This window comes from Melospiza georgiana, chromosome 24, assembly GCF_028018845.1.
Source record: "Melospiza georgiana isolate bMelGeo1 chromosome 24, bMelGeo1.pri, whole genome shotgun sequence".
Classification (NCBI taxonomy): domain Eukaryota; kingdom Metazoa; phylum Chordata; class Aves; order Passeriformes; family Passerellidae; genus Melospiza; species Melospiza georgiana.
This window is the reverse complement of record NC_080453.1, coordinates 9,098,227-9,159,284: the sequence shown is the minus strand read 5'-3', so window position 1 is coordinate 9,159,284 and position 61,058 is coordinate 9,098,227. Positions and strand designations below refer to the sequence as shown.

The window sequence follows — 61,058 nt, the reverse complement described above, 5'->3', positions numbered from 1 at the left end:
GTGGGAAAGCCGAGCTCGGGATTTAAACGTGCTTTTCCACTCCGGCCATGAGGGAGGGAGAGCCTGAGTTGGGGGAAAATAAATAAATAATGAATGAAAAAAAAGGCTTCGCGTGGAGCTCAGAAGCGACCTCTGTGGCGGCCGGGGACTGAAGTTCAAGAGCCCCGGGCTGGGAGCGCGGAGCAGATGCGGCTCGGGGAAATCCAACAGCGGCAGGAATGGAAAAGGGGGCTCGGGGGTCGGGGCCGCCCCCCCGGGAAGCGCAGCGGGGCCGGTGGGAGCGGTCCCACCCCCGCATCGGAGCCGGCTCGGTGCGGGAGCGCCCTGAGCTCCGCGGGGCACGCGGTGCCCGAGCCGTGCCCGGTGCCGGTGCCCCCGGCCCGCCGCAACCGCGGGCACCGCTGCCCTGTCCCGGGGCCGGCCCCGAGCATCCCCCGGGAGCGGCCGCGGCCGCACCGAGCTGCCGTGCCCTGCCCTGCCCGGGCGGGGGGCACCGCGGGCACCGGCCGTGCTGTCCTGCCCACTCCCGTCCTGCCCGGTCCCTGTCCTGTCCCCATCCTGCCCGCTCCCCGGCGTGCCCCACCGGGACCTCTGCGGGCCTGGGAAAGTTTAACAGGGAAACGTCAGGAAGCATCAGGCAGGAATTTCAGTGCATCCCGTGGTTTATGGTGGCGTTAACTTTTACATATTGGGAGTAATTAGCAGCGAGGCTGTTAAAAGCAGATTTAAATAACCACCTCCCTCCCCCCTTTCTCTCCTTTCCCAAAATGGTCCAAATCCGGTTTACCTCTGACTCGACCCCCACCCGGACAGAGGTGAGAGCACAAACCCCACGGTTTGTCCATGTAGGCAGGAAAACACATTAAAACCCGCATATTAATTAACAAGTCAATTAAAATAAATATCATTTTGCCATGGGTATTTTGGGTTCTGCCCCTCCCCGCCCCCCAACTTTGTTTTAGTAAAGTGGGGAAACATATACAGAAACCTTCCTTGCAGTAGATGCTTTTTTTTTTCAAACGGAGCCCAGATGCTGGTCAGGATTAAGGTTACACCAAACACATTCTACATTGCCATTTTCCAAACAGAATAAAGCAGATGGAAAAGATGGAAGAGGATAAAGCAGGAACGGAGCAGCAGTGAAAACTGCAAGCCCTGCACTAACGCTGAGAGGAGTGAGCTGGGATGCCAGGAGAGGCAGAAAGAAAGAAAGCAGGCGTAGCGCCGCTGCATATCACATTCCTCACAGTTAAAATGAGTATCTTTAATTAAACAGCTGTCAGAATTTGGGCTTTAAACCTTATATTTAAAAGGGGAGAAGGAAATTGAGCTGCAGCTGATCACTGCGTCTCCTCAGGGCTCAGTCCTAGGAGATGTGAAAGCCACTGGCCGGGGGCCATCAGAGTACTTAAGTCTCTGCGTAATTTTAAACATCGGCAGCCCCGGTGATTTTAAGGATCTACTCCCTTAAAGTTAGCCATGCACTCAGCACTTTGCAGGATCCGCCCAGCACACTCAGAGCAGCTCTGAGCTCCAGGACATGAGTATCTGCACATCTGAGAAACAAAGAAAATCCTCTTTTCAATAGGCTAAACATTTCTGCTTTATTTCTAAGAGACACCAGTTCGTCCATACTGGGAAATTGGATCAGACTGGAATAAAATCTCAAGGGGAAGTTAGCAGAATCTGTGCTTATTTGCAAAATATCACCATTTGGCAAATTCAGATCTTAGGTGAAATTCTACAATAGTGGTTTACTCAGCACCGTGACTCAGTTACATGATGTGCTTTGAAAATCTCTTGCAGAAACTGACTTTAAGAGATTTTGTTGGTATTATATCGGCACACACACGACACAGAGAAGGAACACACAAACTATTAAATATTCATGCTATGGGGAGAACACTTAGTAACGTCCCTTCATTCCAGCTGTACAAAGGCAGGCACAAATAACTGCTGAGGAAAAAATGAATAGCCCAAAACGATCGCAACATTCCACATCAACACGGCGTTGAGCAGCTTGCAAACATTGGCCAAGAAAGGGTCAAACAGCAATTGTCCTTATCTACCTTTCAGCAGCCTCACATAAATGTGTAATTCCAATCTGAATTCTGTAATCAGCCCCCCCGGGAGTGTTGGGACTTCCCACACACTCAAGGTCCCTGTGTGGGGATGGATTTTCTGCTCCAGGCCTCCACCCCTCGGGCTCTCATGGCCTGAAGTCACCTTCTGAACGTCACAAGTAGGGACCTTGGTGACACTTACTCACAAACAAAAATTCAAACACATTCTGACCAGCCTTGCTGGAACTTTCAGAGTTCAGCTCTGGGACTGTGAAATGAGGTCATTTTTATCTATCAGTTATCTCTGCCTTGAGAGAGGCCCGTGATCACACCTCAGCAACAGCACTGCTGGTAGAGCCTGGGATATCACACACATTTTTCACTAAAACAAAGGCATTGGCCTGAGCTTCCTCTGTAAAACTGAGCTCCAGACATACTGAAAAATCGTAAAAAAGGCACAATTTTCAAATATGTATGAAATTATTGAGTATATCTGGCAAAATACAAAAACCCAGTCCAAATCCAAACATGTAACAGTTGTTGCTTGTATCTCAATCTTTAGAATTAGATCCTGAGTGAAACGTGATCAGAAGGAGTCAGAGTCATTACAGCTGTCAGAAAAAGGTGCAATTAACGGTATTATGAAACAAAGTATTTAAAATTATTACTTTTCCCAGCTTCAGGAAACATAGTTACTGACCTCGGGCTCTCCTGAGCCCGGGTTCCCGCAGTCACTGGGGGCACTGCAGCCCGCCCTGCCCTGCCCGACTCTCTGCAATCACTGCCTAAACATTGCCTCACCTACCTTGTCTATTTCTAGGGAGTATTTTGTGCAGGACTGCCTCATACGCGTGTGCAGAGAGCCCAGCACGCTTCATGTTCTGTTCAAACACAGGCTGAGAGCAGTAAATAATGCTGAGGCAGCAGCAGGAGCAGAACTTCTGCAGGGCAGTGATGAGCCACGGGCTGCAACGAGCCCCTGGCACTTATCAGCATCCCGCAGGATAACGGAGCCCTGCATTCAGCTATCATTGCTCAAGAAACTGCTCATTATCATTATGCTTTCAAGAACTTCGCAAATATTCCAAAATTTTTTTTTACCTATTTCATAGCCACAGCACAGCAACTTTCTTTAAAAATAAAAATAAAAAAAAAAAAATACCAAACCAAACCACCCACCAATAAACAAAACCCAACCCAAAGACGAAACACTACAGCTGAGTTGTGATGCAAATGAGTGAATTCATTTCCACCACTTCTAGAGGTACAAAAATAATCTAAATTTGACATGCTATTATGGGGAGAAAGGAAAAAAAAAAACCCAAAATCAAGCCAAAGATGGTGAAAGTAATGTCCAAACAATGAGAGGCTAATTAACCTGACCTCAGTGAGATGCAAAACTTAAATTATTCTTCCTCAGGAGGGGGAAAAGATGTAGAGGAAAGTAAAGAGATAAAAGACAACAAAGGTTGCAATAATGCCAAAGCTGATGTCTTTCTTTGATAGGGCAGCAAATTTTTCTGGGTAAAGGAAAACAGAGTAGATCTCACCCATCCCCAAACCAGTAAAGTGTTTGGTCTGGTGCATCATGTAAAAATACCAGTTAAATTGATAAATATGAAGGTCAGTGCAAGAGAAGTTTTGTGGGTAAAATTGACTAAAAATCCAGAGCTGGATTGTGCTGAAATGGGAAGTTTTGGGCTAGAGATGCTGTTGATGGGCTTTAAGTGACACGAGCACAAGGAACTGAAAAAGAGTGTTAATGCAGGTGGTGACTGACAACATCCGAGGGCACCAGTCAGAGACTGGAACAGCCTAAATGAAGACCTGGATGAGGTTTTGGAACAGCCCAGGAATCCTGAGGAATGGGCTGGTGGAATGCAGTAACAAGATTAATGCAAATCACAAGGCTGTTCACAGGGGGACTGACAGCCAAAACTCCTCTAACCTGGGAATCCAGCACAGCTAGGGAAGGATGGAGACTCAGGAGTGTTATTCAGTCACAGAAACCAAGATGACAAATGGGATCTAAAGACCAGGTAAGGCACATCCAGATGTTATGGCAACAGCTCTCTTACAGAATTTTGGGTACAGTTTCTACTCAAGAATGACACATGATAACTGGAATAATCACAGAAAAAGCTCCCTGAGCTGGTTACAAGAGCAAGGAATCTGTCAGGAGAGAAGAGTGAAGCTTCCTTTCAGCAAACTCCAACAAAGAGAGGGGTGATAGGGTGAGTTTGTATACACAGACTATGGCTTGAAGACAGTATTTGAACTCCAGGGTTATGTGGGCAACAAATACAGATCTAAAGGCCTGAGAACAATTAAAATGATTGTTAGAATAGGATGTCTTATTATTAGAAAAACTAGATTTTAAGGAATCCTTCTTTCCTCTGGGGAACACAGACCCAGTGGAGAACTTTGACAGTTTTGTCATTATTTTCCCCACTTTTAATCAGTGAAATGAGAAGAAAATCTCTGCAATATTGTGAAGATTCATTAACGGTGGTTTAAAAGTATTCAGACACTGTAGTGATAAGTGTAACAAAAATCCATTACAATTAGTAATTCTGTATTTACTGCAGCACTTGAATTATATGCAATAAATAAAATATGGAAGCAAACATCAAATAACAAGGATAAAAGAAAACTCTGAATGAGACAAGAGTTTGAGAAGGCAGGTTGTATGATTTGATTTATAATTAGAGTTTGCATCATGGCGCCAAGAACTGGATTAGGGTGGGCAAAAGTGCAAGAACACAGGCAGGAGAACTGAACACCCTGCTCAGCTCCCTGGTAAATTCATCCGGGCCACAGAGGCGTGAAGAAGCACGGAGCAGAGGGTGAGTTAATGTGGGCCTGGAGCACACACCAGCTCAGCACATTCCCTGGGGCAGCCAGGGCTTGGAGGACTCAGCACTGATCCTTGTGTGCCAGGCCTGCACACACTGTCACTGTCACCTCAGGGTGGGCTCCTCTGCTCTGCAGGGAACTCGTCAAGGAGAGACATTTCCAAGGGAGCAGCTTCCAAAACCCCAGAGCACTGCACCTCCCAGAACACCAGGAGGGCTCACACCACAGGCCTGGTTTTCCTGAAGTCTTTCTGTTTCCATCATGAGGAGCGTGTAGCACCCATTTCTTTCATCTCACACCTCTTCCCCTCTCCACACAAGAAGTACCTGCTGTAGCAAAACAGCAACAAACAGGGCTGCCCTTCTGGGATCTCCTGTCCCAGGTGCCTGCCCACTGGAGATGCTTTCCATGCCACTCTTCTGAGCCTCCTTGGATCTGCCACCTCTTCCCCTTCCTATAAACACCAACGCACACAAGCATGGAGCAAAAAACCATCTTCTGTTGGGGGGATTTCCTCCTTTTTTCATTACCTTTTTGCTTTTCCCAGTGTTCTCACCAGAGGATATCTCACAAGCACAAAAGATCATATATATACATTAAAAGATCCCATGACAATATTCTTGACATAAACCCCAGAGACTTCAGTTAGAAGTAATCAGAAATCTGCTCTTCCACAGGTGGCAATGGGCTTCTGCATGTTAAGGGATGTTTAAATAGATTTACCACTTTCTTCCTCATGAACCTTGCAGCCTTTCAGAAAAGAAGTTGCACAGGGAAAAGAACAATGGATGTCAGGAGAAAAGGAGTAGTCATTTGTCAGGTTGACCCACAGAATCCCCAAATTCCTGAGAATTCCCTGTCAACACATTGTGAAAAATAACATACAGCTGAGTAGCAGAACACCTCTCTGTGGGATAACTGCCCAGAATATCTTGAGAGGTAAATTAATACAAGAAAGAACCAAGCACCGTGCACCCGATTAACAGTGAAAATACCTGAAATCAGCATAACAAAGTGGGGTGAGTGCACTTGTGCTCAGGATGGTTAAACAGCTGTAATTAGATCAAACAAACTAGATTGATGTATCATCCCTTTGTAGCTGTGGCCTCAGAAGGCAGGTCAGGAGCTAAGTTCAGTAAAACAGTTTTAGTGCTGCAGCTTTTATCTAACAAGGCACAGCCACACACTCACTCCAAAGTAAATACTGCTCAGGAGAACTGCTGAATTCCAAAGAAAGAGAGTTTCTAGAGAAGGTGCTGTTCCTCAACAACAACCTTAACTTTTGTCATCACTAATGAAACTCTCCTCATGAATTCAATAATAGACTCTTTGGATAAATACTGCTCAGGATTTTGGTTACAAATCCATTCAAGGCATTTGAAGGTCTTTATTGAGTTGCTTCCCATTCACTTAAAGCGTCTGCACAAAATGGGTGAATTCTAATTTGCTTTGTTCTTTCAGAACCTTTTAATTAAATTTTAAGAAAATCATGTAAAACAACACTGAATGAAATATGGTCAGTACATTTCAGAGATGAGCAAAACATAAGGTAGCAGATGGTAGGAAGAGGATATATGTGAAGAAATGTAAATAGCAGGGAACCTCACCAAATCAAAGACGTGAGGCAGAACTGAAAGCGCCTGCAAGACCCCTGGGAGGACTGAGGAGAAGAAGTAAGCACTGAGCTCAGAGGTATCAGCCTTTCCTTGCTCAGAAATGACACAACACCAACAGGAAGCTCCAATCTGGCAGAGGGACCCCTTGTGACTGAGGTGAGATGGCTGTAAAGGGTCCTTAGAGTGAGTAGGGGAGGAAGGGAGGAAACAAGGACAGGTGCCAACAAATGTATTTATCAAACACTCTCGGAATAGGAAAGATACCAACTCTTCAGAACTGTAAGCAATGAAGGCATTATAAAGGAGCTAACAGTAGAAAATAACCTTATATTGAAGGCAAATGAGATGAATTGTTTAAGTTAGGCAGGAGACCAAGCAAAGAGAGGCTAATACTGTTAAAGAGCAGCTACTGAATGTTAGAGGATGTTTAAGGGCGAAGGGAGGCACCCTTGAGGAGCAGGGCCCAGCTGATAACTGCAAATTCAGCTGAAGGAGTAGCTGGAAAATGGTGACCATTTTAAACATTTGTACTTCAAATAGTTGGTAAGCACATTCCCACAGCAGAACTCCAAACCTCATGGAGCCTAAATCACAACTATTCCCATTTTGTATCTTCTTCTGCCCCAAGCTCCATTTGTCTGGGTGATTTATGAGGTGAGCTCTGGCTGCACAAGGCTTCTCTCCTTCTGAATGGAGGAACAATTCAGATAAGGAACAAATCTCTTCTGAGTGAATAGAGGAAACTGGACTTAACTGCATTGACTAAGGTATTTATTGTACATCTAGGCCAGAGGAAGCTTAGCACTTTTAATACATATAAAACTGCAGAGAGCTGCTAGGAAGAGCAGAAACCAAACAAAACAGATTCACAAGTTCCTTAATTATTTAAATTAAGCCACTAAAGTAACAGGAAAGAAAGAGCAACAGATATCTATCAATTCCAGTGGCTGATTCCAGCCACCCACAGGAACTGAGGAGCAGTTGGCTCTGTGTCCCCTCAGGCACCCTCAGGCTGAGGAACAGCTAAATTGTAATCACATAACCTCCAACGGGCACTGCTTTCGTGGCTGTTGATTTCATAAATTGTCTTGAGGTTCCTTGTCATGGAAGACATTGGATATAATTACAGACAAAAAAAATAACTCACGGGCCTGGTCCTGGGCAAGGTGCTTTGGCAGCTCAGCAGCTCAGGGGATCATCAGCTCTTTGTATACAGGAGCCCAATGCTAAGAGACAAACTGCAAGAAATAAATATCTGTGGTACAACTCCAACTTACCAGTTCAGAAAAGACCACACACAGAATTCCTGAGAGGCAATGAAACCACAGAATTAAAAATTTTAAGTGCAAAGCCAACATTAAGTCATCCATTTGCAATTGTTGGTGGTGAATCCATCTACTCCAGATGGGAAGAGGTCACTCTCTTCTTTTTCCAGGGCAAGTCTATGAATAATTTGAGTGATTAAAGCTCAAATCAGGTGTCAAAATGGGAATGCACATGGAAAAGAAACCACACTCACAAAGAGAGACTCAGCTTTCATTCTGGAATCAGGAAAGGCCCCTTCCTTTTCTGTCCTGCCACAAAATACAGGTGAGCTCGTACATTTTTTCCCGAAGAGTTGTCACTTTTAAAGGCACACTGAAATCTTATTTTTACTTTTTAGGTCTCCCTTCCTCTATTGGAGATGACCTAAATTTTGAGCTGAAGCACTCATCCTCGCTTGGAATAGAAAACAACAGCAAAAAAACATCAGGCTGTGAAAAGAGGCAAAATAATAGGAGGGAAAATTACAGTGAAGTCCTCCCTGAATAAGAGGGGGTCACAAAGGCTGCAGAAATAGAAGCTGAAGTGGTGCTATCCTGAGCCAGGGGACACAAAGTGGTTGCATTTACAGCCCAGGCAGAGGACAGGTGGGCAGGATGTGAATCGAAGCAAATGGCCGCAGTTCTGGGAATACCCAACAGCTCTCAGCATCCCCTTCAAACACTGCTCCCGGGGAAGAAATGTCACACACACCAAACTCCAAGAGCCTGCTGTCACAAAAAACCCTACAAAAACCTGAGTGCTTTCTAGGAGTGTTCAAAAGGAATCAGACAGCTACAGAAAGGGGTAGAGGCGTATTTTATATGTTACATAGAAAAATGTATGGGAACACATATAGAGCCCAATAATCAGCAGTGGGGACTACTGAACATTCATGCAGCTCATCGCTAACAAAACAAACCCCAAAATGTACTTGCAGATACATTGATTGTGCTTTATTTTATCATTTTAAATAGCCAGCAGAAACTGAGATTATAATCTGTGCCTTTTTAAAATTCCATTCAACAGATGTTCATAAACAGACTGGAGCCAAATTTCAGGTCCCCAAAAGGATATTCAGCCTGAGAACTTTTACAAATGGATGATAAAGTCCCACTTTTCCCCTTGTAATCATTGCTTTTCTGAGACACTAAATCCTCTCTTAGCCTCATTACAAGTTCCCACCAGCATAAAATGTATTTTTCATTTCCATTTCCTATAGTATTGTTTTCCAAAAATGGCATTTCCCAGCACAAGACAACTCTCCTTCACTCCTTTTTTATGTCACCTCCTCAATACCAAAGGATTGTCTCAGTGACAAGGCTCTGTTCTTCTAAAAAGATGAAAAAAATCCAAGTGGTACTAATAAATATTTACTTAATGTAAAGAAAAGGGAATTCAACAGTTAAGGATGAAAATTACACGGGAAAAAAAAGGTGTTTGGAAAGGCAAGGCTCTAAGAAGTTCAGTGCTGTTTATGAGAACGACTGCTCAATGGCTCCTTCTGGGACACAGTGAGATGACTTCTTTAAAAGTATGGTCTAGAAATACCCCCAAATCACTGAAATTATAAGTCACCCGAGTATTTCAGCTGCAATACAAAATTAAGAAATATCAGGACACATAATGAAAATGGTGGAATGAAACCAGCATTGCACTGACTTGTCTATGTTAAAAGGGGAAGGGGGGAGCTGAAGTGAAAGGTTTTATTTTTACTTAATTATTCTCAGTGCTCCCTGGAGACTCCTTCCAAAGCGTATTTTGTATTTGGACCTAAATGCAAGCAGGATTCAGCCTTGATCTTATTCCTTATGACAATAGGTTTCTTAAATTAGAAGTCCCACAACTGGAATGTTGACACCAGTGCTGGTTCCTCCAGCACCTCAGAGTCCCTCCTGTGCTATCAATCCATTAACCTGGGAAGCAGCGAGAGCAGGGGACCACAGACTGTTCAAAATCTAAAAATCCATCCACAAAACAATACTTACAGCATCTTTCATCCATTTCTATGTATGTGGAAATGGGAAGTCTCAAAATACATTTAAAAAAAATAGAAATCAACAAACCCACCTAACTTCAAGGTATTCCGAAATTATAACATATTAATTGAGTGAGCATCCACCTGTGATACGATTTAAGAGTCTCCTACTGCAGCATTTCACACGTATTCAATCCACCTTCTGGTTACAGCGTGCAAGTTTATGTATGCTATGTAGAAGGAACAGCAGAGCTGGTTAAAGATTTTCTCTTGCTTCACATACTCTGCAAGCTTCTCATTAACTCATACATGACTTTAATCAGCGCTGAAGCACACACTTCCTTCAGCATGCAGCAGGACTGAGCTGGGGAAAAAAAATCCTCCATAAAATATTATTGTAACCATGAATTAATAAAGAGAAGGGCAACGTTTTCCTAAAGTGGCTGCCGATTCTCATCTCTAAAGGGTTAAACAGACCTTCGCTGATCCAGAAGAGGTAATAAAATAGAACTTTAAGGACAAAAATGGAGCACTTCAAGAGATTATTATGAAGAGCCACATTCAAGAAGACAAAACCTTATTCTTAAAGCACAGATGCTTCTGAAACAAGAGATCGCACGTTTTTAACAGCACACTGCCAAGCGCTTATAATGAATAAGCAAAACGACGGGAATCAGGGTGTTTTTTTTCCTTTTTCCTTGGAGCTCAGAGGGAAGGGGCATTCATGGATGTGGTAGCAGAGCCAGCTCCGCACTTCTGCAGGGCTGTGGACCTGGTGCTGGTCGGTGTGTGGGGGGAGAAAACAGAGTAAAACCTGAGAAAAACCCATCAGAGCTCCTGTCCTCCCCTTCCAGCGTTAATGGGAGGGATACGAGTCCATGGGAGCTGCAGTGGGGGATGGTGCTGGCGGAGGGGGTGGGGAGAACCGAGCGAGGCCTTACAACCATCAGCAGCTCTTGTTCTTGTTCCTTTCAGCCTTAGCAGGAGGATGTGAAGCTCATGGAGCCGGCAGCGGGATGGGGCGGGGGGGGGAAGCAGCGCAGGATCATAGTTTAGCTTTTGTCCTCTCTCCGCAGGGTTAATAGGAGGACACGAGTGTCACCGGGACAAGGGCAGGGCCAGGGGGGGCACGGCGGGGACCGCAGCTCCCCGCAGGGCTCCCGGCAGCGTGTGCTGGGATTTGTGGGGTCCTGTGCGAAGTCACAACACCCGCGGGCGAGGCGTGTGGGGGGGGAACACGGGGCAAACTTCCCTCAACGTGGCGGCTCCGCTTATCCAGCACGGCGAGCCCGGGGTGCCCCGCGGGGTGGGGCGAGCCCCGGCCTTATCTGTGGGGCGCAGGGAGCGCGGCTCCGCGGCCGCGGGCAGGGAGGCAGCGAGGGAGGGAGAGCCCAGGTGCGCTGACAGAGGGAAGGGGGGCACAGGCGGCCCCGCGGCCGCTCTGAGGACGCTCCCTGCCCGCAGCGGGAGCGCGGGGCTGAGGCGCGATCCCGGCCCCAAAACAGGGGAAAGTTTCCCCAAACTTTAGCGCGGGGGTCCCGTCCCCCCTCAGCGAACCCCTCACGGGGCCCCCCCTCAGCGGCTGTTCCCGCCCCCGCCGCAGGGGGAGGGGGGCGCTGTTCCCGGCTCCGCGCCGCGTTTTCCCGCTCACCCCCCGCTCCCCGCGCCTCCTCACTCCTCCGCGCCTCCGGATCCCTCCGCCGCAGCCGGCGCTGGGGCTTTTTCACCTCCCCAACCCCCACCGCTTCATCCCGATTATCCCGCCCGAAGCTGCGGGGAGGATGCGGCGAGAGAAACACTTCTCCCACCCTGTTCCTGTAGCTGGGTCCCGGCTACGTGGACCGCGGGACGGAGCCTTTTGCTGAGTGAGGGAGAAGAGGCTGTTGGGACTACTTGGCGTTCCTGCCACGGCCTCGGCGGAAGGAGCGCGCTTGATCGAGCGGCTGTGCGGTACTGCGGCTCTCCTCAGCGCTTCCTGGAAACTCCCGCTTAGGAGCGAGGGGGGGCGGGAGCGAAAGAGTCCCAGGCCGGGAATGGGAAGGGGGGGCAGGGCACAGCCCCCTCCCCGTGCCCGGACGCCCCCCGAACCCGCTGACACCCCTCAGACCGATACTTACCCCCTCTTCCTGTTCAGATGGAACAGGGAGAAGTAAGGGATAAACTCCCTCGTAACCGCCGTGAGGGGTGGTGGGGGCTGAACTGTTTTCCCCCTCATAATCTGGAGGGTGAAAGGACAGACTCCCCTTTTCCACTCACAACCTGGGGTCTGGAAGAGCAGACTCCCCCTTTTCCCCCTCACAACCTGGGGTCTGGAAGAGCAGACTCCCCCTTTCCCCTCACAACCAGGGGTCTGGAAGAGCAGACTCCCCCTTTCCCCTCACAACCTGGGGTCTGGAAGAGCAGACTCCCCCTTTTCCCCCTCACAACCTGGGGTCTGGAAGAGCAGACTCCCCCTTTCCCCTCACAACCTGGGGTCTGGAAGAGCAGACTCCCCCTTTCCCTTCACAGCCTGGGGTCTGGAAGAGCAGACTCCCCTTTTCCCCCTCACAACCTGGGGTCTGGAAGAGCAGACTGCCCCTTTCCCCTCACAACCTGGGGTCTGGAAGAGCAGACTCCCCCTTTCCCCTCACAACCTGGGGTCTGGAAGAGCAGACTCCCCTTTTCCCCCTCACAACCTGGGGTCTGGAAGAGCAGACTCCCCCTTTCCCCTCACAACCTGGGGTCTGGAAGAGCAGACTCCCCTTTTCCCCTCACAGCCTGGGGTCTGGAAGAGCAGACTCCCCCTTTCCCCTCACAACATGGGGTCTGGAAGAGCAGACTCGCCCCTTTCCCCTCACATCCCGGGGTGTGGAGGAAAGACCCCCATTTTTTTCCTCACAAGCTGGGAGCAGCGCCTCTCTACCCCCAAAACTGAGCGCTGGGGAGCGGGGGAACGCAACGGCGTGGGGGAAAAGAGAGCCCGGCATGGCCAGGGGACAGGGGGAAGTGATCCCCCAAAAAGAGCCCCTTTTCCCCCGAGTTCTTGGGGATGGGGGCGATCTCTGGATCCGGGGGCCTGGGAGCGGGCTGAGGTGGCGCGGGGGAGGGGAGGCCGGGCTGGTAAATGCAAAACGCCGGTACAGAAGCGTTTTAGCACAATCGGGCTGGAAAGCTCCGACTGCAACGGGCTGAGAAAAAAAAAAAAAAAAAAAAAAAAAAAAAAAAAAAAAAAAAAAAAAGGAAAACGTGAAAAGGCTCCTTTGCTGCCCTCTGCCTGCCGAGGCTGCGGGGGAGCCCGGCCGCCTCCGAGGTCCGAGGCTGGCGAAGGGCTGACATTGCCGGAGTGAAAAAACGGAGGAATCCGGGCCAATTCGCGTACCTGTGGTGCTTCCACGGAATCACTTAGGTTGGAAAAGACCTCCGAGATCACCGAGTCCAACTCTTCCTGGCTCTGGATGCACTGAGTTATCCTTTTTCCCACGTGTGGACGTACTCCTGTTCACCTCACTTCTAGACAACTTAAGTAAAGGTAAAACTCCTTCCCGTTAGACTAGGCTGAAAAATATCTCCAAGCCCAAGAGGGTTTTGGGGTCTGCACTTCAATACTTGAATTATTTAATGACACAACAGTTCAAATGCCTAACACATGTAAGCCACAGAAAAGAAAAAAAAAAAAGAAAAAAAGTGGAAAAAACAGGAGGGTAGAGCGAGTGTGCTGATAAATGCCTGTGATACACAAACACGGGCAGTAAATACCGTGTGGTTCATTAGATACGGGCTGGGGTGATCCTGCCCTGCAGTTAAAGGCCTCTCACTTCCTCTGCCTTCTCCAGATCGGTGCCTTGTACCAGCTCTTGTCCAGCTCTGCTGGTTTCCAGTTTGCCACCCTTTAAATGTGGAGCTGTTGATCCTTTCTGGTGTTACAATGCAACTCTTTGATGCCCAAAGCCCCTACCTCTACTGAATCCACAAGTTTCGGGGATGCTGGGACTACACAGGAAAGGCAGGCAACATGTAATGATATTATGTGGAAGAGAAAGGTCCATTAGAACACGGAGATACCCGTAAATCCTGTTAGCAGCCAAGTATTTCCATAGAAATTTCCTGATTTTAGATGCCCAGCACCTGTCCTATCCATTTCCTTAACACCATTCCTAAATCCCTATGTGGCTTCATTTACAAACCTAAACCCCAAATGTAAATTGAGGGGGGAGCATCTCTTTGAACTCCTGTCTCCTTGGGTTTTAGCTCTAAATTCCATAGTTCAGGGTCTACTGGAAAGGGCAACCTCCAGCTCTTGGACCAGGAATCATCTCTTGGCATTAGACTCCTCCAACACTGCTCAGTTAAAGATGAGCTGTGTTAAAATCTTTTAGTTATGTGCTCTTTGTTGAACTTTTATTCCTTTGCTCTTTGTACCCCAGTCAGTGCAGAACAGCTTGTAAATGCATGGATTTATTCTGTCAGCCTCACACTGCTTCCCTTAAATATCAAAATATTAAAACACAAAAGCTCCCCGATTACTCATCAGCAGATCAGTGACTTTACACACAGGCAGCTTTCTCTGGAGTAAATTAAAACAACTCCTTCAAAAAATTTGAGCTGAGATGGATTGTTTCCAGATTCCCAGAAACTGTGAGGGACAATGTGCTCAACACCAGGATCCTCAGAGCGGCTGCAAAAGGTAAAGATACATCTTGGGTCCTGCAATTAAGTCCAAATTAATTATTCTGGATTCATTTTGTTCAGTTAATGATGTTAATTGCCTGCCTGGCATACTGTTTAGAATTTGGAGCCATTTAATGACTGCTACATAAAGATTTTGCAGTTGGGAGTGATTTTTTGATAACAGATCCAATAGAAATCCCTGTCCGGCCTCCCAGTTGTGTTGGCTCCCCAGTGCCAGGTGGAAGGGCAGTGCTGCTTGGTTTGCAGTTGTGCTTTAAGTGATTACTAGATCCAGGGCAGTATTTATACCTGCCTTTTTAACATTCTGGCTGACAACATTTGGTGTTTTTGAAGTTATTCAAGTAACTCAATCCTAAGCAGACATTCTACTGAATCCAGAAGAGTAGAATCCAGTAAAAAGGTGTTAGTTTTATGAAGCTGAGCACATTTTAACCAGGGAAAGCTGTGTTTATGGGCCCAGAGTACTTGGGACTCGCTGCATTTGAAGCAGTGTCACTGAAATATCACTGAAAGGCAGTGCAGGAGACCCTGCTTTTCGGCTTCCCAGCCTTCTGCCAGGTCTCTGGCAGAGCATGAGGGAAGTTTACAGGAGTTTCCTAAATGGGAAGGGAATGGAAAATAATTTAAACAGTATAGTTGTGAATCAGAGGCAGAGGAAACGTAGTCATGTGGAGGGAATCCCTCTGTTAAGGAGAGAATCCCTCCTGTGCCTCTGTGCTCAAGTGGAAGCCCCAGCAACGCTGCTGCCCAGTCACAGCTCCCACACAGTGAGCTGGAGATTCCAGGGAGATTATCCAGCCAAAGCAAACACGCTGGAGGAGTCAGGCAGGTGCTTTTGGAGGAGGAGGGTGTTTCAAACACACTCCTCAGCCCTCCGCATGACCTGTCTGGCATCTGGCAAGGCTGAGTTAGTCCTAAGGCCAAAGGAGTAAAATGCAGGTAAAAGATAGAGGTGTCTCCTCTCCATGGCTGCCACAGAGAGAGAGCACAAGACAGCAATGAAATTTCCAAGGCATTGTGCTCATTTTTCATCAAACGCCCATTAGTAAAATTGTTTTCTTTGCTTTTGACAAATCAGTTCAAGCCCACACACATCCTGCAGGATACATTACACTGGGGGCTTGAGCCTCTTTCATTTCTCAAACAGCTCTGTCACCCTGTTAGTGATCGTCTACCAAAGCACTCCATTGCACATCCCTCATGACACAATAATTCCTAATATTTATACCCTTTTTAATGAATGGAAGATGCATTGATGTAGAAGCCAGATACAGCATAAATATCAACAGAAGTGGCTGAACTTGATTCACATTTTCTGGTGCTGTGCCCTCTTACAAATCTTTTTGCTGTTCTCCTGGCCTCAACAGATTTAGAATGGTATTTCAAAGACCACTGATGACACCATTCAGTAGCTGGCAAGACAAAGAATTCATGGATGGAGTTAATAAGGGAGATAAAAGCAGTCTGTGCCCCAAACCCAACATTTTCACAGTGCACGTGGGCTGGTTGTGTGAGCCAGATGCAGAGAGCTCCAGGGATGCTACGCCGCAATCCTACAACCCTAATTCTTGCGCATTTAAGGCTGTATCTGATTAGGCATTTCTGTATTTTCTGAGTATGTAATTATCTAGCACAGTACGTGCGAGTCATGGAGTAAACCCAGTTGGGAGTGGAGCACTGGGAAGGGGAGAAAAGGTCTGTACGTGGGTGGGTGGGTTTGTCCCTGTCGGTGATTGCAGCAGCCTGGGAATACAGTGTGGAAAAAAGCCTTTCCTGGAAAGAAACTGAGGTGAAATCCCCTCACTGTGCTGCGAGCAGTTATCACTTCCCTGTAGACCACGAATGAGGTGATAACTAGATCCCAGGTCCTTGTAGGATCCTCATTAGGAAGAAATTCCTTACTCAGAAGGTGGTGAGGCCCTGGCACAGAGTGCCCAGAGCAGCTGTGGCTGCCCCTGGATCCCTGGAAGTGTCCAAGGCCAGGCTGGTCGGGGCTTGGAGCAGCCTGGGACAGTGGAAGATGTCCCTGCCATGGCAGGGGGTGGGATGGGATGGGCTTTAAGGTCCCTTCCCACCCAAAGCACTCTGTGGTTCTGGTGGTCTGTGATCCAGAGCACACCCTTGGGTACCGTCCCAAGCAGGTGACAGTTGAAGAAACAGAAGTTTCAGGCTTCTCAGAGTTGAAGAATTAAGGAAATCCAAGTGTCCTTGCTGTAAATGCAAGGTAAATTATTCATATTCTCTCTCTCCCCCCTCTTTCCTCCCTCTAGTTCAGTTTTTCTTTTCATGCTTTAATCGTTTTGACACCAAGCTGTACAAAAGTAATTTAAAATTAACATGACTGACACTCGGTAGATAGCAGGACCCAGTGCAGGGCTCCACCTTCTACTGGGAACTGCGGAGAGGGCCTCTGGATTGGCTGCAGGACCTGAGGCAGCTAATGGGGACTAAGGAAAAACATGGCAAACAATTAATTTGCTAATTTAGTTTTCTGTTTAATTTGAGACCAGAAAATTGTCAGGCACTCATCAGCCCACAAGCAAGGCTGAGTGGACTCAGGGCAGTGCTGAGCTATTGGCAGCAAGGAGGGGATGTGTTTGATTAGCCAGCAAAGCAATTTCTTCTGTGGTACCGATGGCATTTCACAGCGTGTTTGAGCTCTGAGGTTCTATGGTGTGGCTTTTGTGTCACCTCTCCCCAGCTCGGTGCATTTTGCACATCTGACACTGGGAAGGAGGTGATGTGGACGTGTGTGCTGCAGGACAGCTGGGAAAAGTTGTCACCTCAAACACAGAACGTGCCATAGCCTGTCACTAACCCGGTACTGCCACACGGTGCCTCGGTCAGCCGGGATGCTGACAGGGATAACTGTGCACCGTGAGCATAATGGACCTGGATCGGGACTAATGTCCTTTGATGGGGAAAGAAATGCTCTAATTTGATTTCCTCCCTTCAGCTGCCGAGTGTGTAATTTCAGATCTGTGCAGAGCAGGCCCTTTACGCTTGGGTTTGAGCCTTTTTTTGATTGATTAAATTGAATTGTATCTATTTATTTCACGCATCCAATTCAGGATTTCACTAGTGGGTCGTCAGAGCGAGAACGTGCACATTTATCGGGAGTGAGAACTCACCACAGCCCGCAATTTCCTCTGATGCCTTTGCCGGGATTTGGTGCTGTGGGGGCGAGTGGGTGTGCGAGGAGCTGGGAACGTGTGAAATCGAGGAGCTGGTTGCCAGCAGAGGGAGCGTGGGGCAGGGCCAGGTTCAGCGGGGAGTCAGGAGGCTGGAAACGGGACCGGCTCCCCAGGAAACATCGCACAGCTCTCTGATAAAATATCCCGAGACTGTTGGAAGATAGCACGATTTGTTTCCTTAATCCAAATGAACCGAGAGATGGGATCTCGTTTGCAAATCTGGGACCTTCTTGGCCTCCCTAATTCACAGATTCGCTCTTCCCGGCTAAGTGATGCTCCCGGGAAGCCCAAGTCACTAGATGGTACTGTTGCTGTTCAATATTGACGCCTCCGCGGGCCAGCTCCTTGGGAAACTCGCGTTTCTGTCGGGAGGGAGGGACGGCTGTGTAGTTTGTGAGGGAGACGTGAGCGAGGAGCCGAGAAGTAGGTCAGAGCTGCTTCCTGGGATTGGGCTGTGGGAGGGGGAGCGGAGGGGTGGCAGAGATTTTGTCAGGGCTGGTTTGCTTTGGGGTTTGCTGCCCGGAGGGGCACAGGGTCAGGCCCTCACGTAAACTCTGGAAAAGCTGGGTTTTGGTCAGCCTCGCTCGTGGTTAAGCCCCAGCAGAAGGATGAGCCCTTTGTGGCCACAGCCTGGGGAAGTTTTGTCACTCTCTGACCTCAGGGCACACCGAGTCACCTCCTGGCAGGAGGCAACACAGCAAATCATAGAATCCTAGAAAGGCTGATTTGGCTTGGAAGGAACTAAAGCTCATCTTGTTCTACTCCCTGCCATGGGCAGAGACACCTTCCACTGTCCCAGGTTGCTTTAAGCCCTGTCCACCCTGGCCTTGGACAATTCCACGGATCTCCAGCTCTCCCCTAAAAGCCAACCCACAGCGAGAGACTGGTCACACAAATTCCTGGAGCACTCTGAAATCCCCCCAAGCTTTCCAATGACATCATTGCCAGGTCCCATCCCCGTTAGGAGGTCAGCAAGCTCTCCCTGGCCAGGGTAACAAACAGGTTATTGTGCTCTGTGCTGCAAACAAGCCCCGGCCCTCCCGGCTCCAGCCCCAGCGGAGAGCGGAGGAGCTGCTGCCTGCCCGGCCTGCGCTCGGGTTTCTGTTAGAGGAGAAAGTCAGGCCAATTAAATCAGGCAGCATTGAATCTCTAATTGACATAAATGAGACAGACAGACAGCTGGGAAGACTGGGAGGAGGGGAGGGGAAGGGGAGCAGGTGCCCTGGATGAGAAAGAGATGGAAATACACCCTAATAGTACCACAGCTTTCCTTATTCTGTGTGTTTACATTAGCCAGCAACATCATGGAAAGTGTCTGAGCCCCTGCTGGAGAGAAATTAGTAAAATAAACACAAGTTGCAACCATTATGGAGTTGATTAGAATGTTCCTAAAAATCTCCAAACAAACCCAAAGGAAAAAATCACCCTCAAAAAGACGTTTGAATTTGTGTAGTTAAATTAAGAAATCGGGTTTTTCCCATGCAGTTTGAACATGAAGCCTTGCAGCTGAACAATTACAAAATCATTTAAAATCATATTTGTTTAATTTTCCACATCTGAGCAGTGCTTACCCAGGTATTTCCCCCTCTCTTTTGACCAGGGAGTGCACTTTTGTCTTTAACAGACCTTTTAAGCACTAATTTATACAGAAATAAGTTATTTAAATTCATACATTTCAGAAGGATGAGGCACAAAGAGGAGGAACTCGCCCAGGTCCCATCCGGCACTGCAGAAGGAACCAGAATTACCAGCCCTCGCTCTGCCTCGCCCAGGGTGTGCCCTGATGGAAACAAACTGTCCGACATTTTCTCCAAACACACCTCTGCTGCTGCACAGGTGAGAAGCGAAAGTGGGAAAGCATTCCCAAGTGGATGCAGGTAACAAGGAGGGGGGAAATACAGTTTTGTGCTGCTGGTGAATCCTCCAGTAGCACGACAGAACAGCAATTTGGAATAATCTCTTACAAACCAACCCATATCTTAGTTTTAAAATAATCAAGATTTGCACATTGTGGTGTAAGAACCAGAAATGTTTTTCATTTACATTTCCAGAAACTTTTGAGATCTCTTTCCGAATATTTCAACACATTCTCCTTCCCCATTTTCCCAGCTGGGATAATTTTTTGCCAGCACAGGCAATTCTTCTCGGTATCCATGGGAATTGCCTCCATAATTAGACGTGCACCCAGTGCACAGATCAGAGCGCTCCAACCCAGCAGCTGGAACTAGGAGGCAGGTCTGATTAAATCTGCTCTGCCACGAGGAGAAAAGCCAGCTTTAATGAAACATCACAGGACTCCCTACCCTGTCTTTAAACAGGGCAGGAAAAGGGACTCCGGGATTACTTTGAGAGTGACTGCTTGTGGTGTGCTCACAATTCACAGAGCAGAAAGCGAGCACTGAGTGATCCAGGGCCTTGAAACTGGGGATCTGTCTCATTAAAAAGGGGCTGATTGCCAGCAGCTTATTAAAGGGGCTCACAGTCTGCCTTCAGAACGGCGGTGAAGGTTGGAGGGGTCAGCAGGTGCAGATGGAGGTTTTCTCCTTGATAGTTTCTTCTAAAGCCAGTAAGATCAGGGTCTGCTTGTAGAGGAACAGCTTCTCTGGGTTCCCTGCCCTGCCCATCAGTGATTGATTGTGTGGATCCACCAAAAGACACAGAGCCACCTAAAGCTCTTTTTTTATTGAATCCCACAAGGATTTGGGTGGGAAGGACCTTAAAGCCCACTCAGTCCCACCTCCTGCCATGGGCAGGGACACCTGCCACCATCCCAGGCTGATCCAAACCCTGTCCAACCTGGCCATGGACACCTCCAGGGATGGGGCAGCCACATCTGCTCTGGACAATTTTCATGGAAAGTAAATGATTTCTATTCCTGCACACCCAGTTCTGCAGGTACAATGTGCTCTTCAGGAGAGGGAGCTGGTGAAAGAGGCAGATGGTCGGATAGAAATTATTAATCCCATACACAAGTTCTTTATCTTTAGTTGCTGCCTCCATTTGGTGTCACAAACCCCACGACTCCTGGGGGCTTCCCCTTTTAAGAAACAGAGCTGGGAGTTGGGGTGGAGCAGACGTTAAAATTCCAAGTGGTTTGGTGGGTGGGAAAAAAGCGACTTTTAACAAATACGCCAGGGCTGGGGGATCAAACAGGGCTCTGGTCTAGACAGAACCGCACTCCCCGCCTGCCTCAGAAGTTCATAGCACACCAGCTGACAGAATTTAGCATCTCGTTTCCCTAACATGATTAAAATGCAGCTCCGTGTCCTGGGGTACTGACAGCCCCTCAGATCTCTCTGCATTCCAAGCCACGTTTCCATTTCCACTGCTGGAGTCGCTCCCTTTGGAAACGCGGCCCTGCGGACGAGCGGCGCTCGCGGATCCCAGCAATGCAGCTTGCTTTAGCTGGGGTTTGAACTCAGCCCTTCCTGCAATTCTATGATTTGAATATCATTTTTACAGCCCTTGCAAGTAGCAGATGAATGAGAGATTCCTGGCTTTGAGTCAAAAGCTGCGGTAATTAAATGTTTATAAAACACTTTAAGCATGCGAAGTGCTGTTGTAGACAAGGAACCAACAGATCTGGCAGATTGGAGCCGGATTTTAAGGCATACCAGCAAACAGAGCCCATTTCCCCGACTACATCTCTCTTTTAGAGCTGCTAGCAGAGGGTTATGGAGGCCATCACCAGGTTCCTTTTATTATAACCAGAGTAAGTGAAATCAGAATCACTTTCTTTCATATGAATATGTGTAATTCAGAAGTTTTCCCCTCTGTAAGAACTCGCCAAGCAAAGGGTCAGCTTGCTGTTCAGCTCAGGAAGGAACTACCCCGTGGGAAACAGAATTGCTGCTACTTCTGATCTCTCACATAAAACTGGAGAGCTTCCACCTGTTACAGGTTTCTAACACCATCTGCTGTTTAAAAGGAAGATGGCATTGGAGCTCAGCAGCACTGAGAGCTTGTTTGATGAACCAGGCGCGACACCAGCAAATCTGGAATGTTTCTGTAATTGCCACAATTCTTTTTTTTTTTTTTTTCTTATTTCAAGCCCTGAACATATTTTGACTTGATCTTCATTATGAAGTGAATTATTTCTTTGCTAGAGGAAGAAGAATCCCAGTGAGCAGCAGCCGAATGTCAGGTCCACAACACTTCAGTTTTCATTCCCAGCCATGAGGCTGTCGTTTCAGCACCAACACAAATTTCAAGCAGTGTCACTCTCTCCAAAGCTTGGCCCAAAGAACTGACTTAAAAATGTTTTCATAAGAGAGAACCATGGTCGCCCTGGGGTATGAGGAGCTCAAAGCAAATAATTCTTCCCATTAAAAATAAAAATATTGACCTTTTTCTGGCTCACACTGATGCCTGTGGGACAGAATAAACACTCTAACCAAGGATTCTTCTGCTGCTTCCTAATTGAAAGAGATACAAACTTTTGTCCCAGGAAAAACAACAGAACCCAGGAGCTCATTACACGTTTAAATTGAAGGGCTCACAACTACTGCTCTTAGTTTTGTTTGCAGATATTTATAATAACAATTTTTTCTACAACAAAAGGACTTTTCTCCAAAGGGGTCCTTGGCCATTCACCCTGAGACAAGCAGGGGTTTAGATAAAAACCACCCAAAACCTCAAAATCTAACACCAATCAGCGGTTGCAGCACTGGGATTCTTCTCCAGTGTGATCCCATCAGCCCAGTTACAGCATCACCCCCACCTCTCGCATTTCTCACCCCTCCACACATCATTTAAAGTCAGTGGCTCCTTTTGTGAGCAGCCGGCTCCTCACCCCGGCACTTTCCCTGCACTTCGACAAAAGAGACCTTTTACATGTCAATTTATTTTCAGACAAGCATATCTGAAAGGGAGTTTCCCTCCGGAGTCGAATTAGTATTAATGGCAGGTGTTCAGTGGCACACAAAGGGAGGGAGGCTGAGCCGAGGCACTAAGACAGCTTGATGTTTTAATAACCAGAGGCAAGGAATGGAGTGGCAGCGGACCTGCGGCTTCCCCGGCGTGAGTGAAGGTTTTATTCAGAGCCCCCATGTACTGCCGAAAGAAGACCTTGAAATATTTTAAATGTTTTCTTTGCCTTGAAAGAGGGATTAAATTGTTGAATATTCCATGAAAGCGCAGCATCCACCCCACATCCCGTGGAACTCACTCGCAGTCACCGAGTACTTCCGAAGCCTCCCGCGGCATTGGGAAGCGGCCGTGGCCACCACGAGGAGGTGGTGGCACCCAGGAGGCCTCCAGCTGCACGGTTCACCATCCACCAGTGCCTAGAGATGCTGAAAAAAGAATTACATGGATTAACTCAGAGGTGGGAATCAGAGAGGCATTTGCATTAAAGTTTAAAAAGTTAAAACCACAGATCAGTTGCTCAGTGAAGTTTCACTATGAAAAAGAAATAGAAGATGATTGCTGGGAAAGCTACTGGCCTTCAGTTTTAAACTGAATCTTGATGGGAATATTTCCCAGGCCAAAAGACATTTATTGATGTCCTGGTGAATTTGACAGAGGTCAGCAAGGGAAAGGCACAGCTACACATGGGAAAGAAGAGAAACATCTTCTCAGCTGGGTGAGCCCCTGCAACAGAAAAATGGCTGATTTATGCCCCAAAATAGGAAAATTTAACCTGTGTTATACAGAAACAGTATTATATAGAGCTGTTCAACATTATTTTCATGCTCCTTGACTGTGGATCAATATGTTTTTTCTGCAGAGGTTATTTCCAGGTAGACTCAGCAGTTTGAGGCTGGATTCCGGGATTTCTGCTCCCTTGAGCTTTCATTCAGACCTATTCAGGACAAAAGCTTAAAGATCAAATCCACCATTAAATACCTGAACTAACAGAAATAGCTTTCCTTGTAAAGATGTCCTTATGTATGGAAGTTAAATCAATTTTTGCCTCTTTTAAAACCAAGACAATTTGTGATATACTCTGTATCCTCTTTCTCCCAAGTTACAGCTGAACGACTCCAAACTCCTGCAAGAGCAAATCACTTGGTCTCTCACCCCCCCAGTAGGCATTAGATACCCAACTTTCACCTCAAATAATGCAATTTCAGTTAATATGACAACAGTACTTTGGCAAAGGTCAGGACAAAAGTGGAAAAGGAAGGAGAGAGCCCAACCCGTCACAAACACAGCTCTGATATACAGAAAATTGACAAGTCCAATTTTATTGAGCACTGCAATTAAAAAAGTAACAGCACTTGGTTGATCTGGAACTAAAAATCAAGGCTTATTTTACTTATGGATAACTCAGAATAACATGGTTAAAAGCCCCCTGGAGAGGAAGGTGTAGCCCTTCTTGTTCTCTCTGTTCTCCAAGGGGATGAGGTTTTCAGAAGCTCCAGCTGCATCAAGCACAAAGTTCTTCAGATAGGAGACCCGAGGGTGGCAGAGGGGTTTGATGCTCCTGGTTTTGGGGTCTGACACCCCAGGTATCATCTCGTGGCCAGGCAGAACCTGCAGCAGCTGAAGGCTGCTCTCCCCCTGCCCACACTGATCTGCACCTGCTTGTCCCCACACCCCTGAGTTGTCCCCAACTGGCCTCACACCAGCACATCACAGGGAGGATTCAGCAAGGGCTGTAATGTTTTTCCTGACTGATGTTTGAAAACATTAGCAGTCTCATACAAATAACCAGTTATCCCCCAAACCAGGACAAGTATTTGGTTTAAGACCCCCTAAACCCCAGGGTTTAAGAGCACTGAACCCCACCCACCCATAGTGGGTTGGCATCCAACCCATCCACCACCCCAGACCTTCCCTTGAAATACAATGTAGGAAATATTCTGAAAATCTGTGGAGGTTCCTGCAACACCCAAAGGGACTGAGCCCAGCTGCAGAAAAAAATTATTATTGCATTGGTTGCAGGTTGCACCTACCATTGCACAGCACTGGCACACTGTGGAGGTGTAGGGAACATCATGCCACAAGTATTTTTAAGGAAGGCATTTTGGGTGGTGAAGTCTCTCCCTCCCCAAATCTCAGCAAAATATTAAATTCCTGTCTGCTGGGGTTGGTGGCAATACCAGTAAGATCCACTGTGGACTGGGGCTGGCCTCCTCTCAGAAGGACTGGACACTCAGGCTGCACTTGGAATACAGAGAGAAAGAAATTCAGCTATTTCAGCTTCTCACTGGCTGCTCACAGGACCTACTTGGATGAGGGTACAGGAGAAGAGAACTGTGCATCTCACATAATTATTTTTATGGAATTCTCCATTTTAGAGCCAGCTAGGACTGAACAAAAAACCAAGTTTCCTCTCTTGTGACATGATCAGCTAAAAGTAGCAGAAGTTGACATGAGAACCTTTGCTTGCTCCAGTCACATCCTTGAGCTCTGTTTGCAGCCCTTGTAGCAATCCTGCTGCTCCCAGGAACTGCCACCATGGAACCATGGAGCTCTGGCAGTTCCTTGCAGGTCAGACTGGGGTGGCTATTTATTCCTAGCAGTTTGTCTCCAAGTGTTGGTTTCTACAAGCACAGAAGTGTCCTGAGTAAGAATTTCCCATTCCTGTTGGTTCTTGCCTCATTCCAGGACTGGTTCTGGTCACCTCCCACTGAGAGAAGGTAGCACGAGAGGCTGCCCTAAGCAGCACTGCTGGCTTTCAGGGCCTGGTAAAAAGCTGTGTAGCTTTTACAGAAGGCAGCCAAGGAGCACTGTCCCTGCAGAGCACGGAGGAACAACCTGGGAAGGGTGGAGATGCCCGGGGAACGCCGGGGGTCGCTGGTTCTGCAGCTCACAGTCAGTCACAGGACAGGCCCTGAATGACACATTTATTGTACAAGTCAGAAAGAAACCCTGAGTCACGGCTGGAGAACAAAGTTAAATTAAAAAATAAAGGTTTCAGATGTTCAGAGGTTCCTGCTGAGGGGAAGGAAAACCCCACATAGTAAAAGCAGCAGCCAGAGCCAGCCCAAAGGTTTGCCAGGGAGGAGGTTCTGTCGTCACCCTCCCTGCACAGGTGACAAACTCGGCAGTGATGGGAGAGCATGGAGATAGGAGAGCAGAGGGAAGGAATGAGCCAGATCTAGGAGGTGTCCTGGCCTGCTGAGCATCTGCAGGAGGGCTTGGAAAAAACGTGGTGGGTTTTGTTCAGAGATCTGAGCTGCTGGCTGGGCTGGGGGAGCACGGGAGAGAGGGAGAACAGAGGCTGCAAAATCCACTTTACATGGAACAAACACACAGGACTTAGAAGGGAGGGAGGTCCTTCATGGACACGAGTGCTGCTGGCTGGGAGGCTGCAGGGCTGGCTTTGGGAAATGCATCCAAAGGTTTGAGGGAGGAAAAGCCCCAAAGCCTAAACCCCAAGTGTGACACAGTCTTCCAGCTGCTGTGGAGCTGGAGAGCATCAGTTCCAAGAAATGCTGTAGTAACAACAAATACCTGGTCCTACACAGGGAAGGGTGAATCAGAGCTGCTTTTTAGTGCCACTTGACATCAGTTATACATTCTAGTTCTCATATACACAGATGGATTTCTTTATAAATCGACAATTTACACATCAAAAAAGTTTTACAGTGAAGTTCTTCAGCAAAGATCAGTCCACATGAGGAGGAGCCAGTCTTTCAGGAGCAGGAAGGCACTTGGCCTCTTGAGAGCAAGTTCCCAGGGGAGCCCCTGTGCAGACCCTGCCCGTCCTCTGTCCCCCTCTTCCGTAGGTGTGCAAAATCTGGGCTGTTCCTGCGCTGTGGGGCCTCACAGGGTGGTGGAGGGGAGCTTCTTCACCCGCCTCTGTGCCAGGATGGAGGATTCAATGGGCTTCAGCTGAGGGCTTGGCTTGGAGCTGTTCAGCGCCGAGTACGTGGCAGCCATGGCGCCCTGGAGAGGCGCAGGAGAACTACTTCAGACTCATGGTTTACAAGATGGGACCAGAGCAGCCACATCCACAAACAAAGCCAGAAGCATCTTTCTTGTTTCATTAAAGAATCTCCCCTTTCTTTCCTCCCCAAAACCCCTGCTTGTACTGCCTGCCCTGGCTCACACCTCTCCAAACTTCCCTCCTGCTTTCCCACTCCAGATTTTGTACCTTTACAAGCTGAATGTCCTGGTGATTGAGCTGGCTCTGGGGTAAACTGTCCTTCTGGGTTATCCAAGGATGCTGCAGGACCTGCTTGGCTGTGAGACGCTGGTGAGGATCTACGTGGAGCATCTTTGATACCAGATCCTACAGGCATCATTTGGAAAGTCAGACTTTAGAAGATTTCATAATTTAAATGCAAAAAACCCCACTTGTGTACGCCCCCAGATTAGGATTTAAATGCAGAGGCCAAGTTTAAAGTGCCCAGGCATCAATGTCTTTTTGTATGAAATATGTTTTTGGCAGGCCTAGGGGGTAGAACACAGAGCAAACCCCACATGGGTCAAGCACGAGGTTGGTTTTCCATGCAAATATCACAGCCAGAGCTAAAACAAAGCTGCTGTGAGGAACTTGTGTAGGGTAGAAGCTGCAGTGCTGGTTTTCTTCTCTCTCTTGTGTGCTCCCTCCCCAACCCGCTCTATATTTGCCTCACAGCAACCCCAACCCCAACAAATATCAAACCCTACCTTGGCCATGTCAGAAATAGTGTCCCAATTGCCCCCACTGATGGAGAACTTCCCTCCTCCTATCCGTGTCAGGATCTCTTCTGGAGTGTCACTGGGACCATTTGCAAAGGGAGTGCAGCTGGGGAGAGAGGAGAGAGCCCTGGCTTACTGACCCAGGCAGGAGGAGAGGCACAGCTGTCCCCACAGAGCACATCTGGACAGGGGTCACAGCCCCAGCCACTGCCTTACCCTGCCAGCATCGTGTACAGCAGGACCCCCAGGCTCCAGATGTCACAGCCCTCATCGTAGCCTTGGCGTTTCAGGACCTGAACAAGCAAAGGGAAAAAAGTGTGTTTGCTTCCTGTCATTGAGCTCATTTCAGAAGAGGGGCTTGACCTGGGTGCAGTCCATATGCAAAGCTTCCAGAGCTGGACAGAACAGCAAAGTCTGGGACTAAAATATCAGGATTCAAAATGGATTCATTACTACAAGTGTTATTTCTGTAATTGCCTCTTCCAAGGCGGGATGGAGATGGGAACAGGGCAGACCCTGCCAGGTGGGAGCACAAGTTAGGGGAGGAACAAGGGGACTGCTGGAGGGTCTCAGGTCAGTAGGGTGCTCACCTCGGGTGCCACGAAGTTTGCTGTGTAACAGGGGGTCATGAGGAGCCCGTTCTCAGCCCTGAGCTGCTTGGCAAAGCCAAAGTCACAGATTCGGATGCTCTCAGGGTTCCCTGATTTATCCACGTAGAGGATATTGCTGGGCTTCAGGTCCCTGTGGACCACCTGTGGAGCCAAGAAAGGGCTGTGCTCATACCCCACAAAAATAAAGGTCTGAAAGCTGCCTGAGGTCACTCATCCCCTGCCCTCGCCCCACATCTGCTTTGCCAAGAGGGCAACACCAGCAAGAAATAATTGTCATGATGGGCAGTGTTACTCCTGGGAGGAGAGGGAGCACAGTGTAATGCCAGGGAGCTTCCAGGAAACCAGTCAATACCACACTCACCCCTTGGGAATGCAGATACTCCACTGTTTTACAGATCATGTGCAGGACTGAACTGGCTTCTCTCTCCGAGAAGAATTTCTGTCTGAGGATTTTATCCAGCAGCTCTCCTCCCCTCATGAGGTCGGTCACCAGGTACACGTACTTGCCATCATCGTACACCTGCCAAAGAAAACATGGGTGGGGTGACCAAAATGTGCTTCCACAGCTTCCTTTTTGTACTCCATCGCCAAGGAGCAGACAGGGATCAGCAGAGGTGGCTTTGGGGATGCTTCCCCACCCCAGAATCATGTAATATCCCAACCTGGAAGGGCGTCACAGGGATCACTGATCCAGCTCCTGGCCCTGCCCCAACAATCCCACCCTGGGCATCACTGGCAGTGCTGTCCAAGAGCTTCTGGAGCTCTGGCAGCCTCAGGGCTGTGCCCATTCCCTGGGGAGCCTGGGCAATGCCCAGCACCCTCTGGTGGGCATCTTCTGACAGAGAAACAGCAACACGTTGAGCTGGGTCGCTGGGCTGCCCCTGCTGGGGCTGAACTCTGCTCCCACCAGCCTGCCCTTCCTAAACCAAGGCATGGGGAAGTCTCCCAAGCCACACTCACATCTTTCAGGGTGATGATGTTTGGGTGCTGCCCGTACCGCAGCAGGATCTCAATCTCCTCAGAAGGGTCTCGCTTGCTCTTGTCAATCACCTGCAAGAGTAGGGACACACTGCAGCCACCCCAGATGGGGAAGGGGCCAGGACAAAGCACACGAGCTGAGTTTGGAGCCTTGCAGAGCTCCTGTACCATATCCACTCTGTTCCCTCATCTCTTTAGCTCTACAAATACTTAAGTCCCGGACCTTGACTGCATACTCCATGTTGGTGGCCTTGTGGATGCAGCGTTTGCAGACGGAGTAGGAGCCGACGCCGATGGCCTCCTTCACCACGTACCCGTCGCTGAACTGGACGTTCTTGCCGTGCAGCTGCTGCCAGGGCACACAGGACAGGTTCAGGGAAGGGTTTGTGCAACATGATGAGTTAATGCAGCACAGAGAGAGCTGTCAGACTGTCTGCTACATCTCACAGCTTCTCCTCCCGGCGGGGAGCGGGACGAGAGGAGAACAAGGCAGATATAGGTCAGTGGGCCAACGCTGCCTGCACCAAGCACGGTGCCTTTGCCTTTGGCTGCCCAACCCACAGGCATTACAGACCCCCTGCCAGCACACATCCACCTGGGGACAGGAAAGCCACAGCCCCACACTGCCCTGACAGCCTGTGCACAGTGTGGCAGTCAGTGGTGATGAAAGAACAGAAGGCAAGAACTCCAAAGAGAACTGCCTCAGGCTCCAGGTAGTGCAGAGGCCCTGCAGACCTGGAGCATCCCTGCACCTCCAAAGAGCTGTTCCTCTGCCCCATTGCTTACCTGCACAACTGAATGCAGGGCAGGCTGGGGAGGGTGGACTTTGCCATCCTCCATTAACCCGGTTGCCACGAAACTGAAGCCTCGGAAGAGCTGATGGGCCCCTGCACTCGGGGGCACACCTGGGGAATCTGCAGTGGGAGAGACAGCTCGAGAAGGGCCTGAGGAGCAGAAGCCTCCCCCTTGATCCCAGGAGCTACTGTAATTTATTTCAGACAGGATCCACACCAGCAGCACGGAGTTTACCCCTAACATCCCACAGAGAATCATGGAATTGTCCAGCTTGGGAAGGCTCTCTAAGATCAGTGAGTCCAACAATTCCCCCAGCACTGCCAATGTCCCCAAGTGCCACATTCACATGACTTTTAAACCCCTGCAGGGATGGTGACTCCACCACTGCCCTGGGCAGCCTGTGCCAGGGACTGACAACCCTTTTGGGACAAGAAATTTCCCTGATATCCAACCTAAACCTTCCCTGTGCAGAAACCTTATCCTGCTGGTGCTGGATACTCCCTGGTGTGAAGTCACAGAGTGACATCTCACAGGAAAGCTGGGCTTTGCCTCAAGTCATACAAACCTTTTGGTGTCCGTGATGTGAACTCTGTGTCAAAATAAAAGGTATCATCTGGCTGGCCCACTGCAGGCTTGAAAGGGGGTTTGATTTCCCTGCGGTACAGCTTCTGCAAAACACACAAAATCCAAAAAACAGCTGCAAAACCAGCTTGGAAGTGCTCCCACAGGCACCTTCTCCCAAAGGGTGCAAAGGCTGGTGAGGAATGAGGGCCAGGAAGAGATTTTGTGAAACTGTGTCTTAGCATTTTGCTGCAGCTCAGGGAGGTGACAGGCAGCCCATGTATGAGACAGAGAATTTTGGTTTTGGAAAGGGTTATTGGAATGGATGGGGACCGCGGTTGGTGGCTCTCCCATAGCTGGCCAAGCATCAGGACTGTGCTATTCCTGCTGCTAGAACTGTGTTACTGTTGCTGAGTGGTGCAGAAATTTGCTCTTTCTGATACTCACGTTCCAGTCGATGGTGGAGTAGAAAGGGTGGCGCTTGATCTCCTCTGCCCCATCTGGCCCAGACCCTGCAAAAGCCACCACGGGTCATGTTGTACTGAACCCCCAACAAGGCCAAGGGCACAGCCAGGGAGGCAGCACAGCCAGGTGTCACAGAGAACCTCAGAAACCAAAAAAACCTGGTCTTACCTAATCTGTTGGCTGGATTCCTTTTGAAAAGGGCTCGCAGGAGACTCTGAGCCTCAGCGCTCAGGAACTGTGGCATGCCCAGTTTCGCTCTGGGGAGGAAGTTATGCAATCAGCTGCAGGTTTGAAGAAAAGCCACAAGGCATCTACAGCACCTCCACCCTTAAAATGCCCAATCATCTCTCTGGCATTTACACAGCACCCTTTAAATGGATGGCTGATATGGCACCACTTGCCAAATAACACCACAGAATTTCAAGAGCCCCCACTTGCAACATCCCTACTGTGCAGACAGGAGGGACAAACTCTTACTTGAGGATGAGGGTCATCGTCTCCTTACGGTCCTTCCCCTGGAAGGGCAGTGCCCCTGTGAGCATTTCAAACTGGGAGGGAAAGAGAAGAAGGGAGGTCATATCTGAGCAAGGCTCAGGGTTGCACAGGTCCCGCTGCCCCTTCCTGCTTGTGAGGGGTCCCAAGGCTGGCTCTGACAGGGCTCACAGGCACGGCGAGTTCCCAGCAGCAGCTTGGCTCTCAGGGCTTGCCTGGGAACGTGTCCAGGCCAGCGCCTGCTCCTGCCGGAGCCCTGGGATGCTGCAGCTGCCAGACGGTGGCACCAGATCTGCACTGACAGCGCGGGCCCGGCGCTGGGGTGGACACGGACACCCTCACACACCCCACAGAGAGCCCCCTGCATCCCACACACGCCACAGCCCCCTCACAGCCCAGCACCCCCCGGCACAGCAGCCTCGAGGGACCCGCGCTCCTGGCTGGAGGCCTGGACAGCCCCTTAGGGCTCTTTAGGGGTCAGCAGGACACGCAGAGCCGTGTCTGGTGTCCCAGGGCAGGGGCAGCTGGCGTTGCCAGTCCCGGCAGGGTACCCACCATGAGGACCCCATAGGACCACCAGTCAGCACTGTGCGAGTGGCCCTGGCGATTGACCACCTCCGGGGCCATGTACTCCACGGTCCCACAGAACGAGTAGGCTTTCTTCTCGTGGTCTATGGCCTCCTTGCTCAAACCAAAATCTGCACAAGAAAAGCTGTCAGCACCTGCTCCACACATTTCAAGCAGCTCTGTTTTTCAGGAACCAGCCTTGCTGGAGCCCAAGGCTCAGTGGAGCCCCTTACCTGTGAGTTTGATGTGCCCCTCTTCATCCAAGAGGATGCTACAGCAGGAATAGAAAAACAAGTTGTTACTGTCTATGTAAGGGCTAGTGAGAACAAGCACAGCAAGGGATGGTCTGAGATCATCCTTTGGCTCCCAGAATCCAAAGTTACCTGTCCCTTCTCCCCGTGCTTTAAGCTCCACCACCAAGACAGGAGTGGGACCAGGAGCAGCTCCCTCCTCTCCACACCCTTGGCTTCATAGCAAACCAAAGGCCGCAGAGGTACCTCCCTCTGACCTCCACAAACTCCAGGCAAGGATAACCAAGCTGGAGTGGGCTCTGCAGAGCCCACCTGGTCCCTTCTCCCTCTGAAGGCTCCCAGCTGCCTAAAGCTGGAGCCTGGGGACTGCCATGGATCTCTGCTCAGCCTGTGGCACACACAGCTGCTGGCTGGAATCACTGATCCGAGGAGCAGCAGCCTTGGATTGGCACCAGCAATCCAAGCCCACGTGTCCAGCCCCAGGGCACCCTCCAGCCCCTCTGGAAGGTGGGAGCTGTTCCCTGACTCCAGGCTGGGCTGGATGCAGGGCTGGGATCCTGCCTCAGCTGGCCACACATACTTCTCTGGCTTGAGGTCCCTGTAGATGATCCCCAGGCTGTGCAAGTGGTCGAGTCCCAGTGCCAGCTCTGCCAGGTAGAACTTCACATCCTCCTCAGTGAACATGACCTGCAGGCAGGGGGACAAACCAGAGAGGTGCTGGCTTACAATGCCAGCAGCTCCCCTGCACCCAGGCAAGACCTTCCACATCCATGTTGCTCCCTCCTGCCCTTTCTAAATTTTCCAGACTTCACCCACTGCTCATGGCTTGGATCATGAATGGACCTTAATGGCAGGGACACCTCCCACTGTCCCAGGCTGCTCCAAGCCCTGTCCAGCCTGGCCTTGGACACTGCCAGGGATCCACAGCTGCTCTGGGCACCCTGTGCCAGGGCCTGCCCACCCTCACAGGGAACAATTTCTTCCTTAACTCTAATCAAAAATGACCTTCTTTTCATTCTTGTTCTTTAGGAGATGCTCATCTCCTAAAGCACAGGGCTCCCACCACACCCTCTCCTGGTGCCAGCTCTGGACTAGCAGCAGGCTGGAGGCAGCTTTCATCCTCTCAAGGACTGCAAGGGTCAGTTACTTCTCCAGGCCCTGAGCAGAGAGGAGCTGAGCCACAGCAGCCCACCGAGATGCCAGAGCATACCCACCTCTTTGGAAAGCCGAGTGAAAAGGTCACCTCCTCTGAGGAAATCCAAGATGAGGTACAGCTTCCCCTCTGTCTGGAATGCTGAAACATAAGCCAGAGCAGGAATCAGAGCCCTGCACTGAGGGAGTTTTCCGTGGTGTTACATTAATCACTTAAATCCCAGTGGCTCCAGCTGGGCACATGCCCTGCGTGGTTCCTGGGTCAAATGCAGGTAGGGCTGATGGGGTAAAGGAGATGGCCTGTCCCTGCTGCTGAAATGGGAGCTCCCCACAGCACTCTGGCACTGCAGAAAATCCTCATTTTATGGGGGTCTGGTTCCCTTTCCACCAGTGATGCCCTCCTGAAAGGGCTATTTTCCCAGGAGAGGTGCTGGTCACCTTACAGCAACAAAGCTGTCCTTGCCTTCCCCAGAGTCAGGGCACTAACAGTGCAGAACTCCAGCTCAGCTAGTTAGCTCTACTTTCTCAGTTTCTCATGGCTTAATGTTCTAATCCCAGGGATTTGATGTTTAAACCTCCACTCCCAGTCCATGCTCAGCTCCCCAGTAACCCTAACCCTAGGCAGTGAAGGCATCCTTGGGCTAAGGCTGATTCCAGGGAAAAAGCTGTGGATGAAGCCATATTGTGGCAGTTCTGTGTTCCCCTTGGGATGCCTTTTGCAGCTGCAGTGTGCCTGGGGCTCTGGGCTTTGTGGTTTTCAGAACCCTAGGCATAACCCTAACCCTAGGCAGTAAAAGCAGCCTTAGCTGGAGCAGGCAGTGGGACCACAGATCCTTCCAGAAAAGAATTTCTGTTCAGGGGATTGTGTTGAAAGGCAGCCAGAGTCTGCTGGAGCTGCAGCCCCTCTCCCAGCACCCCAGGGAGCTCCACTCACCGTAGTGGAGTTTCACCACAAAGGGATGGTTGACATCAGCCAGGATGTCCCTTTCTATCTTTGTCCTCAGTCGGTCCCGCACTGTGGGAAGAGAGGAACAGCTCAGACTCAGAAAAGGGCCCTGGCAAGAGTCCTGCCCCATCCCAGCCTTGAGCACCAGGCTGCTTGAGCCAGGTGTTTCCCACCTCTGTCATAATGCTCTTAAACAGAGGAAAGAAAAGGAGGATGTTTTGCTGGGAAAAAGATGCTTCTGTTTCACCCAGCCCACCCCAGGCCAGCAGTGACATTTCCCCAGTGCTCTGTAAGTCACAGAGGGTCAGAGCACTGCAGCAGGAGTCTCCTTCCTACCTTTCAGTGTCGCCTTCTTCAGCACTTTCATGGCATAGAGGTGGTTGGTGTCTGGGGGAGTTATTTTTCTCACCAAGAAAACCTGAGGCAGGAAAACACCACATTCACCAAGTACTAAACACTGGCAGTAGGAGCTGGGTGCTTTCCAAAGTGGCAAACCCCAGAGTGTCCCTAAGAAGCTCAAGCTTTCCCATGGGGTTTCCAGGGAAGTGCTGTGTGTGGACTCCTCTCACCCCCCAGTGTCATGTTGCACCTTCCTCCATTCCAGCCTTCCACACCTCCTGACTCCTGCAGTTCTTGTGGGGCTGGGGCTGATGCCTGGGAGCTGTGATTGGAGGCACTGATGCTTCACTTTACCACTAAAGCCTCCTGGTTTGTCAGTCAGATCAACTCCTTGTTATTCAGGTCTTGCATCCTCTGGATTTTTATCTCCTACCCTTCCCTGATGTCTCATTCTACCTGGTTTTAGGCAGCATCAAAAGGACACCACCTGCAAGTGGTGGGCTTGGCAGTGCTACTGGTTGGATTGGATGATCCCAGAAGTCTTTTCCAGCTATTCTCTGATTCTACAAAACCTCTGCTGCATTTTCTCAGGCAGCAGCACGCAGTCCTGTCCAAGCCCCCACTGTCAGCTGGTAACTGACTGACAGCAAGCTGATTTAATGTGTCAGCAGATGGTCTGTGAGACCTGGATTATTGAAATAGATAAGAGCTACAGGCTACTTCCTTCCTCCTTCACAGAAAGGAAACTGGACCATAAACAGGGCCAAACCCAGCCTGGGGCACACAGCAGCAGTTCTGAGAAGGGAGGAACATGCCCAGGAACATTCCTGGGAGTCAGGAAAGTGGTTTTGTTGGGGATGGTTCCTTTCGTCACCAGAATAATTTGCCTGGCATGGCACATAGGAAGAAGTGATCTCACCTTGCCAAAAGAGCCCTGTCCCAGCACCTTCAGGAGCTCAAACTGTGAGGGATCAGCCTTCTCAGAGCCCTCCTTCACATGGTGGGTGATGTTGATTTCCTGCACGACACCTTCCCCCTGAAACAGAGGGCACACGGTTGGCAGGGACTCCTGAGCAAGGGAAAGGAGCTTTCTGGGATCATGGAACAAGGACTGCAGCTCCAGACTCACGGGAGCCACATGGGAGAGAACCACAAAGGCTGCTGCTTGTCACAGGTATCAGCATCTGCAATCAATAAGGGTAGGGAGGCCCAGGTAAATACAGAGCCCTCCCTCCCAACCACAGGAGCTGCTTTGAACTGCATTTCAGAAGAGTGCTTGAGAAGCACCTTCCTTTTTGAGGCACTGGTAGCAAAAACAGGAGTGTTTATGCCACTAAAAATCCCACAACACAAAAAATAAGGCACTGTTGTCAAAACAGGGCCAGGGCTGGCAAAAATCAGACATGTTGGAGCCCATCTGCTCAGCAATCTGAGCAACTCTGCAACATAAGTCTTAGTGCATCTTCAGCACATACAGATGATGCTTTAACAGACTCCAGCCTTCAAGAAGATTGAGGGGAAGCCAAGGTCTCTGGCACATGTTTTGTTTAAAACACATTATTTTACTTAAAAAAAATAAAGAAGAAAAAAATGGATTTCATCAGCATAAGTAGAATAAACTCACCAAGGGATCAGGGCCAGCACAGCCACAGACCCTGAGGTGATGCTGAAACACCTCCTATTCCCAGCAAAACTTTTGGACCCAAAGAGCAGCAATTATGTTCAAAAATTCATTAAATTCTGCTGTCCCCAGCCCTGGGGAAGCTGTGGCCAGCAGAGGCTGCAGAAAGCTGGAACTACTATTTATTTTTTTCCCTTGCAGAGTTGGGGGAAAAAATTTACACTTTGTTTTCTAGACCTATTCAGACACTTGGTGTGAAACCACCTCATCAAAGGAGCTTTTAAAGCCAGCCAGGGGCAGGTGCCAGCCCTGCCTGCCCTGCCCAGCCCACTCCCACCCTCCAGTGGCCATGGATGTGGTTGCCCACGGATGTGGTTGCCCACCTGCACTGAGCTCCCTCCCCACTCTCAGGCTGGGTTTTTCTCAGTTTAGGAAGTGGCTTTGTTTCCATGGAGGGAGCTCTGCTCTCTCCTGTGCAGCTCAGGCACTCGGGGCAGGGGCACAGGAGCTCCCTGGTGTTATCCTGCCTTTCCCTGGGCTCGGTGATCACAGGCAAGAAGGATCCCATAATCCCTTAAACAACACATTTTCGTGTTCCCGATGATCTCCCAGCTTAAACCAGCCACTTTGCACTTCTGGGTCCATCTGGAGGCTTAGTCCCTGCAGGCAGCTGCTGTGAGGAACAGCTTCCCACCTCCAGAGCTGCAACAGGAGCCGGCCAAGCTCAGCTCCTCCTGCCAGCTCAGCTCTGCAGGGAGACAGCCCACAGCAGGGAAAGACCCATTAGAAAGAAATTCTTCCCTGTGAGGGTCCCTGGCAAAGGTGCCCAGAGCAGCTGTGGCTGCCCCTGGATCCCTGGCAGTGCCCAAGGCCAGGCTGGACAGGGCTGGGAGCAGCCTGGGACAGTGGGAGGTGTCCCTGCCATGGCAGGGGTGGCACTGGAGGGGCTTTAAAGTCCCCTCCAGCCCAGACCATCCTGTGATCCTCCTACCACTTTGACAAGCCATTTGGTATCTTGCTGACACAAGGGAGGATTTTCCCTCATGGACTCATCCACCAGCTTGGAATTCAACACTCAGGACTCTTGTAACACGCTCCTACAGCCTGGCTGGCAGCACACACAAATCTCCAGCACAAAACCACCCCTGTGCCACCGAGGCCAGCTTCTTCCAGAGTCACCACAACAAACTATCCCAGAAGGCAGGGACAGAAAAGCAAACCAGAGTGCCCTGAACATCCATGGGAAGCATCAGGAAAGGAAGCAGAGGGAAGAGGCAGGGAGGTGGCAGGGAGGTAGCAGCAGGAGAGGCAGCAGGAGATGGCAGCAGGAGATGGCAGCAGCAGTGGCAGCAGGAGATGGCAGCAAGAGAGGCAGCAGCAGTGGCAGCAGGAGAGGCAGCAGGAGAGGCAGCAGCAGTGGCAGCAGGAGAGGCAGCAGGAGAGGCAGCAGGAGAGGCAGCAGCAGTGGCAGCAGGAGAGGCAGCAGGAGAGGCAGCAGCAGTGGCAGCAGGAGAGGCAGCAGCAGTGGCAGCAGGAGGTGGCAGTGGTACTGACCGGGCTGGAGAGCTGGCTGGGGGCAGGCAGCTGCAGGCTGCAGGGCTTGGCTCGCTGCTTCCTGTGCAGCCAGAGCATCAGGAGCGCCCACAAACGGGGAAATTTAGGGTCCCTCTCCATTGTCCCATCCCGATCAACATTGTCTGGCCCCGGGAGCTGCGGCCCCAGAGCGGGGCTGGGGGCTCTGCCGCAGCAGCAGGAGCTGCAGGAGCTGCAGGAGCTGCAGGAGCTGCAGGAGCAGGAACTGCAGGTGGCTGCACCGGCGGCGGATGTGCAGTGGGACCAGACTCGGTCACACAGAGGGAGGTTCACGCTCCCCCTCCCCAGCAACAACACTTGTGGTTAGGGCTTTTTTTTTTCAGGTTTTCTTTTAAAAAAATAATAATCTCACAGCTCCTCACTGGCATTTGGGCTCCCTGGCTCAGACAAGACACTGATAGAAACCACACAGAGTCTCCTAAGAATTATTTCCATCTAATGCTGCCTGAAGTTCACGTCAGGCTGGGAGCTTTGGGTATTTCCACAACAGGGGAAATCGTGAGAAGCCACTTTCCTCTCTAAAACAGAAGAGAAAAACTCGCAAGAACCCAACCAGAAGTGTGATGACACCTTGGAGAGCTGCACATCTCTGCTCTCCCACTGGCACAGGGATGAGGGGGCACCCACGATGGGATTCCTCCAGGAATGTTTGGATTGGCATTCAGTCCCTGTCTTGCCTTATGCTGCACAAGACTCCTTGCTGTGGAGTCTGGAGTTATTTATCTGAGAGCCACCCTGAAGGTCCATGAGGTGTTTTTAAGGGCATTTCTTGTTTCTGATCCCACCATGGCTCAGATTACGGGCAGGACAGAACAGAGGTACTTAAAGGGCTCGTTTGGCCTCCTTCCCCCTCCAAACCTGTTCACCTTTGACCTTTCCATCAGGACAGACAGATGTTTCCTGCAGCAAGACCCCAGAGGGTGCTGGTAAGAAAGAGGCCTCTTGAAATGAGTCAAAAGACACCCACACAAAAGGAAATATCCCCGTGTCAGCACTGATTTCTGAATTTCTCCCGAGAGTGCAGAGGATGGAACCAGTGAGACAAATTATGACTGTCTTGCCCCCTATGCCCCCACCACGTGCTCTTTGAGAACTGATAACGAAAGAAACAAATGACTGAGCAGCAGAGAGGCAGCTGGGCCCAGCCCCACCGCGCTGCCTGCTGAGCTCCAAGGCTGGGGCAGGTGCCAGAGCATGGAAAAGCACCTGCAGCTGCTGAGCACAGCAGGAGCCTGGTTCACACAACGCCTCCTGCCTTCTGACACAGCCCCGGGAGGGGGAACCCTGTCCACCCTGTGCTGCCCAAGAGAAGCACCCATTCATTCCTCAGCAGCTCCACGTTCTCAGTGTGGGGGAGCAGCAAACTCCTGGGCCTGGGCCTGGGCCTGGCAGGAGCTGATAAATCTCGTTGTGACCAGGACAATTTTTCATGTTGTGTTACCAGTGTGGGAGAGGAGCCTCAGAAAGACAAGAAAATCTCCCTTGTACATCCACGCAACCAAAAGTGCCCGTTCTGGCTCACTGACAAGATCAGAAAGCCACAGGAGACACAAATGGCAGCACGGAAAGGGGGTTGGTGTGGGGAGGAAGGAGGAGGAGGACGATGAAATCAAGTCCAGGATGTCACGTGAGCAAGTGAGCAATACCAGTCTCACAGAGCTGAGAGGGGCTGGCAGGGGCGGCAGGCAGGGCAGGAAAGGCTTTGGTTTGGTTTTCAGAGAGGTCCCTGTGAGCTCTGCTCACACCTCGTGTGTGGGACAGAATGCAAATGAAACGGATGAGTCTCAGTGAGGTGCCCACTGCAGCTCTCCTACCTTGTCTGCAGAGTCCACCAGGTCTTTCTCTATCCAAGTGATGTCAGACTTTGCCTGTGGGACAATAAACAAATGTCAGCACAGAGGGGCTGTGATTGTCTGCTAAGGTTTTCCCAAAGAACTTGTCCAGCAAGACCAGGTGAGCTGTTCACAGCCGCTGGGGTATCTCACTGGGGGAGCCATTGCTCCTTGGGATGTGATTCTGAGCCATGAGGTAGCTCCAGGAGAGCAGTTGGTCCCAGTAAATAAATTTATATTGATTTGATTTGATTTGATAAACTCAGGGTGACCTGGAGGTGGGACAGGAGCTACTGAGAGGGAGAAGAGAAGGAAAAGCAAGCCCTGAGGAAGGGAGGAGCTGCATGAGAACAGTGAGATTAGAGCTAGGAATTAACTGATTTTCAGCTCCAGAAGGACCAAATCAGATCGAGGGGCCCCTGCAGTCCCCTCTTCCCCTTCCTCCTCTGCACTGCTGTGCCCTCACAGGGGGAGCAGCAGGAGAGAGTCACTGTCCCACTGCTCAGGAGCAGCAGGGTGACAAATCTGCCAAGGCCACAGCTGAACCCTTCCTGAGTGAAAAGTCATCACAAGACCCTCAGCAGATCCCACTCCAGGATCCCTCCCACCCACCAGGAAAGCAGCTCCATCCTGGCTCCTTCAGAGCAGCCCCAGCCCCTGCCTGCGATGGGGTGGGAGTGCTGGATTCCCACAAATCCCACGGATCCTACGGATCTCTGCAGGTCCAGCCCTCCCTGCTCCTGGGGGAGCACCTGCTGCCACCCACAGCCTCCACAGGCATTTCCCACAGATCCCTGCACTGCTGGGAAAAGAGACTGGCTTCTCCTGGAAAATAAAAGCCCAGGAAGTCTCTCCAGTCAGAGGAGGAGACAAGCTCTGAACCTCTCTGTGCCGCCTTCGCAGGGCACAGGCGGCTGAGTCACCCACAGCAGGGGCTGGGCACGGGTGAACAGGGGGTTCTCCCAAGTTCCAAAACAAGTCCTGTTTTCTACTTTCCCCCTTTTTTTGAGGGAGGATTTTACAAGCCAGAAGCCAAGAGACAGGTTTGTTTTTGCTCGCGTTTTGTCACTTTGCCGGTTGAGACCGTCACATCTAAATGCAAGAAAAAAAAAAACCACCCTGCAAAAGCTCGAAACAGATTCTGCTCTTGGCATTTCACTTCCTATTCATCAACAACTAACCAGAAGCTGTTTTAATTTCTGTTGCTTCAACACATGCTCTGGTCCCAAAACACTCCCAAAATCTGGCAGCACCTAGGAAAGACACTTCTTAGAAAGCAGTCATACCCTCCAAAATGCCATTTCCAAAAGAGTGCTTAATGAAACCGGGATGAGGTCTGGCTCTGTAGGATCAGGAATTCCCTGACTCCTTGTGTCCTGCAGAAGAGACAGAGCCCAGCACGGCAGGCAGAGCAGGTATTTTATCAGACACTTGCCTCCTGGATCCTTGGCTTGCTGCGGAAGAGGAGCCTCAGCATCTCCAAAGCTTTGGGCTGTTATCCTCCCATCCTTCCCCAGCTGGTTCCTGAGCTGGCAGCCCGAGCAGCGCGAGAGCCCCGGTGCCGTGGTTGTGTCACTGGGATGTATTTTGGGAGTTTTACTGAAAGGAAGCGGCGGTTTCGTATGGGGAAATGGCTTTGTGTGGCCATGGCTGCACAATGCAGCAGCCAAACGAGAACACTGGGCGGCTTTACGGGTGCTTAGGCATGGAAAGAGCCATCAGCAAATCTCAGCGGGCTTTTCAGGAGGATCAGTGCAGTCCCCCTGTCACACACACGAAAACAGGCTCAGAAACAACAATTTCAGGCACTGCACAAGGCAGCAACGAGCAACTGAGAGCCTCAGTAGTTTTCTTCCTCAAAATTTCTCTACCCCTGCTCTGGGCAGCACAAATGGTGATGCAGCAGGGATGCTCTCCCTGTAGGATCAGTGGAATTGCAGCTCTCCAGGGAAAGGGCCAGGAGGCAGCAGCAGCTTCTGGATCAGCACAGGAGCAAGGTGGACCTGCTGGGGAAGGCCATGAAGATGTTCCAGGGACTGGAGCCCCTCTGCTCTGCAGCCAGGCTGGGAGAGCTCACATGGGGAAGAGAAGGCTCCAGAGAGAGCTCAGAGCCCCTGCCAGGGCCTAGAGGAAAGCTGGGGACAGAGTTTTTAGCAGGTCCTGTTGTGATAGGGCAAGGAGTGGTGGTTTTGTGCTGAAGGAGGTGAGATTTAGATTAGATATAGGGAAGAAGTGTTTTACAATGAGGCTGGTAAAACCCGTGGCTGAAAGCAGCTGGTTTCCTGAGGGAACTGGGAGTGCACATGTGGCTCCCCATTTTCCTTGCACGGAGCAACAACTTCCCCGTGGAGCAGCAGCTCCTGCTCAGGAGGGAGCTGGGATCAGTGGGAAGCACCAGGGGCTGCAGCTCTGCAGAGGAAGCGAGGCTGGAGCTTGTGGAGAGTAAAGGCTGCTCTGTCTGGAACTTTTTTCAAGTGGTGGTTCTCAAAAAGGGGAACAAATAAAGTAAAGAAACCTCCCCACTCACTGCCTGCCCTTCTGCAAAGGCCTTTTTTGGGCAGGGCTGGCCCTCGGCCTCATTTGCAACTAAAGAATTGGCCAGAACCTGGTACTTTTGATTGTATTTCTGTGGTGGATCCTCTTCAGTGCTCCTGGGAGCCCCCAGCCTGAGAAATCCTGCAGGGCACGGAGCAGAGCACGGCCCAGGCTGGGAAGGGAAGTGTTCAGCTGGGGGTACCTGTGCTTTGGGGCCATGGACTCTCTGAAAAGAAAAGGGAGCAATCCTAGAGGATCTGCAGGGACAGAGAGGCCTCCTTAGCCTTTAACTCACTCTCAACAAGGGCATTTGCTGACAGACAAAAGCCTCAGGGACACTGGGGCCCGAGGAGGAAGGGACACCGCAGGGTGGCTTTGAAGGTGGAAGTCCTGCACAAAGTCACGGCTACAAACACAGCTCAGGAGCGCCGGGGACCTCGGGAGTGGAAATTCCCAAGGAGGGAATAAGGACAGGGGCAGGTTCCTGGCAGGAGCTTTGCAGGAGGAGATTACTGAGAGGGAGCAGGGCTGCACGTTTCACACCATCCCCAAGGACTGTTACTGGTCTCCTGAAAAACAAAACCAACCAAAAATGGCAGAGGGAGGAGAAACCCAGAGGACACAGTCAGGCCTCCGCCCAGTGGGGGTAATGTGGTGTCCAGAAATCCTCAAAACATCAAAGCCTTTGTGCCCAAACCCTTACACAGCCAAGGCAGCTGAAGAAGGGAATGACCAGCTCCATCCTGGCGTGGAAAACATCAGGAGCCTCCCCACACATGGCTTAAACAAAAGCCTGACTCCTGGCAACGCTGCCATCCTCCTGGGGGCAATTCCTCCCCACTCACAGAGGCAACCAAATGGTGTAAAATCAACCTGGTGACTCCTGGGAAGGACTCTGCTGCTCCTCCAGTGATCCTGGCTCCCCACAACAGGGGTTACAGGCAAACCCCTAAAAAGGGAACACTGCCACGGACAGGCAGTGCCACACTGGCACCCCTCGAGCACATTCCAGCAGGTGGCACTCGGAGCACCTTCGGCGTCCAAATGCGTTTCTCATTTGACACGGGATGGGGGGAGCCCAAAGGCCATTTCATAAGCACACACGTCATAAACACCCCCCTGGGAAGATTCAGCACCCCTGAAACAGAGGGATCCTGGAGATTGTTAAGGGATGAAGGTTTTCTCCAGGAAAGCCTGAGCCTGAGGAAGGGAGGAGGCAGATGGTGGCTCACACAGCTGAGCCCCTGTCCTTGTGCTTCACAACATCATTTTTGATCTGCTCAGTTTTTAACCAACTCGTTTCACAGGGAAACCAAAATATCTTGTTTATGTCAGAGGGCTCAGGTTGGTTTTGAGATGGAGAGCAGAGAGGCTCCAGCACAGGCACCCCCTCACACTCCCAGGCTCCTCCGGCTCCTGGCTCTATCTAGGGCTATGCTGGCAGCAGATCCTGAAAGTTTCTTAAAAAAAAAAAAAAAAAAAATACAATTTCCCCACCCTTTCCACGCACCACAAGCCGCAACTGGCCAGGATCAGCTGACGATGAGCTGTTTGGGCTAAAGATACAAGCTCAGGCAAAAGATGTTCCCAAACTCCACGGAGACTCCCCAGTGGCTCCGGTGCTGCTGCAGTGTCAGGGCTGTGAGGGGGGAGCCAGCAGGACTTTGCACCCCGTGAAACGTGACACTGGAGAGGAGAACACCTTTATCAGCCGGGAGATAAGGGATTACTCAGTTCTGCAGCTTCTACAGAGCAAATCAGCCTCCGGTGAAAAAAAGCAGAGGATGCAGCCTCCCCTTCCTGCAGCCCCGCACACACCTCCCGGCAGGGAGAGAAGCTCTGCTCAGCAAATTCCAACCAGCTCGGGCTTTGAAGGTGGGAAAACCAGGAGACCCCATCCCAGGCTGTTCCAAATGCAGAATCCCACTCTGAGGAACCAGCAGTAAACACCACCTTCCATCAGGGCATGGGCAGTTTCTGCTACTTTCAGTAGAAAAGCTGAAAACTCTTTCTAGCTGAATTATAAAATACAACATTGGTTTCACAACAAGAACCAAGACTTGTTTGCTGCCCTTGGAGTAATCGTGGGATGTGGAAACTATTCTGTATTGCAGGAGTGCTGGAATTCCACACTCCTCCCACAGCACACAGGCTGCCCTCCCCTTGCAAGGCTCACAAGAAGTGTCTCAGCACCTGGAGAAGCCTCTGCCTGGTACCTGCTGGGGTTGGTCTGTGCAGGCAGGGAGAACCCAGCCCTCTCCTGCCCTCTGGGAAGGTCACATGTGCTCAGGGAAAGGGATTGTCACCTTTTGGGGGTGGCTGTGAACTGCAGCAGGGTTAAAAGCAAAACAAACCCTGTCCAAAACACACCCAGAGCTGTGTGTTACCAACACCCCAGTGAGAGTGCACAGGATGAGTGTCTGCTGGAGCAAAGCTCTAATTTATCATTTAATGTCTATAAAACCATGGATGCAGCCAGCAGCCACCCCCTCCATGGCTCAGCTGCTCTGTGTGCCAGGGACAGGACCATAACATGGACATCACATCCATCCCAAACATGGGGATCACATCCATCCCCTTCCCAAACACGGGAGATCACATCCATCCCCTTCCCAAACATGGGAGATCACATCCATCCCCTTCCCAAACACAGAGATCACATCCATCCCCTTCCCAAACATCACACCACAGGGACTGCAGCCACCCCCACACTGGGAATACCATGTTTTGCCCTGTTCCCCTCAGATGCTATTTTAATGAGCTTTTTTCTCCTCACTCTGTCCCTGTGGAGGCCCCAGGGGTCCCCTCCTGGACCCCAAAGATGACCACTGACCCCAGTGCTGGTGCAGAGCCAGCACATTCCCAATCCATATCCAGGCCAGCCTTTTACGTCCAGTGAAATTCACCTCTCTGACAGCGAGGGGATCAGTTCAGCCTCATCTTAGGGGCACAGAGTGTCCTCAGCCCCCTCAGCATTCCCAGAGCAGCTCTGCCCACCCCGAGCCTTCAAGCACAAAGAGGGTTAAACGCCCTCCTTTCCTCCTTTTCCAAAGGGGTGAGGTTTCCCAGCCGTGCTCTCCAGGACTGGCAAGGGAAGGACCTGGATTTCAGCTGCAGTTGGGAAACCCTTCCTGCCTCAGAGCTGCAATGAGATCAGCAGGAGCTGCTGCTGGGAGGCTGCCCCAGGCACACACAGGGGATTTCCTAAGGGAGAAGGGAAAGGGCTCCAGGCAAGGCAGGAATTCTTAGATAGCTGGGACTCCCCTCCCTGGACGGTCCCCACGCCGTGGCAGCCCTGGCAGGCAGCACAGTGCAGCCAGAGGGAAAACAGCTTTTGCAGCTTCACCTGGAGCTAGGCAAGGAATTCACTGCTCGTGCCCAAGCCAGGCTGCACTTCCAAATAAAGCTGGGACTGGGGAAGGCGCAGGAGCTTCAGGCAGATCTGCCTGTGTGTGCAGGGAGAATCCCAGTCAGCATCCTGGCCAGCCAGGGGCCCACAAACCCAGCCAAGGGCACTCCACGCTCCCAGCTGCTGGGGTGGATGACCCAGTGACCCGAACCCAAACTCTGGTCCTCAAAAATCAAATATTAATGGCTTCTTCAGGGTCCTCTCCAGTGCCAGCCCTCACCACTGTCCCCTCCAAGTACAACACACAGTAACAGATTTTCAGGGATTTATTTTCCTTCAGTACAAGAGGCTTTCTGCAGACAGAACATGAGGCAGCTTCTACAAACTCACCAGGGGGATGGAAATGGCAGAGAAGAAACCGGAGTGGTTTGGATGGGTCAGGGACCATGTGGGAAGGCTGCTGGAGCAGACTCTGCTGCATTCCTCGTGTGCAAGTCCTGTAAGCTGACCCCTCTTCAATTATCCGTTAGAGTCTGCAGCTCATCAGAGACTCTGCTCCTCAAACAGGCTTTTATTTGTGTTTTCTAAGAGCTCAGAAGCTGCTGCTCACCATAGCCCAGCCCTGCCAAGGACACAGAGCAAAGGCTCTGCCAGGAACAGGCCAGGCAGCTGTCAGGCACTGCTGGAGCAACAAACCCACTCAATTCCTTCAGCTGACAAGGCAGAGCAGCCAGTTTGAGCTCAGAGCTTTACCAGTGACAGGCTGGAAAAGCCAAATATTGAGAGTGGCCACAGCTGCTGCCCAGTCCCTGCAGCGTCAGGGAAATTTCCAGGCAGCACCACAGCACACTGGAGATGTTCTGGATGTTCTGCTCCCACGTCCTGCCCAGCCACAGGGCCAGTCTGGCCAGAACACTGCTGGCTGGGAGCCCCAGGAGAGGGGCAGTGGGCTGAGAAGGGATTTGCTGAGGTACCTGCCCGTTCCCACAGCTCCACGGATTTCCAGGTCCTGGAGGAACCAGCAGCAGCTGTGCAAACACACAGAGCAGAGCACTCACTTGTTTGTTTTGAAACCCTTCACGTTAAGAGGCTGAGATTAGTGGTGTCCAACAGTGACCAGGATCACAGCGCTGGATGTGGGTCTGGAGCTCAGGGCACCAGAGCCCTCCCTCACCTGGACCCTCACAGGCCAGGCTGGACAGGGCTTGGCGCAACCTGGGATGGTGGAAGGTGTCTCTGCCCAGGGTAGGACCTGTCTGCAAGCTTTAGGTCAGGATAAACCAACAGGAGCTACACAGACCTGAGGAAAAACCTCATCTCTCCCGGTGCTGCACTGCCCTCATCCAGTCTCAAAGGTCCCTTTTATGGTGCAGAGCTGGGAGAGCTCAGCTCTTCCTTCCCCAGCTCTCCTGTGCTCTGTGATTATCACCCCTGAACAAGCTGATCAGCACCCTCAGCCCGTTCCCCAGAGAGAGTGTGGGCACGCTCAGCACTGCAGTTCCACTCCTCTGCTTTTCATGATGAAGTGATTTCACTAATTGGGTGTTGTAGTTCCATGTACAATTCCTCATGCTTGGCACCTTCAGGGAGCACAGGCTCACCCCTCAGCCAAGCTGGCTGCAGAGCAGGCTGAAAAACCCCAGTTATGAGAGCTTCCATTTTCCCACTGAATTCGGCTGTTCCCCAGCTGAACAAGGACCAGTTTCACCCAACCTGACAATTAAAATTTGGAGAACACAGGAGAGAATGACGTTCGGTACCCAGAGAGGCTTTTAATCACTACCACCAAAGAGGATGAGAAAAAATCCATCCTTGTACCCATCCTGCACTGGATCAGCAGCCTGGTGTCAGGGATGTGGCCATGATTAACCCTGTTTTCAGTGCAAATTCAAAACACTGCCTCATCCCATCCACTGTGAGCACTGACTCTTCCCCAGCCCCAACCAGCACAGGGATCTTGCAGACATTCCCCAGGCAAACACTGAGGAATGGGGCCTGCAGGGACTTGTGTACCACAACTGTTCTTGAAAGGTAGAAAACACCAGAGCTGGTGAAAAGCACCAGCTGTCCTTGCTGGGAAGCTGAGCTGGAGCTACAAAAGCAGCAAGAAAGTACCAGAACAGGGCCAGCCTGGCCCAAACCATGCCCTCCCTACCTCTGCAGTGACCACTGGAGTTCCAGCTGAGATGGCCACGGAGGTTCACGCTCCGTCAATCTCACAGCACCAACTGCGAGCTTCCTGACTCTTTTGAGGAACTCTTGGATTTCCTCCCTTTCCAAGAGCCTTTGGTTGCGGCCCAGGCACACGAGGGCTGTGCTTTGGCAGCGTCCTGCTGGCAGGGCCGGGAGGGACAGGGCTGCAGCATGGGCGCGGAGCAATCGCCGCCGTCGCCGCTTCAGGTTATTTTTAGCAGAGATCACAGAGTGAGCTGCAAAGGGATAGCACAAACCTGGAAAAAGGTGCCTCTTCCCCCCTGCATGTGCAGCTCTCCACACACAGCACAGAAGGGTGTGGGAGGGAGCCTGAGCTACCTTCAACGTGAGAATAGTCACCTCGGATGGTGACGGCCACTGCGTAAAGCCAGAGCCAGGAGCTGCTGCTGATGTCTACCCACAGAAAGAACCGAAACACACAGATATTCTGGGTGCAGCCTGCTCCCCCATCTGCAGCATCTCAGGGCAGAGCTTGCCCTCAAGCTGAAGGTATGTGTTTACAGGAGGGATTTCATTTGTGCTGGTAGCAAACATACCTTGTACAAACTTGGAAAACGCCACCGAGGTTATTTCAGGAGCACGCAGCAGAGCTTTGGGTGCTCAAAAGTTACCCAAAATGGGATTGTCAGACACTGCTCACAGGCATTTTGGCCACAGGGCCTCAGGAAAGTGGAAAGCAGGACACCTAAGGCAGCACAGGGCTCCTGAGGCTTCCCTGCTCTGGGATGTTGGAGAACTTGCCCTCTGCTCTGCTCCAGCTTGGACTGCACGTCCGTGACCCACAGAGCAGCAAAGGGAACCTCAAGTGCCTTTTGGCTTCTATCTCATGATCTTTCTGTGGAATGGCACCTACAGATTGAATCAGCCAGGGTTTCTCTCGGTGATGTCCTTCAAAGAGGAAAAAATCCTAAATGATTTTTAAAGCAACATCCGTCAGCAGCATTTAGGGAAGGGCAGTTTAGCCAAGTGTTTGAAGATGAAAGAGGCAAAGTCTCAAACCTTAAAAACCCAGCTGGAATCCAACCAGAAGACACAAGATTCCTTTTTCCTCATGCCAGAAATGCAGGCACAGTGAAGAGTTGTAAACCGACTGCTCTCAGGGGAGGGAAGGGCAAGTTCCATTGACCTGAATTCATCTGACCCAAAGATTTCTCTGCAAGCCACTGAAGAAGTGCCAGGCCAGCTCCAGAGTGGAACAGAGGCAGAACAGGTAGGGGAGATGCCCTGGCACTGCTAGAAATCCACAAACATCCCAGGGAAAAAAACTGGCTGAAATGTAGACAACTGGGGTTTAGGTTTAAATATCTTTTACTAAAAATACAACATAACCAGCTGGAAAAACAAGGCAGCAAGCCCCCAGAGCCTTCGGCAGGGCCGATGATTCAGAGAGAAGCTGCCACAGGGCCCTGGCTGAGGGCACAGAGCTCCTGAGAGCCCACTTGGGAAGGCTGCCCAGGGCAAACCCAAAGTGTTGTGTCATTCTCCACGGTCAGAGCACGGCTGGGTCAGAAAAGGAAATGCTGAAGGGATTATGATTTCACGGTACTGACATGGCTCTTCTGCTCTGCAGTGAGCGCAGGACACAGGAATGGGCACAATCGGGAGACACCCACGGGACAGCATTGTGCTGGTCCTGCACTTGGGGAGGGCTCTCAGCACACAGATCAACTCCTTCCACACCACGCTGCTCATGTGGGGAGCAGGGTGAGCTTTAGGTGTCTCCAGAAGGAGCAGCAGGTTCAGATCCCTGCCCAAAACACGGGAGACAGCAGCCCAGGTCTTTCTGTCATTCCCAGCTGATGCTGCTGAGGATGCAGAGGGCAGTTTGGCAGAGCTGGAGCTTCTCCCAGCCCCACCGAGGCAAGAGAATAAACAGATACCAGACACTCAGCAAGGGCAGCTGTGCCAAAACCATCAAATACTCTTGTACCTCTCATCCCAGCTGGCAAGATCACAGCACAGAGAAAGGCATAAACACGGCACCGAAACACCCCAGGGCTCCTCACTTCTCACCCTCAGCCACAGCCCACCCCAGCTCCCAGTGCTGGACCGCCGTGTCCCTCTGGAAAACCTTCCAGGCATGTTTGGATGACCAAAGGGACAGGAAGACAGAGGTTTATCTTCCCTCTTCCCTGTCTCCAGTCCCTTGCACTCACACGTGCACTCCTGCAGATCTACAGAGCAGCAGCTTTACAGGCTTTAAAAATAACCATCCCCATCCTGCTCCCGAGTCAGCTCACACCCCCCACGCTCAGAGGGACCTGCAGAGGTCACCTGGGGCATTTTTTACCTGGGATGGAGGATTCCCACTTTCTTCTGGAGCTGGCTGTCCGTTCTGCAAAGCAAGAGAACCCACTGTTAGCACATGCTGGGCAGGGGATTGTTCCTCCTGTCCCTCACAAAAGCTGACGGCTTTGGGACAAACAAACTTTTAACTTGTTTAACAGAAAGTCTCTTGCCCAGAGAGTTTCTCCACGCTTCCCCCAAATTAAATTGGGGCTCCTTATCCACCCAGTGTTGCTCGTGGGGCAAACAAACAGCACCAGGGAGGATCCCCGGGGTGGTCGGTGCAGATCCCCACCCCAGAGAGCTGCAGAGCTGCTCCATCCCACCCTGCTGCTCCGGGACTGCTGGCAGCAGCCCAGCCGAAGAGTTAACAGCCCTTGTGCCATTGTGCCATTGTGCCATCAGCTTTCACTGGAGCGTATATCGGTTATTTACTACCCTACTGCAGCTGATAGCTGCAGGGAATGTGCCCCGCCCGGCTGGCTCCAGGTGCTGCCCGCACAAAGTCACAGCAGTGACCCGAGCCACCCGAGAGGCACCGGCCCGGGTCAGCCCGGGCTGAACCGGGATGGGGTTCAGAGGCACCGGCACCGGCACCGGCACCGGCACCGGCCCCGGCCTGCCCGGGCTGAACCGGGATCGGGTTCAGAGGCACCGGCACCGGCCCAGGTCAGCCCGGACTGAACCGGGATCGGGTTCAGAGGCTCCGGCACCGGCCCCGGTCAGACCGGGCTGAACCCGGATCAGGTTCAGAGGCACTGGCACCGGCACCGGCACCGGCCAGCCCGGACTGAACCGGGATCGGGTTCAGAGGCTCCGGCACCAGCACCGGCCAGCCCGGACTGAACCGGGATCGGGTTCAGAGGCTCCGGCACCAGCACCGGCCAGCCCGGACTGAACTGGGATCGGGTTCAGAGGCACCGGCACCGCCGGGGGAAGCCGGGCGAGCAAAGTGGATGGATTTCACTGAGACACAGATACCCAGAGCAGGATAAGCACGTACAGGAGGTTTTCTGCAGACTGTGGAGAAAAACAAGGGCAAGAAGACTTTGCTTTGACATCTGTTTGCACTGCAGTCTCAGGCTCCAAAAGTCATGGCATTCCTCTCCTCCTCAAAGAACAGGGGCAGTTTATTCCTTCCTTTCCAGAAGTTATGGGCCAAGTGAAGAGTTGCAGTGCCAGTGAGTTCAGACCCTCAGGGGAATGGCTGGGTTCTAGAGCCTTTCACGAACTGACAGAAACAAAGCCAACTCCTTCCCCAGAGCAGCAAGGATCCATTGAGATGATCAGTCTGACCTCTTCCTCAGGTCTCCACTATCCTCCAACATTTATTTACATCTGTATGGACCCAGCCCCAGCTCCACAACTCACCTTAGCCCCAGCTTAACTTTAAGTTCCAAGGTAGTTTCAGCCAAGGACTGAAAGCAGGCCTCAGCAGCCCGTGCAGGAGCTCTCCCAGAGGAATGCTGCCCTGCTGTTTACACGGAGCCCTCGGTGCCATTAGCACGGGGAATAGCTGAGCAGTGAAGTAAGAATTTGTGTTTATGAACAGCCCCCACAACGCAGGGGGAGCCACGGCACCGAGATAACCACACTTGGAAAGAGGCTGATGTTTACTGGCTCAGCTGTCACCCATCCACAGCTCATAACTGGCTGCTAATCCAAACCACAGCTCGGGGAGGGCTGGTTTTCTCTCAAACAGCTCAAGAAGCAGAATTTCTGTGTTGGACAGGGGGAAACAGTGCCAGGCTCTTGGTGTGGAGAGCAGATCCACATGGCACATGTCAGGAGAGGGGTGAGTGGGTGCAGGGAGTGTCCAACCCCTCAGCTTCAAGGGTGACCTGGGAGACACCAGAATTTCGAGGGCTGAGTTTTATTAGCTCCCTGCACAGGAAAACTTGTCCTTCTGTTGCTGACAGAAACCCATCCTACCTGGGATGGAAGGGATGGGAAAAGAAAGAAAGAGAGCAGTGTCCATGCCAGGGAGGTATCCTGGGCATGCAGCTCCCTGCTCTTAGAGGGATGAAACTCCTCATGAAATGGTCCTTTCTCAGGCTGACACAAGTCAGATGTGGGAGCAGAGAATTGCAGTGTTTAGAGCCAAGTGCTCTCCTTCCACCCCAGAGGAAAAGCAGTCCTTATTCCCTCATATGGAATTGCAGGGCCATTTGTATATGTTCCAGATGGAAACAGCTCCAGACTCATCACCTCCCGAGATGAAATACGGCCACTCAGCACGCCACGAGCAGGGCTGAAATACTTTGTGGGTTTCTTGGGTTGACATTTGCCTCTTTAAAATGCTTTATTTCTGCCCTGCCCCTGCACACCACACACAGGGGGGAGCAGGTGCAGCTGCCCTCCCACAGCACTCTGGGGCTGCAGAGGATCCTCCCAAATGTCCCGCTCCGAGAGAACTCCCAAGGTCTCCCTCCTGCAGCAGCCAGGCAACGTCTGCGGCAGAGGGAGGAGAGCAGCTCCTCCCTGGGGTGCCCGGGGCAGTGAGCAGCTCACCAGGCTGTGTCAGAGCAGGGCCTGGGCTGCTGATGAGGCAGCCTCACCGGAGCCCGCAGGCTGTCCTTGCACTGCCCTGCTCGGGGGTGAGCGGAAAAGGGGATTAGAGCTCTAATCTGATGGGCACGTGGAGCAGCAGCCCGGCAGCCAGGGCACCTCTGCACCCCTCCAGCTGCCCCAGAGCTGACACAATCCCCTCATGAGCACACCCCGGGCCAGTTTCCTTAATAGCACACAGAAAAGTATCCTGGAAAACAAGTGTGCTCAGTTACGCAACTGCCAGCCTGGCTGAACTTGGGAGATATTTATCTTAGGACATCTTGCGCTTTAAATCCTTTTAATTCCGCATAATCCGCAGCACAGGGAGCAATTTCCAGAGCAGGCCAGTGTGCTCTAATGTGAAACCAGGACGAGGTGCATCCTGGCAGGGCCGTGGGGACGGGGCCCAGTCCTGCTCTGTGGTCACACCACCAGCTCAAGGCATCCCAGGTTATGGACAGCTCTGCCTGCAAAAGCAGCCTGCTGCTTCTCCTGCTTGTACAGCCACTTTTGAGGGGCCCCAAAACCCCTCATAAGCACCAGGTACCCAGAGATGCTCTTTCACCCAACTCTGATGAGCCATGAAACACTCAAGGAAGGAGCAGAGGAAGAAATCCTTCACCTCAGAGCTCCTGCTAGTTTGACACAAGAACAAGGCACGTTTAAATTATTGCCATTAAGTGGAATTTATGGATCTTGCCTCTTGCAGTTCAGAGAAAGGAAACAATTCTACAAGAATAGAGATCTCCAAAGGAACTCTGGTAACCCAAACAGAGGAGTCTCTGCACAAGGCATATCAGAGACGACAGCCACTCAGCTGTCTCCCTTGTCTCTCAATCGTAGTTTGTACAACTCAAGCTACCATGCTTGAGAAAAGAGTTATTCATGAGCAGCTCCTGCTCAATAAAGAGTGATAAATATATACAGGCAAAAATAATTAGCTTGAAGTGGTGGAGTTTGGCGTAATCCCACGTCAGTTGCATTGTTGTAGGTTTGTGTAATGAAAGAAGAATTTGAAGCAAAGCGGAGCCCTGGTGACAGATCCTTCGCTATGGGGATGAAGTCATGGAATCAAAGAAACACAGGATAGTTTGGGATGGAAAGGACCTTAAAGCCCACCTCATTCCCCCTGCCATGGCAGGGACACTTTCCAATATCCCAGGCTGCTCCCAGCCCCATCCAACCTGGCCTTGGGCACTGCCTGTGCCACGGCATGCCCACCCTCCCAGGGAAGGATTTCTGTGTCACTCTGCTCCATTCTCCAGTGTTTGTGCTCTGCCCCAGGCATGTTTTTCTACTACATAAGCAATATTTGGAATAATGTAAGCAGAAGAGAGAATGGCAAGGGTAAAACAAGCAGGAGCAATGATTATAAAGCCCAGACTGCAGGACAGAGGGAGTTCAAGCTTCCATTGCCACCCACTCCCACGCGTTTCCCTGGCATGGCTGAGCTCCAGTGGGCCAGAAACAGGGGCACCACAGGGCCAGTTCTCCCGGAAGACAGTGGAAAAACCCCAAATCCCTCAACAATAGGACTGATGCCTCCACCAGCACGGTGACAGCACCTCTGCTCCATGACTCAGAAAGCAAAGGTCGGAGGAAGCCGGTTTCTAACCTGGATGGCAGCGATCCCAGGGCAATTTACGTAACCGGTGTTCCAGAAACGTCTCCTGGCTTTCTCAGTGGTGCCACCTCTCCCAGGAGGGGTGAAAACTTCCCCCTTGGGCCCCTGCCCTTGGCGATTTTCACCTCAAAGTGCAAAACTCCTCCCAAGCCCCGTTCCCGCTTTGCTGCTGGGTCTCAGGGAGCTCTCTAACGTCTGACCCAGGCGTGGAGGTGAAGAACACCTGTATTATTCTCCTTGCTGTAATTGAGAGTGTGTACTTTTCATTTTAAATCAAAGGGAGGCAAATTGCTAAGTCCCATTTGACACCCTGAGATGCAAAAAATCTGATCTGCTGAAATCCCACCTGCACAGGGTGCCTGACCCTGACCCGGAGCTGCGGCCAAGGTGAGAGGCAGAAGGGGAGAGCCAGAGGCTCCCTCCAGTTTCAGTTTAGGAGTAACCCACACGCCATGAGGAAATCAGTGCCTGATGCTGCCAGGAGCTGGCTGACAGCAGCCTGGACCCCCAGCCTTTCCTCTGGAAGCAATCCTGTGGTGCTGACACAGCGCTGGCACCGGGACACCAGCACAGGGACACCGGGACACCGGCGCCAAGCACTGACTGCAGCCTTGCCCGCGGCTTCCCCTGCCCTGGGCACCGGAATTCCTTTCCTCCCATTATGAATCGAGCAGCATTTTCTGGCTTTTTAGGCATGTCCCTTCTTAGGAAGGGGAAACCACAAATAAAAAGCCCTGTCTCCCAGCAATGACCTCCGGCCTGGCCCTGGGCACATGACGTGATTTGGGAATCGCCGCAGGACTTCCCTCCTCTCCAAGCCCGGAGCACAAACTCCTCCTCACGGCTCCAGCGATGCTTCAGAGCAGAGGCTCTGCACCCACTGCACCTTTGTGCCAGGTGTTTGGCCCAGGTAGAGCCTCCCCACCTCGTGCGGGGCTCCAGGAGAAGCTGTGCCATACCTGGCTGATGGAAATTAGGAAACCTCACCTCAAATGGCCAGTGTCTCCCTGCTGCCCTGCAGCAAGGGGGAAATGCTGCCTCTGCTCAAACACAGACCTCTGAAGAGGCAATTTTAAACAGGAATGAGCAAATCTGACCAATTAACCACGGAGACATCCCCAGGTATGATAACAGAGTGTGCCAGCACCAAATCCTGACAGAACAAGAAATCACCACAGTCTGTGAAACACCTGGGACCAAATCCCCACCTCCCCTCTGGTTTCTCCAGGAGAGCTGCTGGTTCCAGTTTGAGTGAGAAGATGTTTAACTGAAGAGTGCCAGAGCACAGTGCCCAGCCGGCTGCTCTGCCGTGGGTGACAACTGCTGCAGGCTGTCCCTTCCTTCGGAAATGGCTGTGCCAGCCTGCAGACGTGCACAGGGCATGAGCTCCCTCCTGCACATCTGCCTTGGGGGTCTCAATAAGGAGGAAAAGAGCCAAGAGGGAGGGAAGAGCAGACGTCCAGCAAAGTGACACCGGAGCGTGGTCGGAGTTGGCGGCGCAGGCCTTTGCGAGAAGACGGCGCTGGGAGGGTGAGGGAGAAACCCCCAAAATTGAGATCTTTATTCTCTGGGCCTTCAGCCGGGTCCGCTTTCCTCCGTGCCCGGGAGCTTTGTGAGCGCCGCCAGCACTGCCCGAACGATCGCAGCCCGCACGGGCAGCAGCGAGCCCGGCGGCCCCCGGTGCCCCCGGAGCCCCGTCCGCAGCCCCGGGCGCTCACAGCGAACCCCGGAGCGGTACCGGAGCGGCCCCGGAGCGGTGCCGGAGCGGCCCCGGAGCGGTGCCAGAGCGGCCCCGGAGCGGTGCCGGAGCGGTGCCGGAGCGGTACCGGAGCGGTGCCAGAGCGGCCCCAGAGCGGTGCCGGAGCGGTACCGGAGCGGTGCCAGAGCGGCCCCGGAGCGGTACCGGAGCGGCCCCGGAGCGGTGCCAGAGCGGTACCGGAGCGGTGCCAGAGCGGTACCGGACCGGTACCGGAGCAGCCCCGCAGCAGCCCCGCGGCAGCCCCGGAGCGGTACCGGCAGCGCGGGTCTCCGGTGTCCGCGTTCCCCCGGCTCGGGCGCGGCTCGGGCCGGGCGGCTCCGCTCCGCGGGGTCCCGCCGGGCGCTCCTTTGTTCGGCGGCGCCCCCCGCCCCGGAGCCCCCCCGGCCTGCCCGCTCACCTCCGTGTCCAGATGCACCAGCTCCATGTCGGGCCAGGGCTCGGCCAGCTGGGCGAGCGGCATCGCTGCCGGCGGGTGCCCGCGCCGGGCTGGCTCCGAGCGCCGCCGGGCTGGGCACCCACCGGCTCCGGGCCGGGCCGGGGCGGGGCGCGGGGCGGGCGGCAGGCTCCGGGGAGGGGCCGCGGGGCTCCGCCGCCCGGAGCATCCGGCGAACCCAGCCCGGCGTGCGGCGGCCGCGGCAGCGGAGCGGGGCGGGCAGCGGCGGAATCGCTCGGGCTGGAAAGGCTTCCCCCGAGAGCATCGAGCGCAGCCGTGCCCCCAGCGCCGGCACAAGGCCGCCGCCAATCCAAGTGCCACATCCGCACGGCTTCTAAATCTCTCCAGGGATGGTGACTCAACCTGGCAGCGTGTTTCAATGCCTGACCACTCTTTTGGTGAAGAAATATTTCCCAATATCCAGCCTAAACCTCCCCCGAGGCCGTTCCCTCTGCTCCTGTCCCTGTTCCCTGGAGCGCAGCCCGACACCCCCGGCTGTCCCCTCCTGGCAGGAGCTGTGCAGAGCCACAAGGGCTCCCTGATCCTCCTTTTCTCCAGGCTGAGCCCCTTCCCAGCTCCCTCATCCCCTCCTGGTGTTCCAGCCCCTTCCCAGCTCTGTTCTTCTCCCTGGACACCCCCAGTCCCTCACTGTCTCTGACCCCACAGTTTGAGGGTCTCAGCAGTGCCAGCACAGGGAACAGGCACTGCCCTGGGCCTGTGGCCACACCATGGCTGGGACAGCCCAGATGATTTTCACTGGAAGGCTGAAACCTCGGGAAGTGATCACTAGGAAATACTTGCTCTGGGAACTGGTGAGCCTCTGCCAGGGAGAGCTGTGGCTGAGCCAGTGAGAGATGTCCCTGCCCATGGCAGGACAAGATGGTCTTTACAAATCTCTTCCATCCCAAGCCATTCTGTGGCTCTGCAGCACCACAAAAACCTGAAACTTACTCACAAGTCCATGACACCGAGTCCTGCTCTTCTGTGCCTTGGAAAGGTTTTAACTGTGGGAGTGCCCAGCTGTTTCCCTGTGTGCACAATCTGCATCAGGAGAGGGTGAGGACAGACTTGGTGACACGGCTTAGATCGCTGCTGAACTCAGGAAACTGCTCCAGGAAATCCGGATTCCCGGTTTGGGATGTGCCATGAATCACTGCTCATCACCTCCTGCAGGGCCCCTGGAATTCCCTAAAAAACGGGGATAAAGAACACGCCCACCTTAAAAATGGTGTTCAGAATTCCTGGCTATTCTCACCTGTCAGGTTCTCACATAGGAAAAGGTTTTCTTCTACTCACATTTTCCAAACCTCCAGGAGAAGGCAGACGTTCTCAGCCTGACCTTGCCTCCATTCCTGCTCCAGGTAATGCCGAATCCCAGCTGGATTAACAGAAGGTGAAATGTGCCACGGGAGATTGCTGCTAAGTTCAGGGCAGGATGTCAGGGTAGGAGAAATGAGGTAGTGGTGTCCCCCAGGATTTATTTCCAGTCAAAGAACAGCTATAAAAAGCATCCTTGATCCTGGAAGCAGGGTGCAAAAAGAAAAATCTGCTGTTTGGGTGGCTGTCATGGCTAAATACAGTGATTAAAACATATAGGCTGGCATTTTTCTGAGACACTTGCAGGCTGGGAAGAGCTGCTGCTGTGGTAAACAGAGACTTGGGATCAGCTGGATGCTTTGTCAGTGCTGCATTCGCTGAAAGTTCAAAATGCTTTAGTTTGGTCTTAAAACCATCAAATCCTCCTCAAATACAGTTGTAGATATTTTTGCCTCTGCAGCTGGCTGGCTGTGTAACATTTTTCCTTTGCAGAGAAGCTGACAACATTTGTTAAGCCAGTTAAGAAGAAAATTAACTCTATCCCAGCCCAAACCAGGACCTCCCCAAAGCAGATGGAGACTGATCAGTATCATCACCACCAGATCCAATTCTGACTGACTGTTCCAAAAGCTGGCCGAGTGATTCTCCCCATGAGCACACAGTAACCCAGTGCTGCCGTGGCTCACTGCATCTTTTCTTTTTTCTGAATCCATGGGCAGCTCATCCCCACCTGCTTTGTGTGATGCTGCTTTTACACATACAAGGAAATGCAAAAAAGCTCACAGGCACAAGACCTTCCTTGCAAGGCAGAGTTCCAAATATCTGCTACAATTTACAGACTCGTCTAATTTGCTAAGACAGTCAATTAATTAGAGCTTGCAGCAACGCTCTCTGTACTTTTAATATTGACCAAACAGATCCAGAGCTTGTTGTTTTCCTCACAGGGAAACTGAGTCAGGTTTTCAGTGTCAGGGCAGAACTGAACTCCACATCCTGATTTCTAATCCCCAGATCCCCATTCACCATCTCATTTCTTCACCTCTTGTGCTTTGTTTGCCTCTATGGAGGAAGAGATGATGGATCGCCTTGTTTTGATCCCAGGAACATTTTTCTTTAGCGTGGTACAAAGATACAAAGCAGGGGCCCTGGAAATGAGAAAAACTGGCTGTCTCTAAGAGCTTTTTGCTTTTCTGGCAAATTTCTTTCTGTTCCTCCACACTGGTGCGATTGCAGGTGCCTGAAATGCCAGCGTTTTCCCAGGCAGGTCCGGGCAGTGGTCGGAATGCAGGAATTGCACCGCAGCAGGCAGAGGGATGCAGAGCAGCCCGGCAGCTCCTGCTCGCTGCCCGGGGATCGTGGGGCTCGTCTGAGGCTCATCCACGGAGCAAACCCCTCCAGCCTCTGCCCACATTCCTGCACAGGTGAGCGCCGCGTTCCCCTGCTCAGCTCAGACGCGTTTCCGAAGGCGTCCAGCACATCTCAACCCTTTATTTTTTGGCAGAACAAACTGCATTTTTCCTGCCGGCTCCGCAGGCTCTCAGTCTGCCAATCCCACCCTGCTCCTGCTCCAGAGTAATTCTGTGAAACCACCCCGTGCCCGCATCCTCCCAGAGCCTCTCAGAGAGGCACACAGAGCTCAGGACGGGATTTCTGCTGAGAACTGATGGAGCTGCTGGCTCCAGGGAACGTGCTTTGTGCATTCTGCACCTTTGTGTCGGGAATACCGAACCGAGCCGAGGGAGCCGGGATGTGCCCAGCCGGGATGTGCCCAGCCGGGATGTGCCCAGCCGGGGTGTGCCCAGCCGAGATGTGCCCAGCCGGGATGTGCCCGATTCGGGATGTGCCCAGCCGGGATGTGCCCAGCCGGGGTGTGCCGGGGCCGGCCGGGGAAGGCAGGCAGGCAGGCAGGCAGGAAGGCAGGCAGGCAGGCAGGCAGGCAGGCAGGCAGGAAGGCAGGCAGGAAGGCAGGCAGGCAGGAAGGCAGGCAGGCAGGAAGGCAGGAAGGCAGGCAGGCAGGCAGGAAGGCGGGCAGGCAGGCAGGCAGGCAGGAAGGCAGGAAGGCAGGCAGGGAGGCAGGCAGGCAGGAAGGCAGGAAGGCAGGCAGGAAGGCAGGCAGGCAGGAAGGCAGGAAGGCAGGCAGGAAGGCAGGCAGGCGGGCAGGCGGGCAGGCAGGCAGGCAGGCGGGCAGGCAGGAAGGCAGGCAGGAAGGCAGGCGGGCAGGCAGGCAGGCAGGAAGGCAGGCAGGAAGGCAGGCAGGCAGGGAGGAAGGCAGACAGGCAGGCAGGCAGGAAGGCAGGCAGGAAGGCGGGCAGGAAGGCAGGCAGGCAGGCAGGAAGGCAGGCAGGCAGGAAGGCAGGAAGGCAGGCAGGCAGGCAGGCAGGCAGGAAGGCAGGCAGGCAGGAAGGCAGGCAGGCAGGAAGGCAGGCAGGAAGGCAGGCAGGCAGGCAGGCAGGAAGGCAGGCAGGCAGGCAGGCAGGAAGGCAGGCAGTCAGGCAGGCAGGAAGGCAGGCAGGCAGGCAGGAAGGCAGGCAGGCGGGCAGGCAGGAAGGCAGGAAGGCAGGCAGGAGCAGCGAGCAGCGAGGCCGTTCCTGCCGGTTGTCATGGCTACAATCGCTGCCCGGCTCCTGGATCAGTTACCTTCCCCTTCCTGGATGCGAGCGCACCGGAGCCGCTCTGGCTCCCGCGCAGGACACGGAGAGAAGGAGAAAACATCTGCTCAAAGCCACACATCCCCGCAGCACCCGAGGGACGGCGGAGCTGACTCGGCTCCTCGGCATTCGAGCTATGCGGGGCCGATAATGCTTTGCCCAATTCCTAACCTTGGGCTGTTTGCTGGTAGCTCAGAGGAGCAGTTTCACTGCCTCCATCCTTTTGGGCTCCCGAGGAACTCGGGATCGGCACAGGGACATTAAAGCCCGTCCAGTTCCATGGCAGGGACTCCTTCCACTGTCCCAGGCTGCTCCCAGCTCCATCCAGCCTGGCCTTGGGCACTGCCAGGGATGCAGAGACACCCACAGCTGCTCCGGGCACCTGTGCCAGGGCCTGCCCACCCTCACACAGAATTCCTTTTGTAAAAAGATTCCTCTTCCTACCTGAAAATGGCTTTTTCAAAACCCCACGTAAAACACAAGCATTTCCTCACCTTTTCTTTTTTAATTTAATCTTTAGAACAGGTCTGCAGCCCAACGGGAAGTTATTTAGATCAAGTTATCCATCAAATTTAGTTTTTAATGAGCACACGGCTATGTTTGTAGCTTATTTCAGTGTAGGGCTATGTGAGCGACTGAAAACATGAAAGAAAAAACTATCAGAAACTGTAAACAGAAGTGAAGCTGCCAGGGCTGTTTGCACTGTCCCCCAGGAGGGAGAAACCTGAGTAAACAGCACTAAGTACAGTCAGGGTTTATGGTTCTTTTAGGTTTAAGAACTTGTAAACAAATGATGGGGCTTTTAAGTGGATACAAAAAGATACCCTGGGTTTTGTGCTGCTTCCAGAGCACACAGTCCCACTTTCTCCAGAGTGGGGAGGAGAAAA

The 61,058-nt window shown here is 51.9% G+C and overlaps 1 protein-coding gene across 2 annotated transcripts; it reads right to left on the bottom strand.

Annotated features, from left to right (window-relative positions):
* Window positions 1–25,507: 25,507 nt before the first annotated feature.
* Window positions 25,508–56,275, bottom strand: RPS6KA1 (ribosomal protein S6 kinase A1). Of its 2 annotated transcripts, XM_058040110.1 has the most exons (23): window positions 56,171–56,275; window positions 49,845–49,889; window positions 39,439–39,492; window positions 35,330–35,446; window positions 34,408–34,489; window positions 34,060–34,140; window positions 33,188–33,267; window positions 32,554–32,660; window positions 31,956–31,993; window positions 31,711–31,853; window positions 31,141–31,211; window positions 30,832–30,920; window positions 30,646–30,710; window positions 30,203–30,305; window positions 29,629–29,756; window positions 29,066–29,191; window positions 28,825–28,914; window positions 28,226–28,384; window positions 27,844–28,005; window positions 27,470–27,546; window positions 27,242–27,359; window positions 26,724–26,861; window positions 25,508–26,515 (listed from the first exon to the last, which is right to left on the bottom strand). In XM_058040110.1, exons 1-23 carry the CDS (start codon window positions 56,231–56,233, stop codon window positions 26,393–26,395), a joined length of 2,259 nt encoding a protein of 752 aa, XP_057896093.1. In that variant the 5' UTR covers window positions 56,234–56,275; the 3' UTR covers window positions 25,508–26,392. The 2 variants fall into 2 exon arrangements, with proteins under 2 accessions (XP_057896093.1, XP_057896094.1); XM_058040111.1 differs by lacking the exon at window positions 49,845–49,889.
* Between the last annotated feature and the right edge of the window lie 4,783 nt (window positions 56,276–61,058).

Coding starts and splice junctions, on each gene's coding strand:
- RPS6KA1 (XM_058040110.1), bottom strand. CDS start 56,233: ATGCCGCTCGCCCAGCTGGCCGAGCCCTGGCCCGACATGGAGCTGGTG. Junction 31,854..31,955: donor GGGGCACATCAAACTCACAG/GTAAGGGGCTCC, acceptor TTTCTTGTGCAG/ATTTTGGTTTGAGCAAGGAG. Junction 30,921..31,140: donor ACGATGACCCTCATCCTCAA/GTAAGAGTTTGT, acceptor CTTCCTCCCCAG/AGCGAAACTGGGCATGCCAC.